Raw genomic sequence first — 70,016 nt, forward strand, 5'->3', positions numbered from 1 at the left:
ACCAGAAACAGGACAACGAGGAAGTCGTGGGGCCCCAGGTGGTGGAAATTCCTGGTGTTTGTGAACATATTCTGCTCCAGTTTGACTTTAAGTGCAGGTGCTGACTCCGGTTACGGGGAAAAGGTATTAACGTTAATTAACCGGACACTTGGCATCTTCACTGTCCCGCCCCGTCCCAACACAGCCAGTCACGCCTTTGGTGGACTGATATCTTTATAGCTACTTGTCATACCACTGTGACGTTTTCAGCAAAACGAGCGCCATTTTTAAAGCTGTACCGTAACGTCCTCAAGACGTCCAAATGCAAGCTGTTGGACCTGGCGGTGTAGTTATTGCAAGGTCGCAATATCCCTATTCTCCTCTTCCCACTCGAATAACACAAAAACGTCATTTCTTAACCGCGAAACAAACAAAAAATACTGACAAAGTAAGTCCAGAAAAGGTGCGGTGATCACGCGTCAGAGCAACGTCATCTTAAATAATATTGCCGGAGCGGAAAGCGGACAATCGTATTAGCAAAATAGTATGGGTCGATGTGTATAGGCTTTTACTCGCAATCGTGGGAAAACGGTTGATCCTCCCGTTTTCGGATGTCTTTAATGTTACCGTGAGATCTCGGAAAGTACAGCGTTTCAAAACGTAGAATAAGCTGCCTTGTGAAGGAGAGCGCACCCTTTTCGCATTCTTAAGCGATTACAACACCGTCCAACCCAGAGGTATCCCAGCAGTAACCACCTGGGAGCAGCTGATGCCACCTTTTCCGAAATTGGCCTCAAGTGCTTCGTATTTTGGCCTGAACCTCCCGAGAATGGGACACGTACATAAGGTACTCAGTCCTGTAGTCATGTTCATTGCGACCAATGCCTTCCCAAGATATCATCGTATTGCGCAACACTTTCGCTTTAATTTTCACCACCGTCAGTCATTGACATTATCATGTTGGTTGATTTTAACTGTTGGTACAGGCTTACAGCCGGCTGGTGTCCGAGTAATGCTTGGGTAAATTATGCCCGGACGGTTAACACCGGCGCATGTCGGCCTGCCAGCCTCGTGAAAGGACAGTACTTGCGACGCATCCATGCGTCACATTCATGTGCGTTTCTAAAAACAACGGACTCCATTCGCTTACGCTTTGTGTCACCTACAGGGGGACGACAATCGTGGCTGTAGTGAACTCCCGTTTCACGCCCTAAAGGCGTCTCACTGGTTTCAAAAGCCTGACTTGTTGGGTGGCTATGATGAGCGCTGCTACCAACACTTCCGGCGTGACCGGGCGCCTCTGGCTGACCGGCGCGGCTCTGCGCCTCCCTCGCTTCCTCCAGGACGCAACGGCTCTGCGCCTCCCTCGCTCCCTCCAGAACGCTGCGACTATGCGCCTTCCTCGTTCCCTCCAGGTTGCTGCCACTCCGCGCCTCCTTCGGTCCCTCCAGGACACCGCGCCTCTGCGCCTCCTTCGGTCCCTCCAGGACACCGCGCCTCTGCGCCTCCTTCGGTCCCTCCAGGACACCGCGCCTCTGCGCCTCCTTCGGTCCCTCCAGGACACCGCGCCTCTGCGCCTCCTTCGGTCCTTCCAGGACACCGCGCCTCCGCGCCTCCTTCGGTCCCTCCAGGACACCGCGCCTCTGCGCCTCCTTCGGTCCCTCCAGGACACCGCGCCTCTGCGCCTCCCTCGGTCCCTCCAGGACACCGCGCCTCTGCGCCTCCCTCGGTCCCTCCAGGACACCGCGCCTCTGCGCCTCCTCCGGTCCCTCCAGGACACCGCGCCTCTGCGCCTCCCTCGGTCCCTCCAGGACACCGCGCCTCCGCGCCTCCTTCGGTCCCTCCAGGACACCGCGCCTCTGCGCCTCCCTCGTTCCCTCCAAAACGCCGCGACTTTGCGCCTCCCTCGTTCCCTCCAAGACGCCGCGGCTCTGCATCTCCCTCGTTCCCTCCAGGACGCCGCGGCTCTGCGCCTCCCCCGTTCCCTCCAAGACGCTGCGGCTCTGCAACTCCCTCGTTCCCTCCAAGACGCCGCGGCTCTGCGCCTCCCTCGTTCCCTCCAAGACGCCGCGGCTCTGCGCCTCCCTCGTTCCCTCCAAGACGCCGCGCCTTTGCACCTCCCTCGCTCCCTCCAAAACGCTGCGACTATGCGCCTCCCTCGGTCCCTCTAGAACGCCGCGGCTCTGTGCCTCTCTCGGTCCTTCCAGGACGCCGCGGCTCTGTGGCTTCTTCGTTCCCTCTAGGACACCGCGGCTCTGCGCCTCCCTCGGTCTCTCTAGGACACTGCGGCTCTGCGCCTCCCTCGTTTCCTCCAAGACGCCGCGTCTCTGCGCCTCCCTCGTTCCCTCCAGGACGCGGCGGTGCCGCGCGGCGCACCGAGGGAAACCCACGGTCACTGGCCAGCCGGTCGGCGTTCGCCATATAACGGCGGGCGGCGGCGGCCACCTTCAGTCGACTCTTGCCGCCGACACGATGCGGGTGCTGCTGGCGGCGGTTCTGGCGGTGGCGGTGGCGGGCGGCGGCGCAGCGCCGTCGGCAAGCATCTCGCTGCCGGCCGAGCACAGGCTGCCGGCCGAGCTGGTCTTGCCTGACACGGCGCACATCCCTGGCCAACGGCTCGGGGAGTGGGGCGTCGACAAGTTCTTCTCGCTCTGGTACATCTTCGCGCTCAGCGACAACGTCGAGGTCTCCAGTGAGTAGCCACGCAGCAATGCGTCAGCTCGGGTCTGGCTGGTGCCGGCGCCTCCCTCTTGCTGTTGAGTCGGAGTTCCTGTCAGCCTGATACACCCCACTGAGCTCAATGTCCCTCCGGCATCGGTCATTTGCTAGGTCCGATTTCACACCAGCATCAGTCATCTGCTAGGTCTGATTCCACAACGACATCAGTCACCTGCTAGATCGGATTCCACAACGACACTATTCACCTGCCAGGTTCGATTCCACAACGACATTAGTCACCTGCTGCGTCTGATTTCACGCCAGCATCAGTCACCTGCTGGGTTCACACCGGCACAGTCTCCCGCCGAACCCCGGTCACGTAACCTTTGGTCCTACAGCCTTCAGGATTGAGGAGTGGTAATAAGGGCCAGTTTGCTGTTTTGCGGTCGCTACCGTTTGCCTGCACAGCAGTCTGCGATCGTTCGTTTTTACTGAGCTGTTGAAATTAATTACAACAGGATCCATGGATATGCCATGGGCATCATGCTGTGTTAGAAGAAACAAGCTCGGTGTGATTTTTTTTACTTTTTCCCCATTCTGTGACATTCAGGCCACCGTGCTGTTGGGGAAATGGAAATCAACCTTGGGAGCCCAAGTCAATTTTTGGCGCTGTGAGGCAGGAATCTAATAAAAAGAATAGAAAGTAGCACCCCTGGATACATCGTTTCAGGTAACTGTGCAAATGCTGATCTCATTTCCCCATTGTCATTTCCCCATATTTCCCCATTTATAGGAAACTAGTCCTAATGAATAGTTCATTAGCTGTGCACATGTTGATCTCATTTATAATCAGCTAGCTTGGCACTTAGCTCATTAGCTGTGCACATACTGATCTCATTTATAAGGAACTAGTAGCTATCAATTAGCTCATGAGCTGTGCACATGCTTATCTCATTAATGGGGAGCTAATACTTATCAGTTAGCTCATCAGCCGTCAGTTTGCCTTCAGTCGTCGCTTCGCCAGCTTCACCGGCTTTGTCACGTCCCCGTAGGACTTCCCACTGTGCCATAAAAAACATTCGAAAATGGGATGATAATCTCGTTCATGAACTATATCCTCAGTGAGGATATTGTAAGTTATCTGCGGTGGTTGACCTATCGGGTCAGATTGATGTGAGCAAACCACGATTTTTTTCGTTTGTTTTCATTGTAGTCTCCTGTGTCCTCACAGAACTAAGATGGCCCTAGACTGAGCCGCACCGCCAATGATTACAAGCAATGATTTAACCTAACGTGAGGCCATTCTTTGACCTTCCTACAATAACCCTGGTTCCGATCGATCTTCTACCTAAATTCTTTGTCTGCAATGATGCTAATGAGGCAGCATGAACGCGTTTTTCTTTTTCTGAGGACTGTTTTCGGGTACTGGTTTGATGTGACCCTGACCTTGAATGGCCCTCACATCACCATTGAGTCACTTCGGACATTTTCGCTAAAAAATGCAAAGACTCTACTGGCTAATTTGACATGTTTAATGGCTGACATTATGTGACCATGACATGTAACGTCTTTTTTCTGTCATGGGCATCGGTGATGTGCATTCTATAACCGATAAACAGCATCCCCGCCAATACCAGAAAACAGCAGAGTAGGAACAACCTAAAACGAGGGGAGCAAGTGCTCCTTTGGATGTCGATTCTTTTCATGCATCAGCGAAGGATTAGTGTCAAACTTTCGCAAAAGTGTGGATAGTAGTGGCCTTCTGTCATTCCGCTCCTGTGTTTACGCGCATGGAGACGTCGGTCTGGAGCGTACAATGCCCACACTATGAGACAGCCCGCTGGGCTAACGCTTTGAGAGGGATTTCGGAGGGGGATTTCCCAGCCTCCACTCCGGTTCAGTGCACACCAGAATTCGCAGAGAGGCGAGTCATGCAGGCTGTCCGTGCCGTTCTTCGGAAACAGTGGTCCAGGGCTGCGCCCGGGGCGCCGGGACCACTCACCCCGCACATCCCGCCGTCACACAGAGCACGACCAAAGGGACTGGCCTCCCGAGAGACCACGCAGGGATTCATATGGAGGACTTATACTTACTATGGACTTATATATACGCAGGATTTGTATTTACTGTGGGCAGTTTGGTGGTGCGCGTGGGTTGATGTGCCACAGAAAGCATAACAGTCCTTGTCTTATGCGTGCGCTCAAGTCACCATCTTTACTCTTTGTGTTATCCTCTTGATGTTGGGTTGTTTAGCGCCGGTTTATTACGAATTTCCCAATAAGATGCACATTGCGGTCCCATGCGGTATAAATGTCAGCTCCCACCTGACTTGGTAGGGACTTTAAACGTGCGGGTCATTAAAGTACAGTTGAAACTCACGTAACGTGGACAAAATTTCGTCATGAAGCATTGCCTAGTTCGTGAACTACGGGAGTGTTAAAAACCTAGATGCGTACCCCTATCCTGATGAGGGACAGTCATCGTTTTATCTTAGATTAATCCCCCAGAATCGAGATTCAGGTCGAGGAACTATTCACAGAAAAAGGGGCGAAGGAGATAAGGAAGAAATGAGCTATGGATCTCGGTTTTTATGCACCGAACGAGCAATTTGTATATTGTCAGACACCCCATGATGTCTATGGGATGATAATAACACAAGCTGTCAAAAACACATGTAGGATTATAAGGTGCACTAGATTTCTAGCTCCCGCAGAAAGGACCCTGGAGCCCTGCTTTCAGGAAAACAGCTCCTGCAACTTATTTAATCGTAAAGCGTGAGGACGAGGAAGGGAGAGCAGCGTGCTACGCGGGGTCTGCAGTTACACGATAATCACCAAAACAGCTGGCTAAATCACTCCCTCAGATATTTTTGGCTGCCACGGAAGTGTAAGTCGAGGTTTTTAACAGCTGAACATGAATCAGGGCTGATAGCTAGTTCAGATGGTTATTTTTTTAATGTAGAGAACCAAATATATCTGGGTTTGAACTCTGAGCTAAGCAGAAAGTTTTTCATCCGCAACGGCTGATCCTAGCAGATGTTAGACGTCATTGAACAATCAGACAAAAGGCACTGGTCTTTATCTTTCTAGAAGGGCATTATCTTTACTCGGTAGTACCCCCCCCCCCCCCCCCCGTCAGTCTAGGACCTGCGTGCAGAACCATCTTTGTTCTTGACCAGATGTAGACGAACCATACTGGGAACTGGCTTAGCTTATCGCAATCCCGTCGTGCAGGCTGGCTTCTTCAGGACGCCAGGCCACTCGCATCCAGTGATTTCATCTTAAAAAACACGCTGTTCCATCTCCATTTCGTCACCTCGCGGAAGCTGTCCGCCCATCTTGTGGGTGTGCAAACGCCAAACCTTCACCCACTTTTCCATTGTGTGGATCTCGATAAAATGACTTATCATCGCCATTATAGCTGGGGTCTTTAACGCGCTAGCTATCCGCTTAGCCTCCGTGTGGCTGTCGCAGATGGAGCCCAAGGCTTCACCTCCTTGACATACATAGATGTGCATAACGCTGGTAATGATGGGAAGGTTCGGCCGTTACTCATATGTGGTCGGGGCCATCCTGAATACGAGCCTAAGAAAAGCAACCCAAACTACTCTCCAGACTTCGCTGGCCCGTTGACCCGTGCAAACTGTGACAGCTGTCATCTTATGGCAATAAATCCGACAGCGGAATATGTCCAGCACTCATGAATGGGTCATACCTGTGTTGGTATCTGTCAGCTCGTCAGTGCTGCAGTGGTACAGTCAGCGCGCCATTTGCATCAGAACCAGAAACGGCCTTCCCAGTCATCGCTGACATCCGAGAAGGGATGCGCTCCCTTTCCGTTCCCACATCCGGGCCTGGTCATGAGCGGCGCCCGGGTGACCGCAGTGTCGCGCGACCCCACCTCACCGAACCTGCACGCGTGGACAGCCGCCCTCCAAGGCCGGGTACGGCACTGTCCTCACACGTACCGTCGAATGCTTGTGAAACGTCCTCAGCCGGAAGCCAGTGAGGCTTGGTATCACGCATCTGACGAACTGACGGGAATTTGACGTAAGAATGGTTGGACAATCGTCTTATGCCATTTTGTGCAAGCCCCTCCTTCTGTTGCTCAGAAATACGAAGGCTGAAGAGCTCCGTCGTTCACCTGGTCACATTCCACCGCACATGAGTGCCTCGGACGAGTATTAAAACTATGCAAACCATCGCAAATGATGTACCAGGATGCAGGAAACTTACCCGACGTGCTTAAGTCACCTGGTTTTCTGTCACGGGCTCCTTTCAGATTGGTCTTACCATATTTTAAGTTTGTCTTATCAGCTGATCTACGCCCGACTTGGTCGCCTTCCAAGGCACCGGGGTTCGTCACGTAACAGTTATATGGTTTTCTGTCGCCGAACCATTCGTCAGGTAGAGCTTTACCTCTCACATGCGACGTGTTACTTGCTATCATCCGAGCTTTCGTGGTTGAATAGTTGCAAGTTCATTGCGTGCGCGGTTTTCTGTTTATAAACTGTCGGACAATTTACATACAAGAAAAGTCCATTTCAAGCAGGCAACCTGACGGCATGCAGTTTGTGGTCAGGAACTTTCCCTTGCCTTTGTCCGGCTATTTTCTACAAGTGCTCATTCTGACAGTGGCGAATGTGTTCCCTTCGTGTCGACGAATTATCGGTGCGAGTTTCCAGTGCGATGGTAGCTGGCGTAATCGGCCAGTCGTGCGGGGAGAACTCGGCAAGGCAAGCTTTATCTTGCTGTGATCCTGCCAAAATCGTGCCGATATGTGCGGGAAATATTTGTATGACCTAGAGTCTCTCAACACATGCCATTGCCTGTCCGCCGCTGCGGTTACTTTGTTTCCTACACTGTGCACCCCGGCTCAGTCTTACATACACACCCCTCCACAACCAACGGGTCTATGCAAAGTCATGCTTTTCGGGCCTTCGTTGTTTGATTTGTAGTATCTTGCAGCTAACCAAAGGTCATGCTTTTAAACCTGGTGATTGCAACCGTCGAACGAAAGCCCTTGAAGTGCGTTCGGTTCATAAAGTATCGAGGTGGCTCTAAGATCCTATCCGGTATTTCGGCAATAGATCGTGTCATGTGAGCTGGTGCGGGGGTAAGCAGATGCATTTCCTCATCATCGTTTGCACGGGCATATAGATTGCTGGACACTAGTGCAGTCAAATACATCCTGAAAGGCGGCTTGTCAAGAGATCCACGAGGATCTTCGCACGTTGTTGTAAAGGGGTAGGTGGCTGCGAAATTGATCATATACTTAAAGCCCGAGGTCTAATTTCTCTGAAGCGATGTGGTCATGTCATGCGTGACAACCCTTATGAATGACGCTAGATGACCCAGGAGTGATTCCGAGGTGCCGTATCTGGCTGTCGGGCGAGGGCTGCAAGTGCACGGCAGGTTATGATCGCGGGTCTCTGTCAGCCGCGCACGAGCGGGATAACACCCCGTGAAATAAGGCGGCCTGTTCATACTCAGGGCGCCATGGAAAACGGCGTACCGCTTCCGCACAATCTTCTGTTCATGTGCGTTCATTCAGTGTGAGCACAATCACCATCATTCCTAAAACTAACCGGCAGTACGGGAACACGTACTAGAGGTCATGCACGTGGAGCATGTTATTAAATAGCGTCACGCTTTGAGCAATTTTCAACTTGCCTTGCGCAATCGTTGCCTTTCGGTTTCACCACGCACGAGAAAGGGAAACCTGTTCGGCGCGATGTAACCGTCATCAAATGTCGTAAAGACGGCGTACCGCCGAAATTATGAATTGCTTTGAAGCGCTGATGAAGGCAAAATTATTTGAGAAGCAGCCCAGCGTTGCCGGGAATGTTTTGCTGCACAAACAACAGCTCTTACAGTCTGCTTACTGTTCGCGATCATGACATGTTTATTAATAAGGCTACGTGGGAACGGGGTCACAGCTGCCTGATGCCTCCAATGGAATAGCAGTGTACAACAATATTGGGTGTATGCTGCGTGTCATGACGGACACCAATTACGGCAGTACCATCAGTAGATTAAACAATCATAGATACGTAGCCGTTTGTGGAATGTGAGCATTCCGACCAAAGCTGTGATGTCTGCAGGACAACACGGTCCGAACAAGGCCATGACCGTGAGACGACACGACGGTCAGAGCGGGGTCGTTTGACCATGGTGTGACAAGGCCGCGTCATTTCAGAGGAGGCCTACACCGTGCTGGCCCCGAGCAACGAGGCGTTCGATCGCGTCAAGCTGACGCCTGGCTTCTCCGGCCGCGACCACATCGTCAACGTGCTTCGAAACCACATCATCCTGGGCGAGGTGGTGACTGAGGAACGCCTGAAGCAGCTGAAGGAGGGTAGCCAGCTCAAGCTGAACACGCTGCTCGGCACAACGGCCGTCTTCACCAGCCGGGCAGGTACGTCACAAGATCTTGTCGCCGGCCGGGCAGGTAAGTCGCCAGATCTTGTCGCCGACCGGGGAGGTACGTCACAAGATCTCTGCCGACAGGGCAGGTACGTCACAAGATCTCTTTGCCGACCGGGCAGGTACGTCACAAGATCTCTGTCGACAGGGCAGGTACGTCACAAGATCTCTTTGCCGACCGGGCAGGTACGTCACAAGATCTCTTTGTCGACCCGAGCAGGTTCGTCGCAAACGCTTACACCATCCGGACGGGCACGCCACAGAAACTCCTCGGTAGCCAGGCACGCCGCTGGACACCTGTCGTCTCGTTACACAAAACGCCGGTTACCGGAGGTCCGGCCCCGTGTGTGGGACGCGTGGCCAAACGCCTGCCGACGCCACGCCAAGCACGCCCTCCCATGGTGGACGTGCTTGACGTGGCGTGCGGCGGTGGCGGCTGGGCCATTATACGAGGCGTGTCCGCAGTGGACAGGTACCGTCCTCGTGACACGCCACTGGGTGGGCGTGGTCTACAGTGAAAAATGACTGACTCCCTTATCGACTCCGAAGCGGCATTCCTCACAAACGTTGCATGAAGTCACCGCCATAGCGTGCAGCCGGACAAGGCGCATAGAACTTAGAATGCATTCGTGAGTCGCAAACTCGCCTAAAAAAAACGGAAGCCAGTGCGGCAGCGAGGACATCTGCAGCCGCTGCGAAGCTCCAGCGCCCCCGGCTATAGCGGACCGCGCTGTTCCGCACGGTCGCCCTGCGACGCCCCCACAGCCCGCCATACCCGTCACGCCGCCTCACGCCGCCGTCACGCCGCCTCACCGCGCGTGACTCAGACGGACGGCGTCTGTTGCGGCGCCGTCGGCCGACTCCTGGAAATCGGCGGCCGGGGCGGCGACGCCGCCAGGCACTTCGTCACACGCGGGCCGCGCCGCCGCGCGCGGCTCCTGGAAGCCGTCGGGGGCCCGCGCGATAGTGGGCGCCGAGGCGGCCGGTCGACAAAGGACACACTCATCCACTGTTGTGGTCGCTGCCGCGGGTCTTGGACTTACGTAACACACGCAGTTTGGCGGCGAGGGCTCACGGGTGGCGGGCGAGTAAGCGCTGCTGTGTTGCGTCGAGCCCGTAAGCTTGATCCGTGCCGTCACACAACATCGCCCAGGCTCGACTACGTTGTGTACTCCTCTAAGGGCCACTCGGGTGCGGTCCGTCGGGTGCAGTCAGTCTGGTGCGGTCAGCCTGGTACGGTCAGTCGGATGCGGTCAGTCGGGTGCAGTCAGTCGGGTGCGGTCAGTTGGATGCGGTCAGTCGGGTGCAGTCAGTCGGATGCGGTCCGTCGGGTGCAGTCAGTCGGGTGCGGTCAGCCTGGTGCGGTCAGTCGGATGCGGTCCGTCGGGTGCAGTCAGTCGGGTGCGGTCAGTTGGATGCGGTCAGTCGGGTGCAGTCAGTCGGGTGCGGTCGTCAGTTTAGTGCAGTAAGTCGGGTGCAGTCAGTCTGGTGCGGTCAGTCAGCGTAGTCAGTTTGCGCTCCACTTAGTACATCGAATAGCCGCGGAAACATCGGGGCCTGGCGGAGAAAGCGGAAGGAGACGGTAACCTTATGGGCGGAGGAGCAGGGAACGCATGTCAGACCCTGAACTCCTGAGCTTCTCGTGAACGGTACCGATGTGGAAGTTTAAATGCTTAAAACAAGATGTTGAGCTGAATTTATCGGCCAAGGGTCTCAAATATAGAAAAGAACTTCTCGAAATCCAAGGGAAGTTTTATTTTAGGTATGGGCTAGTTTGTCTCCATAGACTTGCTACCCCCCCCCCCTCTCGACGCTTTCCCAACGTCGGCATGTTTCCCGTGCCTACGAATGCTATGGGCATAAATACACCTCAAATTGTATTGGGGTCCTCTTTCGTTTTGTCGCTAGACTTGTGCTCCAAATGAAATGATCCCATCTGCCTAAAGGTTACGGCGGCCAGGACCCCACCAACTACAGCGGAAGCCATGGCCAGGCATGTCGTTAGCACTCGATTTTTAGCATCGGATTTTATAGATCCGCACAACAAAAGCAAAGCATTGGAAAAAATGCATGTGCACTATCTGACCGCAGTTGCGATATTTTACATTGAAGCACCGTTTGCGATGTTCCTCAGCCGGTTCGTCCCCGTCTGCTACTGCGCCACTAACAGCCCCTTTGGTTTAAACTCCTCAACCATCAGGGTGGCACTGCGGCCTTGGACAGTTCCAACGAGCTCGAAAGCAACAGTCTCCATTTTTCAACATGATAGTGCGAACGAAGGCGGTATTTTCCAGGATCGGGGCGTTGTTTTCTGTCCAGGGAGTGTCATGGTTACCACCGGTGTCGATCGATGCTACGAAATACTCATCGTCGTCTACACATTGGCTGCACGCAGAACACGACGCGTCATTTGTTGGCGCAGTGAGTTGCGTTTGGCTGAGATACAAGCGGAAGCCGGCATTTCTAATAGTTGCGGGCCTCAAAATGACTCCTGGCGCAACGTATCGTACTCTAAAAGCTGTCTGCTACGTTACCACTAGTGCTATTTAATTGCATTATGCACGAGCAAGCCATCAGCGGGCCGAGGTGCATCATGTCTTCTCCACAGGACTTGGTTGGCTGAATTAATCAGTGTTAAACGGCCAGCAGTCCCATCGGTACACCTCCAGTTGTGAAAGTGATGACAATGGACTCCGGCCATATCGCAACCATCAAATTCGTGTTCAGCGGTGCCCACATTAAGCCGACGGCAGGACCCCGGCCGGGTTCGTCGGCGCCGCCTGCCGCCTTAGCCGCGTCGCCTCAGCCACCGTCGGAAGTCGGGGCACGCGCGGTGGGTCCCGTTGGCAGAGCCACCCGGGCCGTCTGACTCACGGCTCGCGCCGCTCCCGTGTGCCGCACCTGGGCCGGGCCGGCTGTGCACGCGCCGGCCTTAGCAGAACACGCCGTGGCGCCTTCAGATGAGTCAGCGGCCTCTGCCGGCGCGAGCCGCACGCCCCCGGGGCCACCGGCTGGCTCTGGTGTATGGGACCGTCGCTACCTTCACTTCCCCCCCTCCCCCCGGACTTTGATAAGATAAGGGGGGGGGGGCTGAGTGTGTCATGCACATTCGTAGAATGGTAAAGTCGAAGACACCTGTACGGCGGTAGTCAGAAACTGTCAGCGCTGGTGTGATTCCCACTGTGTGGGTGAGTGTGAGGAGCTTTACCATCTTGGAGGATTATGTGGCCCGCTGTAGGGAATATAGCTCTACTTGCAACAAGCCGCAAGCGAGAGAAGACAACTGCAGATGTGCTAGTGACCTATTAAAGGCACGAGTTCGTAGAAAACCATATCCCAAAGCAGGATGGCACCGATATGGGCCATCTCTGTTGGCTGCGGATGAATGATGTGCAAACAGCTGATACCAGAAGCGTTCGTTTTCGGAACGGCACCAATGTGCCTCAAATCGTGCCTCGTGCCATGACGGCTGAGTGCCTCCAGATTAAGGAAGCATTTGAGAGGGCGTTCCCAGGTCATCCAGAGCTGGAATTTTCAGACATCGGAATCAGGCTTTACGGGATCAATCTGCACGATAATCAACGTGCTGACGAAATTTTGTAATAGGAAACGTGGCTTGATATGGCCAATTCTTTGAATTTTAGCCGAAGCTGGCGTAGCACTAGCTTTGGCTCAATACCTTGGCGTGCAATGGGGCTTAGAACCCGTGGAGGGCTCTTCAACCCCAGAAGCGTGGGAATTCCGAAAGTGGGTGAGTCCATGGAACGAGTCTCCTGTTTAAAGTCCGTGCTTTTGATACATCGTTTAAGGGCCAATGTAAAACTCACGATAAGTGAATGAGCAGGCTTAATATTCCTACGTCCCTGATTAGATCCAAATTGGGCATATGTGAAGCGTACCTACCAGGTGTGAAACCGGCGGCTCAGCGTGATTCCCGAATGTAACTGGATTGTGTTTAAAAGAAGGGATCATGTTTTCTGGTGAAATCGCTACCAATGCAGAGCTTGGCTTCCTGCCGCCAGGCTGCTTCTGCTGACCTAACATGCTCTCCGCTAAGACAGCTATAACTTATTTAACAATGCGGTCATGATTAGGCACGGTATTGGAGCGCTAGTTATAGATCAGCCGCGTCGGGTGTTAGCAGGCGACCACGTCTTATACCAAAACTGTGCGAACTGCACGTTCGTTGACGTGCGCCAGCTAGGCGGCTATAGTGTGGACGCACAGATATCTCGGTTGATTCATACCTCATGCCTTTGCCACCGGCGGTGCGGGCTCATGACCGTAAGTGCCATTCCATGGAGAGGTGGCCGCTGATAACCTTGGCATCGCCCTTGACCCGACGCCATGGTAACGGCTCGTGGTGGACGGTCGCTGGCCGCGTCAGCTGCGACCGGCAGAGACCGTGACTGATTCGAGATAGTCGCAAGTTTTCAGCCGGGGCAGTGTCAGGTCTCGTCCGGGAACGGACGCGCCGTGGTCCGGGGAGGCGTCTGGACGCTCTGGACCGAGACCGTCACGAACTTCCAGCCGGCCCGAGGCCGTCTGTCAGCCGAGTACTAAAACGGTCTGTCAGTCCTGGACGGCGGCCGCCTGTTGGTCGTGGACTGAAGCTGTCTGTTAGTCGAGGACTATAGCCATTTGTCAGTCGATAACTACAGCTGTCTGTCAGTCGAGAACTACAGCATTCTGTCAGTCGAGGACCGCAGCTGTCAGTAGAGAACTGTAGCTGTCTGTCAACTGTCAACAGCAGAGAACTGTAGCTGTCGAGAACTACGGCATTCTGTCAGTCGAGGACTGCAGCTGTCTGTGAGTGGAGAACTGCAGCCGTTTGTCAGTCGAGGACTGCAGCTGTCTGCCAGTCGAGGGCTGCAGCTGTCTGTCAGTCGAGGGCTGCAGCTGTCTGTCAGTCGATGAATGCAGCTGTCTGACAGTCGAGAGCTGTGGCGGTCTGTCGGTCGATGGCTGCAGCTGTCTGTCAGTCGAGGACTGCAGCTGTCTGACAGTCGAGAGCTGTGGCGGTCTGTCAGTCAAGGGCTGCGGATGGGTTTTAGTTGCGGACTGAAACGGTCGACCCTGGACGGCCGCTGCAGTGGCGATCCAACACCCCACCAGAACGGCGACGAGGAGCACGTCCGGACACTTCTCTGTGTACGGAGTGTCCGGATGTGACGCGGACCGCTTGGTCCTGGCCAGCTGACCGAGCCTGCCATTCACAGACGGCAGCGTCCGTCGGCGGCAGGACTTGAAGCCCCTGTGGCTGGGCTTGCAAACGAAGGCAGATCACCCTTGCTATTTAGCGGACGTGCATCCTAAGCAGCCAGCGACATAGATAACGATGACGCATCGAAGACGCGCTGGACGTGGCGCACCGGTGCTGTTTTCTGATGGGCTTACTCACGGCGCCTCGACCCCCACTGCCTGGTGTCGTTGCAACGCCGCGCCCGGCCGGGGAGTGATGGCTCTGCAACAGCAGTGCGCTCGCGGCATAGCGCGTGAGGGCTGCCATCGTCTCAGTGGTAGTCGTCGTCCGCGGACCTGTGGCACGAGGCCGTCTGAAGAGCGGCGCCGGCGTCGAAGGCCGGTGCTAGCCCCAGCCCCGGCCCCGGCTTGGTCCCGCCCCGCCGCCACCGGCGCCGCGCCTCAAGGCTGCGGCTCGCCATTTTCACAGACACGCGGCAGCCGTGCTCGCGTGCGGCAAAAACGCCGCGGAACGCCCCGGTTGAGTGCCGGACGATAGCGGCATTGATAGGAATGGTAGCCAGCCCACTAGAACGGGTGGCACTCCAAGCGGAAAAGAGTAGCTAACCCGTGAAAAGCATGAGGCTAATGTAAGACCCCCGATGGCGGTTGTTCCAGCTTCATGCGACTGGAAGATAATCGTGGACGGAAATCGTTCCGGCGAAGAGAAAAACTTCTGAGAAATAGCCTTATCCGTTATCTCATACTGCCCCGTGATAGCCATTAACTCGTACCAAACCTCCCGTGAAATTTCAGCAGACCTATTGGAAGTCCGATGTCGAAATAAAGTTGGAAATGCCTTGTTCACTTATAAGATGAATCAGCAAATCATTTATCTAAATCCACCGTTTAAATCCGTTGGGCAAATAGTGATAAGCCACCGTTAGATTATCTGTACACAATTTTTCTATGAAACACCGACGGTGTATGTCGAGTGGTCCGGTACTTCACTAATGCTATGTTTGATCACGTCGACCCGAGCTCTCTCGCTCACTTTCACGGACAAACGGGTTGTTCAGGTAATAAATCGCCTGATATTGGTAGACAGCAAATATGACATCTGCATAGTTCAGCTGAGATCTGGATTCTTGGTGCATATCAAGCTGTCATCGAGCCTACCGCAGAACATGCACAGATCAAGCGTCTGCGATAACGAATGAACTGAGTTATTTAATCGCCCACCGAATCCATTGTCTCCATTGAACATATCGCCCCAGTCAGGACCTCCAGTCCGTTGACTCCCTCACGCGAACAGCGACCAGCTCGGCCAGCCAGTCAGTGTCTGTCAGGCCCCGCCGTCAACGGGCGCATGGGTAAGGTGGGTTACCAGCCGAGGCGGCGGCACCCGGCTCTGTCCGCCTGGGTCCGGCCTGAGCTGGTGTCCCGTCAGCGGTCAGCGCACGCCCGCCGACAGTGGCGGCACGCCCGCCGACAGTGGCGGCACGCCTGCTGACAGTGGCGGCACGCCTGCCGACAGTGGCGGCACGCCTGCTGACAGTGGCGGCACGCCCGCTGACAGTGGCGGCACGCTCGGTGAAGCTCGCCGACGCAGCCGAGTGCCGTCCATATCCGGCGGCGGCTTGGGCGTCCGTCCTGCGCTCTTCCCGGGCAGCTGGGACTGCGGGCCGTCCTTCCACTTTATGACTTCGCTTGCGTAATCGACAAATAATGATCACATCGCGTAAAAATCGTAAAGATATCCCAATGCTTGGTTTCATCCAAGCGTGTACGAGAAATCTGAGATGAGCAACGTTCAGTTCTTGTCCATAATCGAAGGTTCTAAACCGCTGAATCGTGTGCATCCCGGGCAGGCTGCGTTGATAACCTTTGCGATGTACACCCTTGCTTTTAAACATCAAACGTTTTGTGCAGTGGGCATTCGCGTATGACTGATCTACATGATAATGTATGATCGCCTTTGCTGAATATATTGTTTTCATGCCCTGTTGGGTCGTGTTTGGACACAGCATCTTTCCACCAGCACTGTTTGCAAGTGCATCCGTGCGGGTCCTCTCCGCAGCGATCAAACAGTCTCATCACTCCCTTAAGTGTCTTTCTCTGTGACAGCGTCTCCTTTTTTCCTCAGGGCGTCTCTATGTAAACAAAATCGAGATCATCGGCGACATCTTGGAGATCACCAACGCCAGCATCGTACGCACCGCCGACTACATCCCGCTGCCGGACACCCTGCGGCCGTCTGCCGAACCGGACGTTGCTGAGTCACCGATAGATGGCAGCGGCGACACTGAGCCGGGTGACCTCACCGCCAGTGAGACGGCCTCGCTGCCGCTGCTGAATGAGGTAGGCGAGCTGTCGGACCCGGAGCCGGGGCTGGCGGTGGCTCACGCGGTCGACCCGGTCGGCCACGAGTTCGCCACCAACAACCAGCGGGTGAAGATCCCAGCCGTCGGCAAAGACAGCTTCGTCGAGGCTGTGGAGGACGCGCTCAGTCTGCTCCGCTCCGGTGTCGGCGAGTTCCAGGGCTACTTCTACGACGCCAACATCACCTCCATGTTCAGCAAAGGTCAGCCACCACGGGGATGTCTCGGATTTCGCACGCGGTTCGAGTAAAGCGCGAGCGCATCACCTGCTTGACTTACCGTTTAAGGCGCTCGACTGGCGTGCTAGTGGAGAAGAAGGAATCACAATCACATGCGATTCTTGTCATGAAGATATACTATATGTTTAAGCTTCACCTTTTGTTTTTGTAGATATCAAAAACATTTTTTTATTTTAAGAAGCAATGAGTTGAAACAACTTTGTAATGCGCTGTTGACAGCCGAGCCCGTTCCCCGAGGCCGTTTCGCCATCGTAGCCCGGTTGACAAAGGCTAACGCTTGGAGAACAAAAATATCACTGAAGCCTTGACGAAGACCTTGTGCCTTAGCTGGCGTATTCTACAAGGCCAAATGCCCACAGGGATCAAATGGCGGGTGCCCGCGTACAGAGACCTTTCAAGGCACGGCGGAGTTGTTCAGCATTTGTGCCTGAGGGCTAGAGGCCACATGAAGTGTTGGCCTGGAGCTCGTTTCCAAGGAAGCAGCTTCAGGGATTAAAAGAAGTTCTGCCAGAAAACAATCGCGGAATCGTTTGGAACATTGGTAGACACGCTGGTGATCTGGTGCCTTTGGCAATCGGTATTTAGCGGAGATGTGATAGCCACCACACATTTATCAAGTTGTCTGTCGGTGTATTATCGAGATTCATGCTCACAGTTTGAAGATCTTCTTGTTGTATTTCACAGACAAGGAGTACACGCTCTTCCTCCCAGTAAACGAAGCGTTCCAGAGGTTTTACCCGATCGACTGGGGCTTCAACCCCTTCCTGGTCAAGGAGTTTACCCGAGAAACGATTATGAACCACTTTGCGCCGGGAAAGCTCACCAGCAAGGATATCAAGGATGGACTCAGGATCAAGACCATGGGCGGCAAGGAGCTTAAGTTCAAAAAAGTCCCAGGTAAGTCAGAGTATCCGCGCTAGGACAGACCTAACGTCGTAATTGTGAGTCTGTGACTCTCAGACTCTTGTGAGCCTGTGACGCGCATGTCACCGGCTGTAGCAAACGTGAAATATTGTGACATTGAAAACTTATTGATGGCACACGCATTGTCCAACTAAAAAACGAATGCGATATGTATGCGTCACAATGCGAATTATCTCCATGAGATTGGTTGGATTCAAATCGGGGTCTTCTGATTGGCAGCACAGCGCTCTACCAGCTGAGCTACCTATCTGAGCTATACCACTTAATCCTTCACAGTTAGCTCAATCGGTAAGGCACCGGAATCACAATCAGAAAACCCCGACTCGAATGCCAGCGATTACAAGGCAAGAATGCAAAAATGCAGGTTGTGACGCTTACATGCATGACTGAAAACAAAGACCATACAGTCTTTCTCAGGACTCAATAACAGCCGACGACGGCCAAAGAACCAACTGGCCAAACCGTGAAATGCATACTAACACACCGGACAAGATGGATAGTCCGAGCAATTATCTCACCCGTGAGCTCCCACAGATTCTGCTGTATGCTGCTCAGACGCATTAAACGCGGTTGCTTTGCGTACTTCCCGCTGTATAACCCACGCTGTTTGTAGGCAATCCTCTTCTGTTCAGGTTCGCATGGTGGGCTGTAAGGCTAGTTAATTTCCCCATTCGCATATCAACTGATCACTTAAGCTCAGTGGCTACCCGAATGTCTTAGGGGCCAGTTCCTGGCTCCTAGCGCATTTGGAAAGCTTCGTCTGGCGAAAATTTGGCAGAGTCAGACAAAGCTGTCAAGCTTGAGACCTCGTCTTAGTGGGAGCTTAAGGCGTCGTATCTGATGCGGTTGAGACTACGGGCGCCCTCTCTCGTAGCGCGTGCCAAATGTCCAGGTCCGTGATGGTCGCATAACAGTGTTGATATCGAACAAGTCCATGGGAAACTCAGGGACCACGGGAAGCCCTCCACCTGCGCCTGATCACGTTTTTTTAACCATGCTTGGCTGGAAAGTTTGCTTTGGGTATTTACGGACGTTTTGCGACGCAGATTCTGTGATGAAATCCGTAGTAATACTTTGCTGTTTTGGGGGTTTCCGTCATATGTCACGCAGGCACCGCAAAAGTACATAGCACTGTTCTCTCCCATACGGCCTCAGTTTTTAACTGAACGTATCCGTCTTGGAAAATCTTACCTTATGCCTTGCTGGTTTGCGGTTTTTGACTAGATCAGGGCACCAACCAAATAGCCAAGGAATGGATACGTTTCGCGTGCCTGTGAAATGCGTGAGAAACGCATCACTACTGGCAACGCTTACGTTTAGTCTCGCAACGCATCGTTTACTCCCATGTGTCTTGGATACCAACCGTAATTAAGCCCTCTCGGGATTTTCCCGTGCCCTTCGATCTGATGTCTTGCGCGTTATATACCCTGTCCTGTTACCGCGAAAACTGTCCTAATTAGCACTTCTGCCTTTGTTCTGTTCCGCTGATCATTCCGTCTCAGAGCGACACGACAGCTGACTGCAGGCTCGCCCCACATCGCCCGCAGAAAACATCCTGGTGAATGGCAACCCGCTGTTCCTGGGCGACACGCCCATCTCGCACGGCAACATCCTCTTCCTGGATGAGCTGCTCTTCGTCGACTATGACGTGGTCGCCGAACTGCGGCTGCAGCACAGAGACAAGGAGACTGCGCCCCTGGTGGCCGGTAGGTGGCAAGGCAGTGGTGCGTGCGTGCGTGAGTGCGTGTGCGTTTGCACGTGCTTTGGTGGGCAGGGACAGGGGCGGCTCCACGGATTTGGAGTTGGGAGCAGACGGGATTTTCCAGGGGGCCTCCTGGACAAAATGGGGCTTTTTCAGAGGAGGGGGAGGGGGGCTGCTGGGCAGTGTCGGATTCAAGGGGGAGGGGCGCCGAGGACATGTGCCTTCTTGTCAGATTGGTACATGTATCATATCCAGGCAAAAACAAATATGGACAACTAAAAATTCAGAATGAGGACCCTCTTATTGGCCAGCATAGGGTTTCGCTGCCCTAAAACAGGCACATCTGCCCCAGAAAGGGCCTCCTGATGCATGGAGGTACCCGCTTATCCAGAACAGTATGCTTCCGATTCGCGAAGGGGCCCAAAATCCAGCCAAGGGCCGTGTTATCCCAATACGGGGCATCCTGATACAGACCTGCAGCTATCTGATGCATAAAAGGGGCCTCCTGCATATGGAGGGTGGCGCCTAGTTCAGAACAGGGACCCCTAGGTCGTAACGGATGCCTCCCGAGCGAGCAAAGGGGCCCCTGGGAAAACTCTTGATGCAGCAAAGCGTGTTCTGGGCCCGATTTATTACTCCTTAGCTCAGTTAAGAGGTTCGCTTTTATCTGAATATTCGTAATCTGCGCGTAGCTGCAATGCCCTTGGTTTTGGAAAAAGGAGCCTCCCCAAAATTAACGGGGAAAAACATGCCCTTCTTCCTCTCCCTTGCCGGCGGATAGAGATGCAACTACCCTCCGCCCCCTCTTCCTGCTGCGTAGTCCCTGGGAGGGAAAGGTTCAGCGTTTTTCAGAGCCTGATGCACGTGAAGTTTTATCACAGAGGTGCTTGAAACTTGAGGGATCTATAGAGCTACGTACATAGCGTGGGCCTCGGGCGTGGTGATCTACGGAAAGATACACGCGTTGTTTGGATTTTGGTCCTCTGTTCCAGCCCAACAGGACGTCTTAAGGACTTCTCCCGCTGGAATACGGGCGCGCTGCTTACGACATTCCCGAATATGCAGTGCTCTGACTCACTGTTCTCCGCAGGAGTGGCCGGAGAGGCACTCTTTCTGGCGCATCTGATCGGAGAACTGACGCACCGAGAAAACTCAGGAAGTGATGCCACCTTCAACAAGTTCATTGACTACCTGTACCGGAGCTTCGACGACATTGTAACAAGCGTCTCGAATGACTGTAAGCACCTCGATGTGTTAGCCTGTTGAACACCTCTGGTTTTTGCTGTGGCACACCAGAAATGTTTATCTATTTCTTTGATAGAAAGCACACATGATTGGTGTAAATGGCGCCACGTCGTATAGCATTACTGCACTAACACACGGCTGTGTAAGAACGTTTAGCATGATTTTCTCATGTGTACATTCATGAAAGGTGAGTTGGGTGCGCATTCTTAGCAGCAAGGAAACCTGTGGATCAAACCGGTCCGTTTTTTCCGTTATCGCCCGTGTCTCCGGTCAGTGTTTTCGGCCGGCAAAAGTAGTTCGTCCGGCGTTCGTGACCCGCCGTCTGCCGCCCCGTCCGACCGCCGCGTGACCTCCAGCTTAGCCCCAATCCCCGGGGCTGCTTGACGCCTGCCGTCCCGGCGCCGACGTGACGCGACGACCTTTCGCATCTCCCAGAGCCTGGCCTTGACCGGGCCCGCCCGGTGTACACGCGCCAGTAGACGTTGCGTGACTGGCAATTCGAGGCCCGGCTGCCGGTGGGCCGATTTGGTGGTCGGGTTGAATCAGGATCGATAACTGATTTTATTTGCGGTGGGGCGACCACACTGATGAAATTGTATTGGCATTTGTGTGGTGTAGATGCATGGATCAGTCGCACGATACTACGCTGCTTTTTCTGGTCACCTGAGGGAGTGATGCCGCTTGACGTCAGGGCGTCACCTGATCGCTTGTTTTTGTGCGTCCTTTGTCATCGCTGACCCTAGAGCCGCATCGCGTGCCCTGCTACCCCCTCACTTGGCGGTATCTGTCACCGCCCAGCAGCAAATACTCGCTGCGTACGACCGCTGTGCCGCTGCGCCGCTGTCCGCTGTGCCGCTGTGCCGCTGTGCCGCTGCGCCGCTGTGCCGCTGTGCCGCTTCGCCGCTGTGCCGTTGTGCCGCTGCGCCGCTGTGCCGCTGACTCCCGTCCCTGCCGCGCGCCGCAGACAAGTACACGTTCCTGGCGCTGGACGACAGCGCCGTGGCGGCGGCGCTGGGTGCGGCCGGCGGGGACCCGCTGCTGGCCGATTCGGCACTGCGCGACCAGCTGCTGCTGTCGCACCTCGTCCCCGAGCGGCTGTACCAGCACGACCTGCGCGACGGCTTCACCACCCAGACACTCGGCGGGCAGACGATGAAGGTCCAGGTCAAGGACGGTAAGTGCCGGACACCGGGCGGTCGGGCCGCTCGGCGCCTGGTGCGTCACACACAGCCGTGTTGGCTGACTTGGCTGGACGGCTCCGGCTAGCATGCATGCGATGCGGTTAGGGGATCTTCTTATAATTTGCTGGTAAAGATTAGGTTGGGGAAGCAGAGCAAATTGCTTCGAGGTAGAAAAGAGCACCATGTCTTACTGACAGTCTTTGTCACATGTCTCCTTCGTTGTCCTGTTGAAAGGTGTTATACATAGTCATTTGCTTAAGACACCAATTCAAATTATAAATGACTAATGCCTTAAACTCCTAGCTTAGCTTGACGTGCTGGAAAGCGCCGATCACGCTTTGCGGTCGCGGTAGTCCGTAGCCAACGGTAAGCCCGAGCTAACGCTCCGACTGCTCCAGGCGAGACCTTCATCAACGGCGCACGCCTGCTGCCGCGGCAGGAGCACGTCTACAACCTTGGCAACGTACTCTTCCTCGAGTCGTTCCCGTTCATCAGCGCGGACGAGCTGCGCCAGCGGGCGGCGCAGGCCGGCGCCGCCGAGCCGGAGGGCTCGGGCGCGGCGCCGGGCGGGCTCGGCAGCCGGTTCGAGAACGTCGAGTCGTTCGCCGGTGAGCAAGGCTCGCCCGACGGCGTCATCCGCGAGGACGGGCCGCTGCGCGTGACGTCGCTCGAGCCGGCGCGGCCCGAGATCTGAGGCGCCCCGGCGCGGGACGAGCCCCGGCGCGGCCCGAGGTGGGGCTCCTGCCACCGAGTGCGGCCGCAGCGGGCAAGCGAACGCGTGCGCGGAGTGAGGCCCGCGGGAGGTCTGCCCGTGGCCGTGCGGCTGCCGGGACTTGACTGCAGTGTGCGTCGGTGATGTGCCTCTCGCGCAAGGTGCGTGGCCTGCAGCGCGAGGCGGGAGCCGGACGGCGCCAGAAGACGCGTCGGCGGCAGGGCAGAGGTGGGGAGATGCAGGCACGTTATGCGTCAGGACTTAGCTGTTACCCAGGCCCGTGTGCTGACGGCACTTTGGAACCTGTGAACTGGGTACAGCCCAGATCGCAGTGAGTGTTCATGTTAAGCTACGTGGCCCGATGTGTTACGTAACTCTTAGTACCTATGTTGGGATAAAATGAGCGATTGCGTTGAGCCCCGCTGTGTAAGCGTGTTGCGGTTGGGCAACTTAAGTGATTGTGGGGTCCAAGTGTTTCTTTTACACGCCATTGATAATAAGTATTTGTTCACTCGTTGTTACGTGTAACGTACATATCGCTTTATAAATAAATTAACATACAGTGGTATGTTTGTTACTTCCGTCTATTGCATATACCGCAGAGAAAAATCCAACATATACGTGCGATAAACTTCAGGTTATTCGATACTAATGACGCGGAGGAACCATGCGACTCCTGCATTTTGAAACTAAGCATTTATTTACGTCACGAATGCCCAAGAATTGCACACATGGCACCTCCCAGCGAATATTAAAATGTTGCAAGAATTTCCGACTTGTTACGCAAAAAATGTGCAACGCAGACTAACGCAGTGAGCTTTTGGAGGCAATGACTTAGGTCAGAGGCATCTGAAAGGAGTCAATGCAAAGCTCAGCTCATAAAGGTGTATATCCAGATAGGAGCATTCAGACACTCGCGATGTCAGAGCACGCATCCGTCCCAAGGCACTTTTCGGCATAGCTGCAGAATGAACCTTGTCGTCCTTGTTCAATTCGCGTCACCCCACGAATATCGTTCCTGACAAACCCTGGAACTTTAAGGTTTATGTCATGTCAGGTCAATGACTTGGTGCCATGATGACGATGCGAAATGAGGTTATTGACGATATTTTCGCTTTGTTTCAAACCGCTGGCCAGCGCAAACAACTGCGTATGCAAAGGCGTGAAACAAATAAGTAAACCATGGGAAATAATTGCCACTTAAGATCACACGGGGCTGTGGGGCGGGTACCTCCAACTGTGACGACATTTGGTATTAGGCTATATAATATACCAGAAATTACAAACAAAGGCGGCTTCAAAACCACGTGTGGACACTACATGCTACTGACAACGCACGCTGGCAAGAAAATTCATCGTGCCAGAAGTCATATTTTAAAGAATAATATTAGTTCTGTTGTGCATATTTCTAAAACAAATATGATATAGAATTAAGGTAGACGGTTTGAGCCCCGTGCAGATTTCCCAGAGTTTACCGTCTAACCACTTGACATTTACCATTTAAGTGTATGAAAAAGCTGGCTTTGAGGTTTGCCTGTGAGCAGGTTAGAGACAAACTCGAAATATTGTTTTATAGAATAGCACCGACCATTCGCCGGCCTTCATTTTTTTCTATAGCTCCATTCGGTCGGGAGGCAAGGAGCTGGAGACATCCGCTCATCTTCAGCTTCCGCTGGCGCAGGGCCTGTCGTGCATCAGGGCTAAAACATCAGCCAACGGGCACTGCGTGACGGAACTAACTTGCATGACACCATGCAAACAGACTAAGGTTGTTCTCAACTGACATTAATGAAAGCAGTGTCTAGTTGGACGTCTGTACCGCCGCAAAAGCCGCCTTGTTCGCGTCAGCGGTCCACCGCCCGTCCTGTCCGCCGACGGGACGGCGGCGAGGTGGCAGCGCTTCAACCCCGCTCAGGTGGCGCTCGCCGCGGCTTGGTCAGGCCGCTGGTGGTACAGCACGGAACCGCTCCTCTCTTGATGCCAGGCCCTCGCAGTTTATCAGGTCCTCCTCAAACCGTCCGACGCACCGGGTCGAATCACAGGGGGATACGACCCGCACGCGGACACTATCTCCAGTCCATCGCCCAGGCAGTCGCCTAGCCAGTCCGGTTCGGACAGCTCCCGGTGGTAAACAGCCCACCTGCGGGACGGCCGTCGGCCGACCGCCGCCACGGCAGCGCCGGCACCGGCAGGAGACAGGGCGTGTGTCGGCTGACCGCCGCCACGGCAGCGCCGGTACCGGCAGGAGACAGCGAGACAGAGCCTCCCCTGTCCTTCCCACGCAGGCGGCGGGAGGAGAGAGGCCGTGCGTCGGCCCGCCGCCGCCATGGCAGCGCCAACACCGACAGGAGACAGGGCGTGCGTCGGCTGGCCACCGCCACGGCAGCGCCGGCACCGGCAGGAGACAGCGAGACAGAGCCTCTCCTGTCCTTCCCACGCAGGCAGCGGGAGGAGAGAGGCCGTGCGTCGGCCGGCCGCCGCCATGGCAGCGCCGGCACCGACAGGAGAGAGACGTCACCAAAGCACCAGGGGAACCCCGAACGTTAACCGTCAGTGCCAGCAGCCGCCGGTCTTGGTCAAAGCTCGGCTTGGTCTGTGAGCCAGTTATGTAACCCTATGGCCTCGATGGCTGGCCGCTTCCAGCTATCTGGCGTACCCTGGCTGTGCTCGACCCATCACCGGTGTGGGCGAGTGGCACACGCCACCACTCTTTACAGGGCCGCCGCTACAAAAGTACGTTACCGGCCTCTTTCACTTGTGAGGCCGTTCGATATTTTGTAAACAGAGCCGAGGGAAAATCCTGAACACAGGCTGGCTGCGCCAGTGGCATGCAACGAGCCTCCCAATTGTTAACGTCGACTACCGGGCGATTAAAATTACCACCGCGGGGCGAGGTGTATGTCCCGTTTGTCATACCATGCATTCAGTTTACCTTGGAGTATTGAAAATTGTATGAGGCACGCAAGAGTCTAGAAGACGAGGTTGATGGATACAACAACGGAACCATTCGAGTGGTGGTTGTTGCTTATAACGTTTTGTGCATTTAGGGACACACTTCCTCATGTGGCCTAGTAGCCCACTAGATGGTCATAAGACCTAGAAAGTGACCGTCAATATCATTTTTGTGACAAACATAAGACACGTACCTGAAGCAGCTTTCACCACTGGAGGTGTCACCCCACTCATTTGCAGTCATGTTTCAGTGAAAGTTACGCAACCACGCTTCACAGTCCATCTGTAGCGACATTCCTCACGGACACGTCTAAATTCGTGGCACTTTGCACGCCTCCCCCGCACTCGTAGAAGAGGGCAAATCGAGTGAGCGAGGGTCCCTTGCTAGCTGGGCGTCCGCCGATCGTGAGGAGGTGGCGGCGCTCCGGCCACCCGACCCTCGCGTGACCCACCGCCGCACCTCCCTGGCACCGACACCATACGCCCAGCGCGAAGACACATCTGGCCGCCCGGGGCCGCTGGTGAGAGGCCGGTGCACACTCTCGTCGCCCCCCCCCCCCCCCCGCCATCCGGTACGGCGCACGCCGGCCCGTCAGACGTCGGAGGCAAGTGTCGGGATCCAACCCACGCTCCGCAGGTCCAGTTTCCAGTGCAGTCAGCGGACACCCGTCTGGGCGCGTGCATTGTGTCCTCGGCCGCCTCCAGCGGGTCAGTTTTGTAGTTGCTAATGCAAAACACTTCCACTGGCCAGAGGACACAGCTGACAATGTTCGAGGAGACGGGGACTACGCCTTAGCTATCGGCGTGTCTGGACGGGACCGACAGCTATCCTCATGACGCTCCGTCCACTTACCATATTGGGCCATCTCAACCCTGAGCAGGTCAAACACGGCAGGCTTGGCTCATGGCTTGGCAGCAAGTCCGCCGCAGTATGATAGCCTACTTCTTTAATAATCTTGGTACCGATTCGTATATTTGTGGTATTTCGCATTACAAACAAGCATATTTCCCAACATATGACGAGTGAATACACAGAAAGCAAACACGTTACTCGGCATGATACATAGAATAACAAAATCGCTCTCTCCACGTTCTGAACGCCAAGGACTGACGGAGAGCGATGCGCCCCAGACTAACGACCATCAGCCGGCACGGCCGCGTCGCTGGGCCCGCTGAGGGCGACCGTCCCGCTCGACACGACCTCCGCTCCCTGGCAGCGCCTCCCGACGGGTGATGAGTGGCCGGACCCGGAGCGACCCCGTCCCAGACACGCGCCGCTGCCCTCGTGACCGGTGCGGTATTCCAGGACAACAACGAAGACAGGCTTTCGCGTGCACGCTCCGACCCCCTCCCCATCCTGCACCCTCTCAGCCAAAAGGAAGGTGGCTGACTGAAGCCATTAGCCGACGGTATTGATTCGGTTCCTAGTAAAATACCGGAAAGTAGTGCAACGCAGTGCCAGCACAACAGCCACGTGATAACCGCATGGTAGCTAAGCACAACGATGCAGATACCGCGGCATGTTCAGCATAACCAATCGTTACCATACACACTGAAGTTATTCTTCGAACGGATTCAGGCTCTTGTCGTATTCGTCCGCATCCCCGGCGAACGGATTGCTGGCGTCAGCTTCATCGTCCAGGAATGGATTCGTCGCGTCCTCGTCAAATGGATTCGGACCCTCTTCAAAAGGGTTGGGCGCAGCCGCCCGGCTGACCGTCTGCGCCATCTCTGGACGCCGGTCGGAAGCTCTGGTTTTGGCGTCCGCCGTCCGCGCCGCCTCCTGCAGCCTCTGCCGTCCCTCGCTTGTCGGTCGGCTCAGCGGCGGCTGGCGGACCTCTGCCGCCCTTAACCGGCCCTCCGCGACACTGGGGACCACCTGGCTGGCTTGGGCCGCCCGGAGGCGTCCCTCCGCGACGCTGGGCGCCACCTGGCTGACTTGGGCCGCTCGGAGTCGTCCCTCGGCCACAGTGGGCGCCACCTGACTGGCTTGGGCCGCCCTCAGACGGCCTTCAGCCACCGATTGCGTAGGCTGCGAGCGCTGCTCCGCCGCCCGGACCCGTGCCTCCGAGTCCGCAGCTGGAAAACGGCAGACCTCGGTGAAACCGGGGCCCCGGACGGACGCCCGGCAGCGCGCGCCACAGCACCAGACTCTGCCCACCCGGAGGACACTCAGTTTGCTTCGGGAAGATTCCTTATCACAATACTCCTGTTAATGGTTCCTTAGGCGAGCCATCAGCCGGGCACTACCGGCCAAAAGAACACAACTTACGACATAGCACTGGCCTCCCGTGTCTCGTCGGGAGTCTGACAGGGTGCATCAGGTCACCTGTCCGCCTCCCTCCTCCCTCCCCCAGGGGCTGACTGACCTGGCAGGCCGGGTCCGGTGCGGTCGGCGAGGCGCAGTCGGGCCTCGGCGGCGGCGCCCACCGGCTCGGCGGCCGCGCCCGCCGCCAGGTAGGCGCTCATGCCGTCTGCGGGGGCACGGCGACGGTCAGGTCACAGCCGCAGTGCCGAGGACATGGGCCGGCCTGGTCACGCGAGAGGCCACGCGTCGCGTCCGCCGGCACAGGGCACGACCCGGGTCACGGTCACGCTGGACACGCCCGACGCAGGTGACATAAACGGTCCCCCATCATAGAGGCAATGGGCACTTTCGCGATCCCGGTCAAACAGGTTAGGCTGGACACCCGCTGGGTTAGTTTGATAGGCCAGATGCAGCCCAGCCGCCGCATGGGCCGGCCCCAGCTGAGGCACGACACACCACGCGAGAGCGCGCGAAAGTGAAGAGCACACCACACATCTCAATTCTCAAGACAGAGCGCACGACATATGGCCCCTGGTTATCTGGGGCGCCCCTTTCCTGGAGGCCGTAGCGCCGCACGCTCGCCAGAGGGCGCCTGCGACGCTCTGGGCGGGCTTTCCACACGCGATACCGCTCCCACTTACTCGGGGCGGGCGTCAGCTCTGGCGCGCCGGACTCGGCCGCCGCCTCCTCCGGCCTCGGCCGTGAGAAGGTGCCCTTGCCGAAATAGTCGGCCACAACGCTGAACATGTCGTCGGCCGTCTCCAGCTGCTGGAAGAACTGCGCCTCCGTCTCCTCGGCGCCCGACTGGCGAGGGGAGGCAGCGGGGCCATCAGAGCGTGCGGCGCGTCGGCGACACACAACGGTTATGCGAGCACACTGCTGGCAACACACGGTGATGACACAAGTTGGTTACTGTCTCGTTTAAGACAAGGTGTCGGGTTCACTATCCCGCGTCCTAGCTCTACCTTCAGCACGGGCACCTCCTGCACTATCACCCCACATGGTCCTGTCTCCACCCGACGCGATCGGTACCTCCCCCCTCCCCAGGGGCTGACCTGACCTCCAGCTCACCGCACCCAGCACGGACCTCCCCGCCTGGCGGGCCCCACCTGACTGCGGAGATCGCTCAGCAGCTGGCTGTGCTCGGGCAGGCAGAGCGGACAGTCGTCGTCGCGGTCGGCGTAGCTCTGGAAGCAGTGCTGGTGGTACGAGTGCGGGCAGAAGAAGTGCACCGACGGCAGCTCCAGCTGCTGGTTGCAGGCGGCGCAGCTGGTCCGCTGGAACACCATGGCGCTGCCGGACGGGCCCGGCCGTCAGCCAACGTGCGGCTCACGTGGCACACTGCAGGACACTCCACCCCGACAGAACGAGTTCTTGGAGGTAGAGGCACAATCGGCAAGACATCAGGCTCCCCCAGGATATCGGCGGTCGGCTCTGCCCAGCTCAACCGTCCTGCTCATGTAAGCTCTGCTCCGCCTGCCCCGTCCTCTCCATGGCGGACCAGCCCCGGCCGCGCCCCAGATCTGCCCCACCCGCCCTGTCCTCTCCACGGTGGACCAGCCCCGGCCGCGCCCCAGATCTGCCCCACCCGCCCTGTCCTCTCCACGGCGGACCAGCCCCGGCCGCGCCCCAGATCTGCCCCACCCGTCCTGTCCTCTCCACGGCGGACCAGCCCCGGCCGCGCCCCAGATCCGCACCGGCTCACCTGTTCTCCTCGCGGTGTATCTGCTCTCTGATGCGGCTGGCCTCGGCCGCGTACTTGTCGGCCGTCTGCGCGTCGGCGTCGATGTCGGCCTGGTCAGCGGACAGCGTGCGGCTCATGTAGTCGCGGATGGTGCCCAGCTCCAGCGTCGGAGACTCCACCAGCATCTCCAGCACCTCCATACTCGGCGCAAGCTTGCCCTTCTCTGCACGGCAGGCGCATCAGGCGTGCGTTGGCATTGTGCCCTTGGCGGCGAGCGATGCGATGCTCTCGCAATGTTACATTATCATTCGCAGCATTTTCAGCATCACGACAGCGACTGTAGTGATGCCGGCAATACGTGCGGATCGCCATGTGAACATGATCGCAGCCTCACTATTACAAAGACCATCTCGATATTTCGCAACAGGGAGTTCCCCAGAAATGGAAAAAACGCCACCCAATGGGGGAGCTCACGACTCAGTGACTGTCGCGTGCGGCGGCTTCGTGTGTCTGAAACATTTTCGCACCTCTCCACATGCATGGGCTTTGGGGCGCGCCGGCCTGTTCGCCTGCATGACTGGCCAGCCCATCCAGCTCGGATCGCTGTCCAGACCACCGGCCATTCATCCCCCGCTCCGTGTCGAGCACGGTCCGTCCTCGCATCCTTAGCGGGGCGCCATCCACCGATCGTGTCGAGCATGGTCCGTCCTCGCGTCCTCAGCGGGCCACCACCCACCGATCGTGCCCAGCACGGTCCGTCCTCGCGTCCTCAGAGGGGCACCACCCACCGATCGTGCCGAGCACGGTCCGTCCTCGCGTCCTCAGAGGGGCACCACCCACCGATCGTGCCGAGCACGGTCCGTCCCCGCGTCCTCAGGGGGGTACCACCCACCGATCGTGTCGAGCACGGTGACGATGACGCCGGCCGGCGCCTCCAGCTGCTTGGTGAGCGCCCGCAGCGCCTCCAGCCAAAGGTGCGGCAGTGTCTGGCCGTACCGGCGACACGTCTCCAGCGCCGGCTCGTAGTCTCCCGCCTCTAGCTGTGTTTGCAGGATCTGTGAGTGCCTGCAGACGGCACCCCGGCCGGTCAGGTCAGGTCAGCTGAGGTCAGGTCAGCGCTGGCCAGGAGCATGGCCGAGCAAACATTACCCATATGTTGACGGACACGAGTACCAGGAACAGCTAGCTGTCATGTCCTTTATGAGAAATAACGGAGCTCACGACTATAAAAAACATTAATCCTACCATCGATCCAATGCGACAAAAAACGTAAATAATCTGAACCTATCGTAAAAGCCAATCTCCGAAACAACCGCTTACTGAGCCGCATGTCCTTATACTGGAAACACAAAACAAACCCAGCACAATTGCATGCGGCCCAATACAGTCACATACATACTTGTACATACTTCTAGACAGATTAACTCAAATCATCTTTAATGAATGTAAGTCAGGAAACCTGAATAAAGCAAAGTTGTCAGAACTACGGGAAATATCATTGACATGCTTTGTAGAGGACCGGAGGGCGTCACAGGACGCAGCTTCAACAGCAACATTTCCCGACGTCCAAATGCGTATCTCCCACTTCCTCCGCACAGTACGGACACTAGTAATGATAAAAATCGTCACCATAACAGTAGAAATAAATAAATAGCATAATTATACGATGATGATGATGATTATCATTATTATTATTATTATCATTATTATTATTGTTGTTGCTGTTGTTGTTGTTGTTGTCGTTGTTGTTATCATTATTATTACTATTACTAGTATTATTATTATCGTTGCGGGTCGTCGGAATGCAGTTTCTGCGGTGTCGGCGGGCACGCTTGCCGGCTCCCTGAGGCCGCTCCGCCGGTCGCCACTCACATGCCGGCACGCTCGTACAGCTTGGCCGTGCCCTGCTGGAAGCCGCGCGAGTGGCAGAGGTGCAGCGCCAGCGGCAGGTCCAGTCGCGGGCTGTCCAGCAGGCGGAGAGCGCTCTCAGTCCGCTGCACCGCACCGTCGCCCGCGGCGCTGCCGTCGGCCAGGTACAGCTCCAGCAGCGCCAATAGCGCGTCCGAGTCCAGCGCGTCCGGCCGCACCTGGAAAGCACGCAGGTGAACAGCTGGGTTACAGGGCGGTTGCGGGGTGGCCGATCGAGGCGGCTCTCACACTCACGCACGCCCAGGAAACAGCCTTCAAAACACGCAGCTCAAGACCATAGCTGCAGAAGACGACGGAGCACAGGGTGACGGACAACATGACACCGACCATACCTGAGGACAGTATTCCACACGGTCCAGCAGCGGTCTGGCACATGCTCCGTTCAAAAGCGCATCACGCACCTCCATCGATCTCGCCCTGCCCTGTCCCTCTCGTCCTCCTCCATCGGTCCCGTCCTCCTCCGTCCGTCCCGCCCTTTTCCGTCCCTCCCGCCCTCCTCCGTCGGTCCCGCCCTCCTCTATCCCTCCCGCCCTCCTCTGTCGGCCTCGTCCTCCTCCGTCCGTTCCGTCCTCTTCCGTCCCTCCCGCCCTAGTCCGTCTCTCCCGCCCTCCCCTGTCCCTCCTGTCCTATTCTGTCCCTCCCGCCCTTTTCCATCCACCCCGCTCTCCTCTGTCCCTCCCGTCCTCTTCCGTCCCTCCCGCCCTAGTCCGTCTCTCCCGCCCTCCCCTGTCCCTCCCGCCCTTCTCCATCCATCCCGCCCACCTCTGTCCCTCCCGTCCTCCGCCGTCTGTTCATCTGTTCCGCCCCTTCCGTCCCTGCCGCCCTCTCCCGTCCCTCCCGCCCTCCTCCGTCCACCCCGCTCTCCTCAGCCTGCTCCAGCGCCCGCCCACGTGAGCCGCTGACCTCCATCAGGTGCTGGAGGAAGCCGGCCTGGGCGTCTGGCTGCGCCACGAACAGGTCCAGGTACCGTTCAATGGGCACCGCCAGCTCCGCCTCCGCCTCCGACTGCGGCTCCTGCGGCCCAACACCGGGCTGTGACGGCGCGCACGCGCACTGTCCGTGGCTCACATGTCGGGACTCATCGCTGCCCCCGTACAATTCGCTACCGGTAACAGCGCATCGGCAGTGACGGTGGTGAAGCCCGGCGGCGCCACGCAGCCATTTCACGATCTTCGCCATTTCAGCACGGCCCCGGTGCATTATCACGACGCACGTAAGAACACAAAACATGCCCCGATTACCGGCCCGAGCAAGGGCAGTAGCCGGGCCTGGCAGCTTAACCGGCAACCGGATCCTCGGGCGCGAACCGCATGCTACCGTGGCGGCCATTCGACGCTCACTGCGTGCAGAGGACAGCCGGCCGAACTAGCCACGGCTTACGTCTGACTACCGGGCGCCACACAACAGCCGCCGCTCCGCTGGCGCTCACGGGAGACGGGGGACTGCGAGCGCTTGACTGGGGGACGGGGCGGCAAAGAGTCCTCTCGGCACCGACGCCCGGAGCGCGTTCGCGCGGCTCGCTTCACACGAGGACATCGGTGTCCCCCCCCCCCCTTCCTCCTGGGGTCAGAGCCACGAGCCACACGCGCGCCACTCACGGCACAGCAGAGCTTCTTCAGCAGCTCGACCGTCTCTTGCGGCCGCTCCTTCAGCAGAGCGGCGCCGTGTCGCAGGATGGCCGCCTCGCACTGACAACAGACATCAGGAGACATGTCAGGAGACGGGTCCGATCACAGGTCGCACTGCGGCGAGAACCAGTTAAACAGCTCCTACCTCCCAGCCACATCCATCCCGCATTCGTCTCCAACACCCGTCTCCTTCTCCCACCACCAGCCCCAATGGGGGCTCACGTAATCACCTGCTGATGCGGCAGCTGTGCGACGTACTGCAGCGCGCGGCCCGGGTCGGCCAGATCCTCGGTGAGGATGGCGATGACCCGGTCCGTCTGCTGGTGGCGCCGGGCCATCGTCAGCGCCTGCTCGTAGTAGCCGGAGCTCCGGCACACGCGCACTGCTGTGTCAACGTCGTACCCCACCGCGCCGTCCTCGCCCTGCCGGCCGACACGACGCCGCCGGCGTGAGGTGGCTGCTGCGCCGGTCAGTGCGGCGACGCACGCGGTGCGGGCACGGCCGATCGGGTCAACGCGACTGCACCGACGAGAGGCCGCGCACGCAGGGGTGTGAACAGGCCCATCTACGTGGTAGTGCGCGATTTGTTGTAGAAATTTGGCAGCAGAGGGGGAAGGGACGAGTCAGAACCTGTATGCCCATGTCCAGCTGTATGGTGTTGCGCAGCTTGGTGTAGCGGCTGATCAGCAGGGGGCGAGGGAGGAGGTCAGAACCTGTATGAACATGTCCAGCTGTATGGTGTCGCGCAGTTTGGTGTAACAGTTGATCAGCAGGGTGGTGTGGTCCTCGGTGGCCCGTCCAGCTGCGTGCAGTGCCTGCAGGTACAGCGCCAGGTCGTTGATGCGCTGGGTGTCCAGGTACTGCAACAGGCAGACGTGAGCGTTAGTCAGCGCACCGACGCAGTCAGAACCGGCCGACACCATTCGCGTCCAAACAGTTTGACGGGCGTGACTCGGCGCAAAGCGTGGATGCCATGCGCACGCAGGTTCAGTCGGATAAAAAACAGCGCGCGATGACGTCAGACATGACGTGTCATGTCACGACGGGGGACACGGCAGCCGGCACCTTTCTGATGACGTAGGAGGGCTCCAGCTTGCCGATGGTCTTGATGTACTGCTGGATGGCGCCGTTGAAGTCGCCCTTGGCGTGCAGGTGGTCGCCGTACTCCCGGAAGATGTCCACCAGACCGTCGGCGTCGTACTGCTGGGACTGCGCCAGGCTGGCAGCAGGGCGACGCCGCAGGGAGGGTTACACCAGCGCGGCACGGACGGGGACGAGCCCCTCATAACTGCCGCCAGATCGGCTCAGGGGCTGCTGCGCCCGCACAGCGGGCTGGGCGAACACCACAGAGTCATCAAACACGCCACACCGCCAAGGGGGCGCGTGACACACGTCTGACAAATTTCACAGCTTACGAACCCAGCCATCCACCGCTCACTCCCGACAAACAGGCGCCATAAAGGCCAGCTGCACAAGCATGACCGACAACCCAAGTAGCCACGACAACTACCACAAGCTGTGGCGCATGGGCGTTGAAACTGGACCGGCACGCAACACCGCGGGGCTCACCGTATGGCCATGTCGTAGAGGTTCTTTTTGAAGAGCACCTTGAGCTTGGCCTGCGTGTCCCGCTCGGTGAGGCGAAGCAGGCGCCGGTCGGCCGTTACCACGTACAGCTGGCCCCAGTCGCTCACCACGTGCGTCACGTCACGCAGTGCCACGCTCAGCGCCACGTACTTATTGCTCACGTCGTAGATGGTCAGCACGTGCTTGTCGGGCGCGGCCGGTTCGCTGCCATCGGGGAGAGTGTCTTGATGGAGGTGCGTTGATGACACGAGCACAGTACTGCGCGGCTTTGGCAGGTGGATCACTGAGCATCCGAGGCGAACGCGGTCCATGGACCCAGGGTTCTGAAGACGATCTCAGTCAACCTGGAGCTGAAAGCTGGCCTTGTTCTGTACGTTTAGATGCTCCGAGCCCAAGTCTCAATAATTTGTAGCCGTGCAACTCCGACTAATACACTCACAGTCTAAATCACGCTGCACTCGGAGCAACTCAACACCACGATAAATGATAGCATGCATACGGAAACACGGCGTCGTGCTGCGACCCCCTCTAAAAGTACCGCCTTGCAGCTATCGGACTGCACTCCAGCCGGCCCCCTCAGACTCCTCCGGTACTCACGAGCCGCCGCCGCGGGCCGGCTCCACTGTCAGCACGGCCAGGTAGCCTTTAAACCAGTGCAGCAGCCGCTTATCGCCCTCGAACACGAAACAGGCGCCGCGCTCGTTCGCGCTGTAGCAGTAGATAGCCTGGAACCGGGGAGGCGCAGCGAGTGTCACAGCCGTGTACCAACCCTGGCGCTATAATCACCAAGTCCATCAGCAAAACCGATCGACAATGGCTTCTCCACAGCCATGGCATCTGTAAGCTGCCGACCAATACGCGACTGGCCATCCAGCGGGCCGTTACGGAGCGGCCGAGCGGCGCGGTCATCCAAGCGTCGCTGGCCGTTCCAGCCGACACAGCACTCCTCAGGGAGCGCCGCCGCCCGACTGTACGCACGTCCGGCCTGCCGATGGTGAACTGCGGCTCCGCCAGTCCCTCGGACATGACGGCGCAGCGCGGGGAGCAGCCCGCCTGGTCCAGCTGGATCTGACGGCCACAGGCGCGCGGTCAAGGTCAGCTCCCCGGCCGCCGCGTCCGGCGGGCACGGAGTGACCCGAGCCGTGGACGCTGGTCCTCCAAGCTCTGCTTCCGTACAGCGAACAGGTCGGCGATAGACCAGTTGAGAGACCGCGTATTTAGATACAGTTGAGGAGTCCACATTTCGGAAATACGTCCAACTTGTCTACGTCGAGTGCAAGATGCACCCCCGATCATATTTTAAAAAGCCCGGACGGCAGAACAGACCAGGATCAGTGGCAGCAACACGACAATGGGGAGGTTGGGGGCCGTCGGGCCTCACACCTGGTTTTCCTTGTCCTTGAAAGTGATGTTGTAGCAGCAGACCTCCTGCGTGCTGGCCACAAATAGGTGGCTGGTCTTGCCGGAGGTGCGGAAGCCCAGTCCGGTGACGGGCGCCGCGCCCGCGTGCAGCACCTGGTGCTTACCGGACCGCTCGCGCGTCACGTCACCTGCCGGAGGGCAGCGTCACTCTACGCCGGCCCGGTGCAAGACCCGGGGGTGCGGCCACGCGGCGCCACTAGAGACTAATCAAGGTCGAGACAAGTCTAGCCAAGAGCTATCGGGTGGAAGGTTCTCTGTCTAGATCATCTGGAGGTCCGTAAAGAGCACCTGTTTGGCCAGCCTTTTCGGTTACGGTGCTCGGGGACATCTAGGCTCCACTCTGCCAGCCTGTGCACATTTGACCACATACAGCGCAGCTTATCGGCTCAACAAGCAAGTCCAGAGTTCCGAGCGCTTGACAAGAATGGGCGTTAGAAGGGTACCTAGGGCTCTCTTTGAACTGCGTTCGACGTTTCTTCCTTGCTAGGCCCGCTACATTTAATGCAAAGTAAAGATGATTGCCAAAGGATGACGGCTTACCGCGCCACAGGATGACACGACCGTCCGTGAAACCGGCGGACATGAACAGGAGATTTTCATGAACATTGAGGCAAGTGACTGAGGTCCCGCCGTCAGCCGCAGGAGGCAGTTTTAGTTGTCGCAACAGCCGAGGGGCGCCGCCACCATCCAACTGTTCCAGGCCCAGTATTTTGATCGATGACACTCCCAGTTCATCCTCCTGGAAAATGATCTGTTGTTTAAAAGCCATCTATCTAACTGATACATTTAACATTTTGATGGCGTATCAGAGGTCAACATTACTCGGATAATTTCTGTTGTTTGGGAAGAAACTGATTGCCCTCTCTCAACCAGTCACAGTCCAACCTGCAATCACCAGACACATGATTTCAGATTACTGGTCCAACAATGTAATCTCCAGATGCTGGAAAGAAAATAAGTGCCTCTGGTCTGTCACACATGAAGACAATGATATCTTCTACTGGAGCACCAAGCATCTGCCTGTCATCATGGGAGCAGATGCAGCCCATCCTTGCGCATACTTACTCCAGCGGCGGCCAGAACGGGACAGAAGCGCAGCTGTACGAGCTGCGACACAGCCGCATCAAACACGCGGTGTGAGACCACCTCCAGCTGGCGGTTGATGAAGTGTGCCAGGCCACGGCTGTCACCCAGCACCAGGTACCCCCGACCGCTGGCAGTACAGGTCACCTGACCGGACTGAGGGGAGAAAGGTGGGAAGAGTTAAGTAGCCTTGCTGACTGCACAGGTGATGCAGCAGGCCAGAGTGGGATAGCATGTCACTAGTTATGTTGACTTGCAACTATGGGCAGTATAGGTATTGCTAGAATAACAGTCTTGCTAAAATATTTTAAATACTGCTCAACAATATGGGAGATTTCCAGGGATCTGCAATGGGAACAGCTGCTTGCAGCTTATTTGCAAATGATCTGAGTCTTTTCACAGAGGGAACTTTAGTGGAGTGAACATCCACTGTACAGATGACACCAGACTTAATTAGCTGTGAAAAATCCATGAGCATTGTCAGTCAAACAGAATGCATCCCAGCCTATCTTGATGTGTTTCTACACCAACATGCCTCAATTAAATGTAGGCAAAACACTGCTCATGATATTCAAGAACTGCCTGCAGCTGCCTGAACCAAAGCATACTTCCAGAATTTCTGGTAGCTTTTGAAGGCCATGACCATTACCCTCCCTCAGTGATGAAAAACTTGGTGGGGTTTTCAATAATGTCCTCACATGAAACTTCCATGCACCTCTCACAATCAAACATGGTTTTGAAGTTTTTCTTAGACTGTCACATCTGCAACTCATCTTACTTCCTCCATGATTCATGCACTGATCAATGACCTGTTCCTCCTGCACTGTGAGTGCACTTTTGTTTAAAGGAAGGAGATCCAAAATACTTTACAGACTGCAAAAGGTGACTGCCTACTCAGCAGGAGTCATTTTTGGTCAGAGACAACAAAAATGTTGATCATGTGACAGACTTTCTTGGGACCTCAGCTATTGCACCACTGGATGACAGATGGGCTATAAATGCTTCCAAATGGTACATGCATTTTAAACTCATTTAAACCCAACTTGCCAAAATGTTAGATATCCTGTAATCCAGGGCTACCAACAAAGAAACCAGCACTTCTTAGGACTACTGCAGAATTATGCAATTTATCAAACAGTTACAGCCAAAGCACACTGCTGTTGCCAAAGGCCGCATTATTAATATCCCATGGCATTGGTCACAGCAGCCTTAATATTTGATATGGATGATGACCTTACAGCTGCTGTTTTTGGTGAGCAAGCTACAAGTTTGAACCAGCAAATGTAGTTGTTTTAACACTTCTGTTCCTTGAGCAAGCTGGTATGAAGCAGCTGCCTTACCTGTAATGCCTCTGCAACTGCCCCATTGTCAACTTCTTTTGTTACTTCAAAGAAGTTGAACTTTCTCCACTAGAAAGACAGTGTCAGTTAACATTGTGGTCTGCATATACTCTGTACAGTATATTAACACCATATATAAGTGAAACTCACCCATGGAAACAAAATAAATCTAGGAAATGGTACAAATTTGTACAAATCAGCAAGATTACAAGACTGCTAATCATATGCAATTACCTAGAAAACTTTTGAAACCTTAATGGCATTTCTGCAACCAGAAATTAGCTCTATACATCTGCATCTGATCTGTACCTGAAATTTCTCTTTCATATATGTGCAACATAACCACAATCAACTAACATGAACAATAAACAAGTATTAATGATGCAAGGCAATTTTTTTCTTGGGAAGTGTTTGTGTGTTGAGCCAGACATAAGAATAGCATGCCATGACAGCCATATGCCCGGTTTTCATAATATTTCCACATTAAGCTGTGAAAATAAAAAAATAAACTCCATTGTATATGTATGGCATAATCTGAACTCTATGGAGATGAGTAATATCAATGTATTTTGCATATTAAGCCCTCCTTCTTCCTGAAGAGTTCCTACACTTCTGAAAGGATGCAAAAATGTATCCACTATGCTGGGTTTCCACCCAAGATCAGTGCGCTGAACTTTGTGCTCTCTTGTGCTAACTCAGGTCAGGCAAAACTGCACGGAACTTTCAAATTACTTTGGGTGACATGTCTTAATATCATTTGAGCTTGAAATTACCCTAGCATTATAACCCCTCAGACTTAATGTGCTGCAATTTATGATGCCTGCTTCTGACGATGCTATGATGATCGCTTGGATTTATGGTGCTCATGAGCTGACATTTTCCTGTCACAACACTGTTATGGAGTACATCTTTATTGTAGCATGTCTGCTTTGAAGTCTGTCACTCATGAGCATAACTACCAGGTCAAAAGGCAGGATGGTGACCAAACATTGAAGAAAAATCACTAAATTCCCCAAATGATATATTCCATGCTTATTCATTAAAATGAACTAGTCTTGGGTGAGCATGTTCCCTAGATTTCAGGTTGATCCACAATCCTGAAACCTAAATCGATGCTTTTTGGTACCATGCCTTAACACAATAACAAACTATCGTTTGTCGCTTCAAACCCTGAAGCTATCTTTCAAAAGTGTGACCAACATAAAGATGAAAAAATTCATAACAAACCTGCAACAGTGCCATCCTCGAACAAGCTCTCCACAGGTACCACTACAAAGTATGACGCAATCTTTTTTAAGAACAAGAAAACACCGCTTTAACTATCGCTTGAGGAATGGGGAAGCTACCTCCATTCCCCAGCGAGAGCCGTCACAGCAACGCCCAGCATGCACATAGGGCTCCTCTTGTAGTAAGGCGGCTCATAAAGTGGCAAACGAAACTGAAAAACAATAACAACACTTTTGAAACACTAGCGCCGCTTACGCTCTGGCAATAGCCACCATATGCCTAAAAAGCTAGAACTTTGCTGCCAAATAATAGAATTGTGGCATAATTTATTGCGGTTTCTCGATTTCATACGAACGCAATGGGAGTACCAGTGTTGTAATTAACGATAAAAACCATGATTTTTTCAATAATTTGCTGAAAGGGCAGTTGTAATATTCACTGAAAGTGAATTAATAGCTACACACCGCCTGCAACGGGATGTTGGGACAAAACTTCCAACGAAATCACAGTATCTTTTGAAAAATGGCACTGCTGTCCGGGTCATCCTTTCTTCCCTACAGTGGCCATGGTGAGGATGCTGGTGGAACCGGGATAGAATTGTTCAATTTGTTGACGTTTTTGTCGGCTGCTAGTGCTTGTTTTGAAGAGAGGCATATTGAATATTTCGAGTTACCGGGATTAAGCTTGTGGTTTTGCTCTGGCTGGCTCTTGTTTCCCCTTTCGTGGGCGTCAACAGCCCATCTTTCCTCAAAAAACACGTTAATGACTGACATGTCGGGATGAGCAGTAACATCGCGCCAACAGCTTCAGCGCTTATATACCTTAAATTCCAGTGCTTTGTGTTCAGAGTACGTCGTTCACGAGTTTTAGCACATGGGCTGGGATTTTTGCAATGAAGCATGATATTTGATAGGTGATCGGAATATATACAGTGCCATTTTATTTTTAAAGCAGTTTGTATCATTTTATTCCATAAAAATATTATATGATGAAGTGGAAAAATGCATCAGGGCATCCACATAGGATGACCATGTTTACAACCAGTGACAGTACCATGTACCCACCTGTTCCTTGATGTGGGGTGCCGCGGGCGGCTGCGTTGAAAGCTTATCATCTTGCCTGCATAATGCCACTTTTAATGCAATGTGTTGTCCAGCCCTGCTGACCAATGCAGTTAATTTGTTGAACTACTACCCTGCTGCACCCTTGAATACAGCTCTCAGCTTAGCTAACTTCAAGCACGACAATATCATGGCAGCCCAAATCCAGGGGACACAGAATAGAATACCCTATGTGTGCACTGCCATTGTGCTTCATGATGATGTCATATGGCTGGTGTTGAAGTGTGTGATATGCTAAAATATACAATTTCAGTATTAAGCATTGTGTGTTAACAAAAGCTTGGAGTATGTGAGGGTGATGTTTTGCATGCTGATTTGGTGTAGGCATTTTGTGCAGTTGGTTGTTTTGCTGATTGCAATAGTCTAGCCTCAAATGTGCTGATTTCTATTTATGCTGCCTGGAAAGATATTTTGACATTGCTGTTATTCATTCCTTGATGCACCCTATTCCTTGTGTGCATCGTGACAACTGCTTGATGTGTGCTGTCCCGGATAACTGTGTGTAGAAAGTTTTATGTATGATGTAGAAGACTGAGATCCTGGGGATGCTGTTGAAGATGCTATATTGTTTCATTAATATTTAGTGAGGACATTTTCAGTCGATGAATTTCTGTGACTTTAAACACATGCTAAGGAGCAATGTGAGCCTAAATCCTTGTCATCTGGTTCTTCATCATTTCCATGTATGGCAGACTTTGTTAATGAAAGATTAACATGCTGCAATGCTTACAGTCTGTACTGCCCTCTGATGTTGCGTGATCTTCAGCATGAACAATCTAGGAGCAATATCCATCAAGGGCAATTGGAAAGAGTGAAGTGATTAAGACAAGAAATAAGTATATTGTGAATTAATTCAGTTATGTCAGCCACCAGATAACTATACACTGGAATGTGTGTCACATGAATTATGTGCCATACAGGGAGCATACCCTGCTATCTGTGTTCTCATGTTTGCCTTGATGTATTTTGCTTTTGAGCCTCAGGTTTGCACTGTATGTAAAGTATAAGTTTTCCTAAAAACTCAAACATGTTTGCAGCCCATGTCTGTAAAGCATCTATGAGCAGCTGCAGGAGGATCATAATTGCTGAGAGATCATGATTGCTGCCATAGATCATGCATGGTAGGCTGTTGCCACTCATACTGTCCAACAAGTGTGGGTCATGATTTCATGACTGTTCATGGCTTTAGCATGCTGTCCTGAATTTTTTGTGATAAGATGACATCTGTATTTCAGGGGTTCACCAAATTTTATACAAGTTGGCCGCAGTGGTCTACATGGCCTCTGGCCCTTTGCAGGGCAAGATATGTGCAGTTGTCAATATTATTGACCAGAATAGGGTAAGTGGTTATTGGCTATTGCGTGGTAGTAAGATTGTTGCATTGAGCAAAGACCCTCAAGGGTGGAGGCAGGTCATGTGCAACTTTGTGTTGATATAATATAGTTTCAGATTGGTTGAGTGTACAATTTGATGGTGTCCAGCATACATCAATTGGTGCTGCCACACATTTCATTGGTGTTGGGATGTGTATGTTTTGATTCTACATATGGTGTCACAACTGGAGCTTGCCCCCACAGGGGGGGTGGGACTCATTTTTGTGTACCTGCCTTCTGCTCTGGGAATGGTCATCCATAACAGATGGAAGTGCTAATCTGTAAAAGTATGAGAGCATTAAGAGCTCATGTGTATGATATGAGGGATGTACCCATTCCAGTTTATTGGCCAGTTGGTGTGGTGTGCGTGTGGGGGCCTGCACTGATGCCCCCCCCCCCTCCCCTGCAGGTGCTGGTGGACGGACCATGCACGGGTGTGCGCCGACAGGTGGTGAACCTCAAGAACGTGCACATCACCACGTTGCGCATCCGCATCCCGCACACGGCTAGCACGCCGATGGTGCGCGAGCAGTGGGTGGGCCGTCACGTCAGCGAGACGTGGGAGGACAGCCGTTGGTGCCGCAACCTGCGCGCCAAGCAGCGCTCCCAGAACCTCACCGACTTCGAGCGCTTCAAGCTGTGGAAGCTGCGCAAGGCCCGCACGGCCATCATCCGCGACGCCTGCTCCAAGCTGAAGACGGAGGTGAGCGCCAGCTGGCGGGCGCGGGGCTGGGCCCGGGGGACGCCGCGGCCGGTGATGCGTATGGGCGCCGTGTGACCAGGGCAGCTGGCGGGCGCCTTAAAGCCCAAGTCATCATTCGGTGGTGCGCTGTGGGATGCGGCGCGATCAGACGCATTGCCGAGCAGACGGCGACGCGGGTGTGCTGGATACAGAGCTGCACTGTATGTGCAGTCAAGCTTGCTGTGCACAGCACTGGAGGGCTGGAGCCGAGGTGTTCCGTCGTGTGTCGGGGCAGCTTCAAGCAGTCCTCAAAGGTTCTGGTAACTGGTTCTCATTTTGCCATATTTTTAACCAGCCTTATCCGGAATGGTGCCATTGTGCTGGGGTACCCATGATGGGAGTGCTGTGCAAAAAGTGTTGGGATAAGTGCGTGTGAACTTTTCATGACAACAGTATCACTCCACAATATGCACATACCCTAGGAGTTAAGCATACGAACTGAAATGAGGCGATTTGGCCGCAGGCAATAGATTAGACCATTTCCACCATTGGAAGGGGTTAAAGGTGAAAACAAGGCACTGGAAGGTTGATCGAGAGGTTCGCATTTGTTTTAAACCCTCCTAAAGTTTTGTGATTTAACGGTTTGATATCTACGTAATGAACCTCGTCCCCAAATGGATTACCTTGAACGGGCGTTAAACTTTGGTTAATCCCACCTCCTTTCCCCCCCCCCCCCCCCCCCACCTTCCCCCCGACTGGAAAAATGTGGAAGCACGCGGGGTGTGTCTGCTGGGCTGTTATCGACTCACCTGACTGCCGCTTCATAAACGTTGCAGCCCGACAGTAAATTCCGGACCAGCGAAAGTTCCTGATTCTGGAACTGGCGGGTTTTAGAATTGTACCTCTCCCGTCATCAGTTTGTTGCTTGTACAGGGTGTCCCGAAATTGATGCGCGGTTGTATCGTCCTCACTAACAGAGAAAATAATTGAGACCTGTTCATAATGTTTCCAACGTAACCCCCACGCAGTCGCAGACGCTGCGGCATGCGCAACGGCATGCTGCACACCAAGGTGTCGAGAGTCTGCCTTGATCCACCGCCACGCCGCTTGCACGTTTTGGAGCAGTCTTCTTTGAACTGGCCGTGACATCTTTCTGAGCTCCTCCTTGATGATCGCCCAAAGATTCTCGATCGGCCCTGTCGGGGTGTTGCCTGGCCACGTACCCTTCCCCCAGAACCCGGGAACTTGGCGCGGCGCCAGTCCTGGGTATTCCTGGCGGGATGAGCTGGAGCGCCGTCCTGCTGAAACATCGCCCTGGACATGTCTGACAGTAGTTTGGCCTTGGTGGGCGGGCCATTCTCCTTCCTCCGCTGCATCGCTGGGGCTGCAGTCTTCTCCAGCACCTCTCTGACGTAGTAGTCGGCGATGACGGTCTGCCCGCGCGGGACATGGTGCAGCTCAGAGAGGCCTCTGTAGCTCATGCTCCAGACGAGAATCTTAAGCGCCTGCTTCATTGTCTCGCGCTCGGCACCTCCAGCTGTTGTTGGCCCAGCCCGTCGTTCAGCGGTTATGTGCTTGGAAGAGCTCTAAGGGAGACTCGTCACAAAACAGGACGCGTCTCCGGTCCCGAACGGATCAGTTTTTGCGGGCCTTGGTGAATTTCAGCCGCCTTCGCTTGTGGTCCACGGTAAGCCTTGGCTGCAACCTGGGCTTGAGCGGCTTCAGCTGCAGGCTGGTTTTCAGATACCGGTGAACGGCCGACTGGGAGGCTGGTTGTTTCGCCGTCGGTTTTCTTGCCAGGTTTCTCGTCCAGTGGCGCTTAAAGGCCGACTTTACAATGACGGTTTCGCCACTCGGCTCAAGGCCGACTTCCGCCCACGATCTGCGCGATTTTCGGGCGTCTCTCCTGAGCGGTCGCGGTCCAGCCAGCGCCTAATCGTCGCTACGCTGACGCCAAAGTCCCAGGCAACCTGAACCTGGGGCGTGCCGCCCTTGGCCATCTCAACCGCGCGGTAGCGGATCGATAGCTTGTGCTCTTTCAACATTAGCGATTGCGGACTCGACGCGTTGGCTATCTGGAAAGGAATGGCATCTTCCACCGGCTGCTGGCCGCCATGGTCACGTGATCGCGGGATGCCCTGGGGCCGAGGGGGGTAAAATCCACTCACCCAGCTTCGGGAGAGGGGAAATGATGGCTGGCACCAACCGCTCATCAATGTCGGGACATCCCGTAGAGCGACCGGTAGCTAAGCAATGGGAACCTCAGGAAATAGTGCTCGTTTAAGCATGAAAGTCGTTTGGTACACCCCATGGTAAGGAAGCTGGTTCTGCGGCTGTATCATTGCAATGAAGGTACCCGACCTGAAAACACATATTAGTCATTCGTCGCGCAGTTACCATTTAAGATTCACTGCGTAATTTTCAATCATTTCAATCATTTCACCCCCCCCCCCCACACACACACACTTGTAAGGGGGGTTGAACTGAAAGTCATCGTGAAGATCATTCTGCGCAGTTCACAGCCCTGCCCTTCATAGGACCTAAACCATTCTGGTTTCTGAGCTATACGTCCGCCAAGATGTGCAGACTGTTTCGGGCAGGCTACTTTAAGGTCACCCAGGCATCCATGACGTTATAATAATGGCATGCAAATCCTGTCATTACATTGGCCATGCGGCCATCAAGGCCAAAACGGAGATAATTGTCGAGTTGTTCATATTTGACTTTGGTGAGCACGATTTCCAGGTAAAGTGCCCGTCAATTGGTTCCCAATCATTGTTGTGCTAGGTAGCCATGACGTAAATCAGTGATGTATTAAGGAGCATAGTTAATTAACAGACGAACTGTGTCGCCTTAGTAGCCTTTTCCATTAAAAAACGTACCAATGGTGATGCGAGCCATTGTATTACGTGTGATGCTCGCTTCAGTATTCAGATGTGGAGCATTCCCTTTAACCCAACCGCATCCCGCTGGCAGCGGTATAAACTACTGCCTGGTGTGTGGGCCAGGCGTTCTTCCAGCAAGTTGTAAATACGCTTTGGGATGGGTGTGCGTCCTTCGACACCATCAGTTAAAGCTTGCGCCTCGTGGTAAAATTCTGGTGTTGGTTTCCTGTGACGGATGCGATTTGTGCTGTAAATGCGCGAGTGTTAGGCGTTCCGTGGCTGATGTTTGCGCCTGTCTGTTTTGCAGATCAAGAAGAGCAAAGCCGCTAAGACTGGCAAGAAGGGCGGCAAGAAGGCTGCCAAAAAGCCTGTGGCGAAGTAATCAATACAATGGTGAACAGTTTCGGTTGTTTTCCTGCTCATGACCGCGTGTGACTGGAGCAGAGTGCAGATGGCGCGGCCGTCACGGTTCACGGGGGAGCGCTGTTCGGTCGGCCGCGGCGCTGGACGCCTGCGACATGGAACGGAACGGCGTGTTCCAGTTCGGCCAGTCAGCCGTCAGTCGACATCCAGCAGATGAGATGGTCCCGGCTGCTTGCGTTAGGTTTATGCACGTAAAGCAGTGCTGATAACGTTCCTGTGGCAATAAGGGGGGGGGGGGGGGTGACCGACGTGTACGATGCGGGGGCAGACAAGCACGCAATATGTACCAGATGAGGCGGGTCGGCTGGGGAGATGCGTCAGACAGCGCACCGCGTTTGATTGAAGATACGAATAATTGCCCAGCCAGGATTCTCGACGGATGGTGGAGATCTATTGATTCGCCCAGCCTCGTCACATCTGGAGGGGGCTGCGGGACAGCTTTGACGAACCACATGTGATCTAATCGAATTAAGCGTTGTGGGCCACCTATGGAATAGTCCGATGCGTGTTCGACATCTTCGGGAGGTTTTTGCCGCTTCCCTTTTTCGGAGCTCCTTTCCCACGGCCAGTTTGACGTCAGCGCTAAAAACTAACAGGAGTGTTGCGACATTGCTCGCACTGCCGATACTTGCAGCCGACATCGCTACACTGCAAACCCGTTCGTTCAAAGTCTATAGCCGCCATTCTGTCTGATGAGAAGCTTCTAGCCTTAAGTCATGCGACGTTACCTCTGCTGCAAAGTTTCAGGTCACATCTGCGCTTTTTCGGCAGCATGTGATTGAAGGCCTTGCATCAGTCATTGCGTCTGCACGAGAGCGTAACGGCTTTTGCCTATGCGCAGCGTCATTTATTTTGCCAAGGCCTGCAAGCGACATTATTTTGTATTGCTAAGACCTATGCGCGGCAGTATCACACAATCAAAGTCTTGTTTCAAGAAACTAGCCGTCATTGCTTCGAATCGGAGACTCGGTTTCGTGACGTGGGCTTTGGGGGCTGAAAGTGGGGAAAATGACAACCTGCCCCCTAATGATGCCAACAAACAGGCTTTTCGTTGTTTTTTCACTTCCCTCCCAATGTGGAGGGGCCGAATCCCAAGTTGGAGGCTGAAGCCCCACCCCAACTGAAGCGAAACTACACCCTTGCTTCGAATGCACTTGAGGAGACGGAACGGGACGGAGCGTGATTGAGTGAGTTGGAGTAAGGTGGGACAGAGGAGGCAAGAGAACACCTCAGAGCAAGGCGGGACAGGGTCGGTTTCAAGATGGAACAGGTGAAGACCGGTCTTAACCTGATTTGTCCGCGTCCTATTTGGCGCTCGAGCCCTTTTCCCTGCCTATGAAATCTGTCCTAGCTTCCCTGTTCTCCATCCTGCATTGTCTTGTGTCATACATCACCCCTGTCTTGCGTAGTGGTGGGTCTCGCCATTCTCACTACCGTGCCCGGTATTCGGTCCCACTCTGCCCTCTATCCTGTCCTGTTCTTGGTCCGGCTCTCCCACTTACCCTACCCTTTTCTCGGTCCCGGTCTCCCACCTACCCTACCCTGTTCTTGGTTTCGCTCTGCCCTCTGCCCTGCACTGTTCTCGGTCCCGCCCTCCCATCTACCCTACCCTGTTCTCGGTCCCGCTCCCCCACCTACTCTACCCTGTTCTCGGTCCCGCTCTCCCACCTACCCTACCCTGTTCTCGGTCCCGCTCTGCCCTCTACCCCGGTCTGTTCTCGGTCCTGCCCTGTCCGGTGTTCCGCTTTGTGGTATGTGCTGTGCTGGACCCTCGCCTTGCTCTGTGGTGTCATCTGTTCTACTGTAAAGTGGAGCAAAGGGCAGTGAGCTCAGCCCTGGTCCTATCTTCGTACATATGAACTGAACTGCACTGACCTTTCTCCCCTTTTTTGTCCCCAGGCACCTGCCCTGCCTCCTTTGCTGCTTATTAGAAGGGTTGGACGCGCCGTCTGCTGAGGTGATGCGCGTCATCACCACGTGATCTCCGTCTGCCCTCTGATCATATTCCCTGTCACGTCCTCTGTGATAACGCTTCGGTCTGTCCTCGATCCTATCGTCTTCCCTGTCGTTTGTGATACCTTCTATCATGTCCTCTGTTCTGTCCTCTTTCCAAGTGTGCGACTTCATGACCACATACAGAGCGTAGAGCCGAGAAACACTTCTAGAAGCCATACGTTGATGCATTGCAGATATCCAGTTAGAAACTCCTTCTTCTCATGCTCTTAATTCAAACGGATGTGAATTTAAGTACTGATCGCATAGAGAAAACTCGCGATGACTGAAGGCAAGGATAGAGGCATGGATGCCAAATGTCTCAGAGGCATCAGGCAAGTGTCAGATATGTATGCATTTCATTTTCTCGGACATTTAGACATTTCTCCCTGATATGTATCCAGCCCATGGCACCCACTGTCCTCTCAGCTCGCACGATCACAGCGCAACATCGGGTTCGCATGACAAAACCTCAAATTCAGTCGCGTCGAACACACACCCCATTGATGCTCGAGCCGTCTGGAATATTTCTGCCCGATGTCAACTGACGTGATCGAGCCTGGCACTTGCGCCCGAAACCGGCCAGCTTTATGAGCAGATTGATACCAGAATTTGCAGGTTCAGCCGCTGGCAAACCGTGTAGCATAACCAAGAGTTGCTTGCAGAGACTCCAGCGCACATTTTCTGCTAACGCAATTCCGTAAACGGAGAACAATGCCATGTTTGAAGCACCTTGCTTCCAGCAGCGGGAACCAGACACGCTACCGCAACAAATCGCGACCTTCGTGACATTACACAGACTGCAGCTGCTCCATGTAGAAGCCGCTAGCGCCACTTCGCTCATCGCGTAAGTAGAGGTAGTAGCTGGCCACAACGGCGACGAAGTAACCAGCCGACAAAGTTGCTGGCCAGCTGGGCCCCGACGTAAAGCCAAACCTCGGCCGACCGTTCGCCGTTGATCGCAAAGATCAGCACTAAATAGAGGGCCCAGGCGGCGCCCAGCAGCGTCATCAGGGAGTACCAGAGCAGCCAGCACAGCAGGCAGAGGTGCTGCCGCTTCCACACCGCACCCAGCAGCAGCACGTCAAACGGCAGGCTCCCGGCCCCCACGGCCAATAGAATGCTGAGCAAGCGCCTGGGTGTGGCTACCATGACTTCAATTTCCTCATCGGTGGGCTGGCTACTCTCGAAGAGCGATGGGTCTGCGGCGATCTCTGCGCGGAGCATGTTCTCGCTGTTCATAGTCAACGCCATGAGCACCACTCCCATGCCTGTTCAGTATGATGAGCGTGATGCCGATGGAGACGACGCCCGACTGCAGGTCGCAGCAGCAGCAGGACGACAGCCGTCGGAACCCCATTTCGTCCACCTGAAACATCGAAGATGGGGAGGGGAAGTCGACCGCGCAGTGACGAGCGTAGGGACTGAGCGCGTGTGCGAGAGGAGGCGCATGCAGTGCGACACTCCTCAAAACAGGATGGGAGGGAACGAAGGTAGGACTTGATGGAACCATTCTTGGCACGCATCCGAACAGACCTAATGCTGCGCCTGAAAGTATAGGGGGCTCAGACCCTCCAAAGTATACAAAGTTATCACCCAGCCATAGACTGTGCATACTGTCCAACATCTTCAGGTTACTGTGCTTACTGCAAGCCCGGCAAAGCCTGCTTCATATGTTTTAAGCTGAAGCCAATCGACGACTTGGACTCAGGTTGGGGGTCGTGGGTGTTCGCCTCCTACGTCACATGCGTTGCGTGACGTACATAGATGTAAGCCATCGAATGTAGAGTGGTGCGGGCACACGAGGTAACATGAAACACCACAGACTTCGGCGATACTCGACGTTCTGCAAGCGCTCCAGCTGCGCAGTGCGTTGAGTTCCTCAAATGCCTGCTACCGGACCAGAGACCAATCGAGCAGAGAATGCTACATTCGTGGAAATCGAAAACCACCGCTTGCCGTGATAAGTTGAAGACCGCAGATGCGACAGCACGACTGAAACGTTCAGCGGATTCCACAAGAACAAAAAGGAATGAAGCAGGCAAACCAGCATCCCACACAGCTTGTGGTGAGGGGTCAAGAGCCTGATGCAGGAGTCTCTGGCGGCGTTTTCTATGCTCCTCACCTTCAGCGTTGCTGCCGGCTCAGTCGCGCCCCTCAGCTCCTTGCGTCCTCGCGTCGACACTGACAGTTGTGGCTTCAGGGAATGGTCTGCAACCGACCGCCGTCGACAGGCGTCGCCGCTACGTTCTGCGTTGCGCATCGATCCACAGGTCTAGCCGCTGGGCGGAGAGGACCGCTGGCGAACACTGGCGCCATCTATTACCGACTGGGGTTACTGCAAAACATAGTGTTTCTGATGACGCCTGGCACTGTAAGGTGACGATGTTTTATTTCTGTGTCCGCCAGTTGAGCCGGATTCGCAAATGTCAACAAATAACAGAAAATACCAACTCACTAGCCGTATTCGCAGGCGTGAAACTGATGCCGAGAGCAAGGATTCCTGTTCGAAACGAAGGGAATATTCAGGTGTGGTTGCGAGCAGCGTTTGCAAATGTGTTTCCTATGACAGCCTCCCCTCTCCCCCTTTCCTGGGCGATCCGCGCCCGCGGGAGAGGAGTGTGCTATTGCCCCAATCGCGCCAATCTACAACGGAGAATATTCGGGCCGCGTTTCATTTCGAGTAGGTGCTGTGTTATTGGTAGACAAACGCAAGCCCTGCCCACTCGAATGCTAGGCTCGTACCAGCTGCTGAGTACTGGAAAGCGTCACATTAGCCTCGTGCCTGTGACCATCAAATTTTGGGAAAAAATAAGTTTGTGAGCAGGCGGCAGCGTGACCGCGGTCAAAAAGCTCTTGTAGAGGAAGATATAAGTAACGGGAAAGATATTGCGTGCTTGCCATTCATACCACAAAGCGTTGGCAGCATTGCCAGCTTGTATTCGGCTGGCCTCGATGAACCCTAGGCACTATTTTTCAGCCCTTCCACTTAGAAACCTATCACCAAGTCGCAAGCTTAATAAAATAACGTCCTGTTAAACCCCTTAGTAGCTCGCGCATTAACTAAAAAGCGAAAGCACTAACATGTCGCCTGCGCTAGCGCGCCGACACGTTCATGACGCCTCGCCGACTACCGAGATGCTAAAGTGTTTTGCGAGCCCAGTAGTCGGCAGGTGTGACGTCACGAATCCACCATGGCTGCCCGACCAATCATAGAACAGGATTTCGACTATTGGTAGCACGATAGTTGGGATGAAACGCGGCTTTGTGTTATTCATCGATAGCAGGACTGCGTGTGTTTGTCAATTTTATTGCGGTTACACTCTTGACTTCAGTCTTAATCTCGAATGGCATACAATAAATACGCCACCATTTTCACTTCAATTTGGCGACACGTCTTTTTGGGTGAGTTTTTGAAAGTGTCCACTTGAAATGCCTGTTGATGACAATGTGTTAGTACCGTGTCATTCTGCTGCCCAGGCCAATTTTGCTCCCTCGTTAGCCAAATCGCACAGCAGTCTCAAAATTGACGGTAGTGTTGGTGCATATCTGGCGTTGTACATCATCAGAGCCAGGAAAGTGAGCAGCTCTACGTTGCTTGGCACGGACAGGATCACCATCCTTCTCACCCTATCGTCCGTGGGTCTGCTTGTCCCAGATAGACGATATTCCCCCTGGACAACTCGTATCTCTCCTTCCTGAGACGGAGACCGCAGTCTTAAAGCCGCTGCATGACCGTCTCCAGATTTGCCGTCCTTTCCCTGCATCTTAAGTACGGTTGCATTCGAACATCTTCGACTCTCCATGGTCACGCACCTGACCTGAGCCAGCCATGCTTGGGACCGACGACGGCCTCTCGCGTCGTAGCCTTAGCAACCTGCTCGTCTGTAACTGGCAGCATGTCGTCCTCCATGCCGGGCAGATCTGCTTTCCATCGTCCTCCACTGCGCTGCGCACCTGTCAGAGCCCGGTCTCCGCCTTCGAAAGCGCCGCTGACTAAGAACGTCTGCCGCCACATTCTGCAACCCGGACACAAGTGCCGTCTGATAATCGCACATGCTCAGCAAGAGAGCCCATCATTGAAGACGCGCGGCAGCGACGGTCGACGTCTTGGCTGACGGGATACAAATGCGGCAAAGTGGACGATGATCTGTGACCAATGATCTGTGCATAGGCGTAGGAACGTTTCAAAAAGTGCGGGGGGGGGCAAGCTCAGGGTGTGTCTCAAGAACTTTTTCTGGAAAACAAGCCCGACGACCGGTTGGGGGCGGGGGGCTAGAGATGGAGGTTATCGCTCTTTATTTCAATAATTGCTATCCTAGATATGCATCTAGAGCTGTTTCTCACTGGTGCACACTCTTACCTGTTCGACTCATTTTGTCATTCGAAAAATAAGGCTTTCCAGCTTCCGAAGGTGATTCGTCCATTTCAACGTTGTCTGTCCTGGGGGAACCGAAATTCCAGGAGCGGGTAGGCATTTTGGGTCATGAGGAGACGTCTGTCTCCACAGGGTAGATGCACAAATATGGCCTGAGCATAGGCTGGTGAGAATTTTGAAAGTGAATCGATGGCTCCCAGTACAACAGGCTTTGTTATGCGCCTTTATTTCGCTGGCTGCTTTTCAAGAGATAATACTTGTCGCGGCATTTTAGGTGGAAACAAATTCGGAAGCTTGAAACTGCCAAAAATCATGTGACAAAGCCATAAAATTGGAGATTCCCCTTCAAAACCAAGCCACAGAATGAAGGTCTTTCTGTCATACATTCCTTGTCTGAGCTCGGCTCCCGTCCGCCGTCGGTGGCCACTGTCCCGGCTCAGCTGTCTCCGAATAACTGACCGCAAACTGGTGGTATGGCTGCTTTGCTGCATTTTTTTTCTGGATCAGCGTTGCTACTAATTGGGATGTAAAGCATGTGTTGGACACCTCCAACAGTACTTTTCTCCGAGTTATCTTCCCTAACACCACACCACTCCAGAAAATGCCGCCGGGGAGCTGTCTACTTTAGGTAAGAATTGACCCAGTGGACATTAAATTGCCCATTATTCAACGTAGATGACTTGATCTGTTTTTGTGTGTATGCAGGGGGTAGCCAGAGCCTTGCTAAGAGGAACACAGGGTTGACAAAAGCCCCCTTTATGGTGATCCCCACACAAAAGGATGTCCCCGGATATAGTTTGCTTGTTAACAAGGGATACGGCTTTCTTCGTTTCATTGCTATTGTTGCGCTGTAACCAGAACAGAAACCAGCAGCTACCGTGAAATTAATTCTGTTTACATTTTTAACGCGCGCCCGGGTGACGCTCTAGATACCCTTCGCTCGCGTGCGGATAAATTTGACTCCCTGAGATCCCGGGACCTAAGAGAGCTAGGGACACCAAATTCACAGCGTGTGTTAACCTGTGCGTGAACTCACTTAGGTCAAAGTTTGAGATTGCTAGGTCACGACTTTTGGGCTAAATAAAGTCAAACGAGGTCAAATCCTAGATTGGTCTCTAAAGTGCACCCAGAACTTAGATAATGTTTGTAAGCAAAAGGCCACATGTTCATTTAAGGCCAGTGACCTTATTTAACCTTTTGAAGGTCATGGTAAGACCGCTCTGAGTTCTGCATTTGAATAAGCGACAAAGATAACGCTGGCCAGTATGTTTCTAAAAACAAAATGTTGACCCAGATCATTTTAGGTCAATGACGTATTCTGACCTCAAAGAAGTCCTCGGAGGATTAAAATGCGGTTTCCGCCATCAATAAATTCGAAATGAGCACCAGAAACCATCTCATCCAGCAAGCCCTACAGTAATAAAACAGGTTGGTTTTGATTTTGTCTGACCTCTGTATCTGACCTTATGTCAACATAATTTGCTCATTCAATATTTGTGTTGCTTGAGAAAGCATCTCAGAGATGTATGGCTTCGTCTCACATTCCATTGTTGCATCAGATTGAACGATTCCCTAGAAGTTGCGTTCGCTGAAACCATGGCCTGACTTTGACCTCCCATAGGCCAGCGACATTATAAAGTACATCCAAATTGTGTTATGCTAAACGATCCTCTATTCAATTTTCTACAGCTATGCAAAACATGGCGTGACCGCGCCGCGCCGTTCCGAAACCATTCTGGAAAACCCTTCGGGGGCGATTCAATTTGACCTCCAATCCGAGCGCGTGTTAACACACATCCGGCTGGCCGCCTAGATATCCTTCGCTCGGGTGGGGGGTTAGTTTGACCCCCCCCCCTGAGATCTCGGTAACTAAGAAAGCTAGACACACCAAATTTACAGGATGTGTTGACCTGTACGTAAACTTACTCAGGTCAAACTTTCAGGTTCCTAGGTTATGACCCTTGGATCAAAAAAGGTCAAACAAGGTAAAATTCCAGGTTGGTCTCTGTATCATGATGTTACTGGCGTACCCCTGAGACCGCCCCTGCTCGCGCCGCCAGTGCTGCTGCACTTTGGTACGCCGCGGCCCCGAATGGCGGTGTACTGCCTGGGGCGCCACCCGCCGGAGTCGGCGCCGCCCGCTCGCTTCGCGGGATAATACAGTTGCCGTCTCGCAGCGCTCGTGTCTGGTCTGGGTAGACAGACCACGTAGACTTGAATATGGCGCAGCCGCATTGAACCTAGAGTAAGCTTAAGCAAGCATAAGCAGCACATTAATTTAAACAGTGTTAGTTGTGAACCAAGTCGAGATGCCTGGATTTCGTCCTCCTGAGGAATTCGACTTCACATCGCCTGAGAGGTGGCCGACCTGGCGTGATCGGTTCGTCCGCTACAGACTGGCATCGGGACTACACAAAGAGGACGGTGACGTTCAAGTAGCTGCGTTGATTTACAGCATGGGTCCGCAGGCTGAGCATATCGTACCAATATTTAAGCTTACTGCTGAGCAGAAGGAGGATTTTGAAGTTGTTGTCTCAAAGCTAGACGGGTACTTCATTCCGAAAAGGAACTTTATTGCAGAGCGTCACAGCTTCGAGCTTAGATCTCAAAGCTCAAGCGAGACTAATGAATCGTACATCAGAGTTTTGTTCTCTCTAGCTGAGCATTGCAGCTTCGCTGACGCTGATGAGCGTATCAGAGATCGTCTCATCTCAGAAATGTCTGACATGGAGCTGTCCCGTAGAATTCAGCTGAAGTCACTAGAGGAGGAAGTGTCTGCAAATACCGTCATTTCGATGATGCGTAATGTCGAGATCGTGAACGGCCGTGACAGCTCTGATCCGCCTGATATCAGTAGTGTTTGTGCACCGGCGCGGCACAGGCAGCCGCGCCAGCAGCGCCAGCAGTACAGACGTCAACCGCAGCCTTCCACCGCGCAACGGCAACAGCATAGTCAGCGTACCGACTTTTCAACAGCATGCAGATACTGTGGAAGAGCACGTCATGCGTCTCCGAAAGATTGTCCTGCTAAGGGAAAAATATGTGACAACTGTCAGAAAATGGATCATTTTGCGTATGTTTGTCGCTCCAACGGTGTCAGAGCGAGTGCGCGGACAGAGTCCATTGAAGAACTATCGCCGCCCAACATTTTTGTTGACGAAGCAGACAAAGCTTGCGCGCCATGGAGAGTTCAGTCCTTCTAAATGGTCAACGAGTCGCTTTCAAAGCTGACTCTGGCGCTGATGTTAGCATTCTGACGCTGAAAACGTACAAGAAGCTGAAACTGCCGCCGCTTCAACATGCTTCAAATACTCTGAAAAGTGTTGGTAGCGTGCTAAAAGTAGAAGGAAAGATGCACGGAACACTCCTGTTCAAGAACAAAGCCGAGCCTGAAGTGTTCTACGTTGTTGACTCAGCTAATGATCTCCTCTCCAGGTCTGCTTGCTCGCGCCTGGGCGTACTGAGATTCACAGGTGAAGTCAACGAAGACGTCTTCGGAGAGGCAGGTCTCCTGAAGACAGCACCGGTCGGCATTCAGCTCCGTGAAGATGCTGTTCCATTCGCCCTTGCCACTGCAAGAAATATCCCGCTGCCACTGATGAAGCCGGTGGAAGAGGAGCTGAAGAAGATGGAGCATCACGGCATCATCACGTGGGAGACCGAGCCAACGGACTGGGTCTCTGCGCTGGTCCCCGTCCCGAAGCCGAAGAGCAGCGGTGTCCGCATCACGGTTGACTACAAGAGACTCAACCAGTCTGTGAAGCGACAGGTGTTCCCGATCCCTACTCTGGAGCAGCTGACCTCCAAGCTGAGTGGCGCGACGCTCTTCACCAAGCTGGACGCCTCTTCCGGTTTCTACCAGATCCCGCTGGACGAGGCGAGCTCCAAGATGACCACGTTCATCACTCCGTTCGGCAGGAAGAGGTTCCTGCGACTGCCGATGGGGATCTCGCTCGCACCGGAGTGCTTCCAGCGGAAGATGGAGGAGATGCTGGACGGACTGCCCGGAGTCATCGTCTACATGGACGACACCGTGGTGTTCGGAGATGCTGCCAGCCACGATGCACGTCTCGAGGCCGTCATCAGGAGGATCCACGAGTCTGGCCTCAAGCTGAACAGGAAAAAGTGTGAGTTCCGGAAGAACGAGGTCAAGTTTTTGGGGATGAAGATCAGCAAGAACGGCATCAGCATGGACGAAGAGAAGCTCGAAGCGATCCAGCAGCTCCAACCACCAAAGAATGTCAATGAACTAAGGTCTCTGCTCGGAGTAATCAACTTCCTGGGCCGGTTCGTTCCACACATCCAGGAGTGTTTAAGACCACTGAACGAGCTTCTGAGGAAGAACGTCGCATGGATCTGGACACCACAGCAGCAGCAGGCGCTGGATGACGTGAAAGCAGCCGTCACTTCAGCTCCAGCTCTGGCGTTCTACGATCCAGCACGAGAGACGGTGGTCAGCGCCGACGCCAGCAGTTTCGGCATCGGAGGATGTGTTCTCCAGAAGCACGGCTCCGTCTTCGAACCCGTTGCGTTCTGCAGCAGAAGCCTGACTGACCCAGAGACCAGATGGGCCCAGATTGAGAAGGAACTACTCTCCGCGACGTGGACGTGCGAGAAAATGCACATGTTCCTGTCCGGACTGCCGTCCTTTCGAGCTGCATCTGGACCACAAGCCTCTGATCCCGCTGGTTAACACGAAAAAATCTCGTGGCATGCGCCCATCAGATGCCAGCGCATGCTCATGCGCTTGATGCGATACAACCCCACAGCGGTCTTCGTTCCAGGAAAGCAGCACCTGGTGCCCGACTTCCTCTCACGTCACCCGCTCCAGAAGCAGGATGAAATCAGCGCTGTGCTTCAAGAAGACATACATGGATTCTGTGAGAGAATCTTCAGCGATCTTCCCGCCACACCGCAGCGTCTGGTGGAGATCAGCAAGGCGCAGCAAGCAGACGAACCCCTACAACGCGTAGTTCAGCAGACTCTCTCTGGCTGGAAGGAGGGAGCGAAGCATCCCGACCTGCTGGACTACTTCGCCTCTCGGGGAGAGATGAGCGTTCTGTACCTAACGTGTGGTACACTGCTGATGCACGGGCGACGCATCGTCATCCCTCCGAGTCTGCGAGATGAAATGCTCACCCGACTACATGATGACGGACACTTCGGTCTGAACAAGTGTCGCCAGAGGGCAGCAGAATCGATCTGGTGGCCTCAACTCAGCATCGACCTGAAGCGTCATCTCGAGAGCTGCTCGTTCTGTCAGGTGAACGCGCCAGCCCAGCACGCTGAGCCACTGGTGACAACCCCAACGCCATCAAGACCGTGGACGCACGTTGCAGCAGACGTCTTCCACTTCAACAACTGCAACTGGCTCGTCACGGTGGACATCTTCAGCAGGTATCTGGAGATACAACGCCTCCCGAGTCTCACCAGCAGCGCAGTCATCGAGCGTCTGAAGCGCCTGTTTTCCCGCTTGGGGATACCAGACCTCGTGACAACAGACGGAGGAACGCAGTTCACTTCAAGCTCGTTCGCCAACTTCACAGCGTCCTACAGGCTTTACAAACCGCATCACAGACCCGCACACGCCGTCTTCCAACGGAGTAGCTGAACGGGCCGTGAGAACCGCCAAGTGGATACTTCGCCAGAGGGACCCCCACCTCGCCCTCCTCAACTACCGCACGACGCCTGTGGAAGCAACCGGATACTCCCCAGCCCGTCTCCTGATGGGACGCGAACTTCAATCTCGTCTCCCCATCGCTCAGCCAACCGGAGAAGTGACATGGCAGCATGCCAAACTCCGAGATCGGCAGAGGAAGAAGCTGGAGACATGCTTCAACCGGAGACACGGTGCCCGCGATCTTCAGCAGCTACAGCCCGGGGATCATGTTCGGATCAAGACGGAGAAGGAAGCAAGCTGGTCCGAGCCCGCCACCGTCATAGAGAAGCTCTCTAGACGCAGCTACCTTGTGGAGCTCAAGGGTGCTCGCTATCGTCGCAACCGACGTCATCTGATGCAGATCCCTCCGTTTCAGGTGTTGACACAGCACGGTTCCGCGCGGCGTGCTGACTGTTCTGCATACAGGGTGCCCGCTCCAGACCTCCTCTCTGGCCGCCATGCTGAGGTGGCGCCACCGGTGCTGCTGCAACCGCAGCCGCGCGAACTGGCGCCTGCACCACGATCGGTAGTGCCACGGCCACCACCAGCTGTGCCGTCGCCCGCGTCGAAAGCGGCGCCGCCGCCGTCGCTGCCGCCGCTGACAGAAGCTGCGGCCCAGCCCTGCAACGTGCAAGTGCCCCAGACACAAGACCCAACGCCACTGCTTAGTTTTAGTCCGCGTAAAACACGCAGTGGCCGCGTTTTCTGAGAGGCATCAAAGGAAAGCAGCAGAGGAGAAGCAGTCTGAGAAGCAGAAGGGAAGTAGCAGCCTCAGAAGCAGCATAGCAGCAGCAGGGAAGCAGCAGGGAAGCAGCAGTCTGTCGCCAATAATTTCGTTTCGCAAGCGTTTTTTTATATATTATACATTTATTTGCATTTCCTCAAGGGGGGGAGATGTATCATGATGTTACTGGCGTACCCCTGAGACCGCCCCTGCTCGCGCCGCCAGTGCTGCTGCACTTTGGTACGCCGCGGCCCCGAATGGCGGTGTACTGCCTGGGGCGCCACCCGCCGGAGTCGGCACCGCCCGCTCGCTTCGCGGGATAATACAGTTGCCGTCTCGCAGCGCTCGTGTCTGGTCTGGGTAGACAGAACACGTAGACTTGAATAGTCTCCAAAGTGCCCCCAGAACCTTGATAACCGTTTCTAAGCAAAAGGTCGCATTCTTGTTCAAGGTTAGTGGGCCTTGTTTTACCTTTTGAAGGTCAAGGTGACCAAAATCATACAAGATTGCTTTGATTTTTGCATTTCACAAGGCGATAAAGATTACGCTAGGCAGTATGTTCCTAAAACAAAATGTTGCCCTTTGTCATTTTAGGTCAATGACCTATTCTGACCTCTAAGAAGTCCATGGAAGATGAAAAATGCGGTTCCTGCTATCAATAAACTCAAAATGAGTACCAGAAACTATCCCATACAGCAAGCCCTAGAGTAACAAAACAGGTTGGTTTTGACCTGTGTGACCTTCATACCTGAACTTAGGTCAATGTAATCTGCCCATTCAACTGTTGTGTTGTCTAAGAAAGCATATTAGAGATGTCTGGCTTTGTTTAACACTCCGTTGTTGGATCAGATTGAACGATTCCCTAGAAATTGTCTTCACTGAAGCCATGGTCTGACTTTGGCCTGTTATAGGTCAGCGACGTTAAAAGGTACGTCTAAATGTTTTATGCCAAAAGATCCGCTATTTAATTGTCTAAAGCTATGCAAAATTTGGCACTGCTGTGTCGCGCCGTTCGGAAACCATTCTGGAAAAACCTTGGGGGTCAATTTTACCCCCCACCCGAGCGCGTGTTGCCAATAAACTGCAGAAATCAGGTGTTTAACGACCGCATGGAATAAATCACCGGTGTCCATAATTTACCATGGCTTAGTGGACTCTTTCTAAACCGATAAAATTCAGAAGCTTTTTCATAATGTTTTATTTGCGTTCTACAAACGTTAAGGACATTGCGAAGGTAGATTGTAGATCGATATGTTTGATCGCAATTTGAGGGTGAAAATTTTGATCGTAGATCGATTGGTCAACAATGTGTATTAACATCACCAAACCTTGTTTGTCTAGGAATGTTTAACATTCAGTCAGAATTGATTAATGATGCAATTTATATAACGTGGTTTTTAACATGCGCGCTCGCAAATCTTGCAACAAAAACCTCGACACCAGGCGCTGCAGTCTCCATAGTCCGCGGAACGCTAGCTTAGTGGTTAACTTTTCGTCATGGCCCACCGGTGGACGAAAATGATGACGGTTCTGAAATAATTACCTTTGAACACTTATATTGGTCAGCAATAAAAGTTGTGTGACATAATTTTGAGCATGCGTACTCACAGTCTTAGTTTAAAAAACCTCGACACCAGGCGTTGCAGTCTCCGTAGGCCGCGCAGCGTTGGCTCAACAGCTTATGCTGAATCGTGGCCAACGGGTGGGAGAAAAAGATGGCGCTTCTGAAAGAGGCGCTTTTGAATGCTTCAGGACATCAAATCTTTCATCTACAAGGCAGTCTGGACGCATATTTTACGTGTGCGATTTTTAGACTGATGGTAAGAACAGATTGGCCATTAAAGCACCGCGAAGTGGTGCTGGAATCTAGTGGTGAAACTGGAAGAGTAGCGGTAGATTTTCTATTTCTCGTGTTTTTGTAACTATCAATCTGTCCAGAAGACAGATTAACACGGCACCCACCGTCTGGTGGCATTTGCAGTGGCCGACGCCGTTCGGTTTTACGGAATATGCAACCCAGACCCCACTGTTCTTGCTCTCGAGTTTGCGGGCGGGCATGTTCAAACCTTTTGATGCATTTTCACTACTCCATTCTGAAAAATGAACGTTCTCAGGCAAACATGGGATGACCTTGCTCTTTTTTAAAATTATTTCGACCTGCTCCATTCAACAATAATGAAACCTCCACTCTACTCAATAACAATTAGGCCCCTTATTTCCTTTCGGGCAAGAGGCCCCTTGAGTAGAACACCAAGGGCACATTGCCGGTTCCGGTCAAGAGCTGAAGGGCCACTCCGTCCCATCGCGAAGCGTCCGCCGGCTGTCATTCTGGCGACAGGGGGGCGGGATCTCCTGGTCGATCCGGAAGCCATTGGAAGGATATATCATATCACGTTGTTTCCCTCCCTGACATGGGAGACCTTCTGACCAGCACAGTTGGCCACGGATCAGCACAGGAACCCTCATTGACGCAATAACATGCCTGATCGCCAACTGTGGTTCAATAATTGTCACACAGGGTCCAGTTCCGTGCTTTTCTGTTTTCTTCAGGGATATTGAGGAATCCCTGAACATAGATTATAGATGAAATGGGGTCCTAAGCTTGTATTAACATGGCTAATCTATGTCCGTATTAAAATGCTCAAGATTTAGTCAGAATTGATTACTGATAAAAAAAACTATGCAATATGTTTTGAACATACGCGCTCGCACGTCATAGCAACAACAGCCTGAACACCCGGCGTTGCAGTCTCCATGGGCCGCGTCAGCCGTTCAATCAATCATTCATGTTCCATTTGAGCGTATTTCTTCTCGGCCGCCGAGCGAGCGAAAAGCATAGACCACTGGTCTCTCCGCAGTCCCTGGAAACTGGTGGACAATGCACGGCCCCACTCCGCGCGACGAAGTGTCACAGTATACCTTCAACGGCCTAGCCCCGTCGTAATGACCGAAGTCGAATCTACATGCTACGAAACTCCATGCTTCGTTCTTCGTCGTAATGCGAGCGAGATCGCCATCGGCAGTCGCAGGAACCTCTTCCTGCCGAACGGAGTGATGAACGTGGTCATCTTGGAGCTCGCCTCGTCCAGCGGGATCTGGTAGAAACCGGAAGGGGCGTCCAGCTTGGTGAAGAGCGTCGCGCCACGCAGCTTGGAGGTCAGCTGCTCCAGAGTAGGGATCGGGAAAACCTGTCGCTTCACAGACTGGTTGAGTCTCTTGTAGTCAACTGTGATGCGGACACCGCTGCTCTTCGGCCTCGGGACGGGGACCAGCGCAGAGACCCAGTCCGTTGGCTCGGTCTCCCACGTGATGATGCCGTGATGCTCCATCTTCTTCAGCTCCTCTTCCACCAGCTTCATCAGTGGCAGCGGTTCTTTCTTGCAGTGGCAAGGGCGACTGGAACAGCATCTTCACGGAGCTGAATGCCGACCGGCGTTGTCTTCAGGAGACCTGCCTCTACAAAGACGTCTTCGTTGACTTCACCTGTGAATCTCAGTACGCCCAGGCGCGAGCAAGCAGACCTGGAGAGGAGATCATCAGCTGAGTCAACAACGTGGAACACTTCAGGCTCGGTTTCGTTCTTGAACATTGTTGTTCCGTGCATCTTTCCTTCTACTTTTAGCACGCTACCAACACTTTTCAGAGTATTTGAGGCATGTTCAAGCGGCGGCAGTTTCAGCTTCTTGTAAGTTTTCAGCGTCAGAATGCTAACATCAGCGCCAGAGTCAACTTTGAAAGCGAATTGTTGACCATGTAGAAGGACTAACTCTCCACGGCGCGCAAGCTTGTCTACTTCGCCAACAAAAATGTTGGGCGGCGATAATTGCTCAATGGACTCTGTCCGCTCAATTGCTCTGACACCGTTGGAGCGACAAACAGATCCAAAATGGTCCATTTTCTGACAGCTGTCACAGATTTTTCCCTTAGCGGAACAATCTTTCGGAGACACATGACGTGCTCTTCCACAGTATATGCATGCTGTTGAAAAGTCGGCACGCTAACCATGCTGTTGCCGTTGCGCGGTGGAAGGCTGCTGTTGACGTCTGTACTGCTGGTGCTGCTGGCACGGCTGCCTGTGCTGCGCCGGTGCACAAATCCTACTGATGTCAGGCGGGCCAGAGCTGTCACGGCCGTTCACGATCTCGACATTACGCATCATCGAAATGACGGTATTTACAGACACTTCCTCCTCTAGTGACTTCAGCTGAATTCTACAGGACAGCTCCCTGTCAGACATTTCTGAGATGAGACGATCTCTGATACGCTCATCAGCGTCAGCAAAGTTGCAGTGCTCAGCTAGAGGAAACAAAGCCTTGATGTACGATTCATTAGTCTCGCTTGAGCTTTGAGATCAAAGCTCGAAGCTGTGACGCTCTGCAATTAAGTTCCTTTTCGGAATGAAGTACCCGACTAGCTTTGAGACAACAACTTCAAAATCCTCATTCTGCTCAGCAGTAAGCTTTAATGTTGGTGCGATATGCTCAGCCTGCGGACCCATACTGTAAATCAACGCAGCTACTTGAACGTCACCGTCCTCTTTGTGTAGTCCCGACGCCAGTCTGTAGCGGACGAACCGATCACGCCAGGCCGGCCACCTCTCAGGCGATGTGAAGTCGAGTTCCTCAGGAGGACGAAATCCAGACATCTTGACTTGCTTCACAACTCACACTGCATAAATTAATGTGCTGCTCGCGCTTGCTTAAGCTTATTCTAGGTTCAATGCGGTTGCGCCATATTCAAGTCTTACGCGTTCTGTCTGCTCGCACTCCCTTCAATCGGACCACGGTCATTCAGACCAGACACGAGCGCTGCGAGACGATAACCGTCCTAACACGCGAGGCGAGCAGGCGGCGTCGACTCTGGCAGGCGGCGCCCCAGGCAGTACACCGCCGGTCAGGGCAGCGGCGTACTGAAGTACAGCAGCACTGCCGGCGCGAGCAGGGGCGGCCTCAGGCCCACGCCAGTAACATCACGATACAGTGGCATTCTGCTGCTCCGACCAATTTTGCCCCCTTGTTAGTCCGTATAATGATCCCAAAACTGGCGGTAGGTTTGCCACAAATCTGACGGTAGGCTTGGCACAAATGTGGCTTTGTATGTCATCGGAGCCAAGAAAGTGAGCCGTTTTTCTCGTTTCTTGGCTGGGTATGGTCACAATGTTTCTCACCCTGTCGCTCGTGGGTCTGAAGCTATCCTTGGAGCTCTCTTGTCCCAGGTACACGATCTTCTCCCTGAACAACTCTTTCCTGTGATGGCGACCGCAGCGATGCAGCCGCTGCATGACCGCCTCCACATACGTCATGTGCTTTCCTCGTTCTTTCTGTCACTAGGATGTCATCCACGGAACATGTCACACCACCCAAGCCCCTCAAAACCTGATCCACCGTTATCTGCCACGCATTTGAAGAGCCTTCTGCCCAAAAGACAGTCTTGTTGGTCTCATGAGCCTCAATGGCCTATTCATGGTCAGCTGAATCTGGCGTTTTGGCGCAAGTGGAAGTTTTTTGTAGGCGCTAGCCAGGTCGGGCTTGGAAAACGATTGACCATGAGCCAATAAGCTGAATATTTTATCGGCAGTGTGCAGACAATGCGCCTGGTCTCTGCCGCATCGATTTGCGGTGACTCTATGATTGCATATTTACGCTACCTCCTGACTTGCAAACAAGAACCAGTGGTGCTGTCCGGTCAATCTGCTCCACCAGTAGCAGCTCACCTCGGATTTGGCGCTCCAGCTTCTTGTGCGCTTGTCCCCCAGAGCAAACGGGACTGTAGCCTCGACTCCAGCTCCACCTGTGCTTCCATAACTCTGAACTCTCTCAATGCCTCCGAAAACAGCTCCTGGTGCTTGCTCTGTAGTTCAGACAACGATATTTCACACACAGCATGGTCCTTTCCTCGCACGGTTTTGCCACGGAATATTTAATTCCAGTCTAGACGATCTTTGAACATTCCGGTCTCTACCAAGCAGCGGATAGTGGCTCTTCACATCCATGACTGAAACGCTACATTCGACTCTTCGCCCCCTGCACTCCACTGTTGCCATGGTAGCTCACCAATGAGCCCCAGCGGTGCGCCGTATGCGAAGAACCGCGGTGCTGACCGAGGCTTTGGCCGTACTACGGAGCTCAGCGTTTTGAAACATCCAGCAAACGCGCTCCGGGGGAGCTGTTATTTCTGCTCCGGTGTTCAGTTCCATGTCGACTGGTGCCCTATTGAGATACACAGCGGTGGGCAGCTTACCTTCTCGCGTTTTGTGCGTGTGAAGTACCTCGTAGTCTACCTCGTCAGTCGAGTCCGATGACGGCCGGTGCCGCTCCTCCACTGCTTGGCTGTTTGAACACCGCCCTTCTCATGCTGTCCTGCCAGCTCCCGGCCTCGGTCAGTGCGTGTGACGTCATGCCGGATTCGATCAGCACCAGTGTTTGGATTCTTACAACACATGACCACTGAATGGACCCCCTCTGGCGCTTGTTACGCACAGCCTTCACGTGCCCGCATACAGTTGCATTATGCCTGGCTTTCCCACAACGAAAACATTGCCTTTGACCACCGCTTTTTTCGCGTTTGACGTCATGCAGTTCCATACCACCCAGACTTTATAATGCGGCCTGCTTGGATACAGCCTCAAATACACGTGCATGCTTAGCAACGGTCTCCAGCGCCAATGACGTCATGCACAGCAACTCCTTTCGACAGCAAAAATTGTTAAATTGGTGTGCGGATACCAGTTGATATCTCAGGACCTCGTGCAAACAGCCTCTGAGGTTTCCGTTCCCAGTGATTTCCTTCAAGTCGGTCAAGTGCTACGCAATCGATTCCCATCGCGCTGCGAACGTTGAAAAAATTGCAACTTGCTGCGATCACCACAAGTTGAGGCTGAGGGTGTCGGCGCACTTTTGCCCTAATCTGCCCACAAACCGCCTCTTACAGTGTGGCCGTGCTGATCAAATCCTTGATTTTTCCAAAGGCTCTCTGTCCAACGGCTGTCAAAATAAGCCCTTTGCCTGGCTTCCATACGGATATCATTTTCGGAACAGCAGATCTGGAATCGCTTCAAGTAGTTGGCAAGGCTCTTCTCCGCCGCATCAAAAGTTGCCAACGCCCCATGTGCCCTCTTCGCACATGTGAGTTGGTATCTTCCTTTATGTCGACTGCTTGGTGAGGTACAACTGTCCCCTGCGGCGTCCACGAGCGTCCGTCATCTTCGCCGCCAGTGACGTATGTGCGGCAGCTTCATACACATACCACGCCCGGCCCCGCGCCCGGTGCGGCCGTGAGCACCGTTGCCGAGCCGACACGCGCTCTGGAGCGGACTGTACGCGGACTGTACGCGGACACGCGGACTGCAGTCCGGGTCACGTGACCATGCCCGGCGGCCTCGGTTAGACAACACGGTCAGGCCAGAGGCGCACCCAGCTACGCACATACGGTCGTGCCTGCAGAACAGCCCGTATACCGTGTTAAAGGTCTTTGAATTTTGGCATGCAAACCCCAAAATACCAGAGCAAGAGCTCAGGATCTTTTACATTGATTAATTGCGCTTTTAAAGGCCGCGAGTGCGTTTGGATTAAGCCCGGTCATTTCGGTCTCTCCCAATTGCATACATCGTTTTAGCCCGCATTTCCTGTGCATCCAAAGAGAGACATATGACATTCGCGCAACTTTTCTTGTTTATTATTGCGTGGCATGCACAGTACATGATTGACAACAGGGAGAAGCGACCCAGGACGCCTGGGGGCAACAGAACGCCACTGATAACAACAGAGCGACATCGAAATGGCCGGCACAAACGCCAGCATCATCCACTTGCGTTCAAAATAAGCAGGACAAGCGGCGAGCTGGCATTGGCCTATCACCGCCCAACTCAGCGATGATACGCAGCGCCGAACTCGACGATGATACACAGCGCCGAACTCGACGATGATACACAGCGCCGAATTCGACGATGATACGCAGCGCCGAACTCGACGTTGCACTGTCGCCCAGTGATCGGTGACTTTACACAGCATACTGTCATACGCTGCTAAGTCACGCGGCCGATCTGTCAGGGGGGTATGGTGAACGGGTCACATCACTGGGGCCGGGTGAGCACGGTAACATCTCGCGGCGCACGGCGCCGGCGGGTTCGTGTCTCTCTTCCGGTGCCTGTCGCCCGGCGGTCCACGCGCACGGCACGCACGTCGGTACAGCGCCCGCACGGCGCCCACGTCAGCACAGCTCGCGCACGGTGCCCACGTCAGCACGGCACGCGAACGGCACCCACGTTAGCACAGCACGCGAACGGCACCCACGTCAGCACAGCACGCGCATCGTACCCACGTCAGCACAGCACGCGCACGTCTCGGGATTATGGTGAGATGTACAGTGAATGCGGCGGCCGCGCCCGTCTTTCCCTCGGACGACATGCTGTGCTGTTCGAGAGACGATTCAGCACGAAGTCCTCACGGCACACTCCCGCGCCGCTATTGCCTCGTCTTCTTTGCGCCTCTTCCGCTCTCGAATGCTCACGAACGCTGCGGGGAGCCGCGGACGACGGCGAGCGCATCACATGGCGACTGGATTGATCGGCGAGCTGCGGCCTCCGCTGACCCCTGCGCCGACGACCCAGTCACGTGACCAGCGCTGTCCGCCCGTCGCATGGCAGATCAGAAAGCACGTGACGACGCCGATGCCGACCCTGCAGCGGAGAAGAGCATCCGTCAGGCGTCGGAGGGACGGGGTGGGCGGAGGACACGGCCATGAAATTCGCAGTGAGAGGGGAACAGACTGCAGAGGTCAATGAGTTGTCGACCAACTGGCTGTGGCCGTAGATAACATTAGCGATGTCGTGCAGCCATGGACACGGCTGGGGCGCAGACAGAACACGCGGAGAAGTGTCGACGTTGACAGGGCGGTAGGCTGGTGAGCCGACGCTGCGGGGACCTGCATGTCTCGGCCTAGGCGCGAGTCTGTGCTGTGCTGTCCTGTCACCGACCATTTCCGGTCGCAGGAGCAAACGCGGACTCCCATAGAGGCGCAACCAAAATATCCGCGAAGAAATAAACTTCTCTGCGTACATACCACTACGCCAGACGAAGACGACAGTCCAAACAATCATTCCATCTGTAATGTGTACACCTCCCATCTAATACACCTCCTACACCGGCTCACGTCTTCTTGTCCAGTCAAAATGGGATCCCGCGGCGCCGCGGCAATAGCCAATATGCCGTGCATAGCGATATATCAGCTGGGCATTCGAAGCGTGAATAACTTATTTGTATTTTTGTTAGGGTGTATGCTGTACCTGCACCCACAGGTTTTGCTGACTGGACAGTTCACACAACGAATGAAAAGTCTGGATATGTTCGAGGATGAACCTGGGATACACAATTCAATCACTATAACGACCAAGCGAGCAAAAACAACAACCCATCTCCTTCTTTCATCCATACGCATACGTGATGTCACTTCCACATCCTGCTATGAACACGTGTGTCCTCCGTCCCACACACCGCTCATCCTATCCAGGAATATCCCCCCCCCCCCGTCCGCTGCCCATGCCCCGCCCGCCGGTGGTCACCCCCGCCAAGCGGCGGGTCGCCGACCGAGTGGTCCGGCCGGGGTCACCCCTCCCGACCGCGCTATTACCGGTCCGGCTGCGGCGATTCCTATGTAAATCTGTCCGGCCGCCTCAGCCGCCCGCTGAATGCCAAGCAGGCCGGCGGCGCGCGGGACCCTCTACGCCTCCGTCCGCCGGCTCCGCTTGTTTACCGCCTGGTGACCGCGCGCGCTGGGTCCGGGCCGATGGTGCGCGCTACGACAGTCTCGTGTACCACCGCGGCGCAGGGCCCTCGTAAAAGGTGGAGGCCTGCCGTTTTGTTGCAGATAGTGAACGCCGGGTTATCAAGCGTGCAGCCCTCGATTTTCCCGTTGCACAGCTTATTTTGGGTCACCTCAGCCGTGTCAATCTCCTTGGGTCACCCCAGCCGTGGCAATCTTCAGCCACGAACAAAGCAAGGGAAAATTCCGTCCAGTTATTTCTCCAGAGCAGCCATCGTACTGACGCTCACAGATAAGATGCATACTTGAGGTAAGATGTCCGTCTTTCTTTCCTTTTTCTTGCTATTGATGGCGTAGACATCGAGCGTACTGGGTAGATGACCTTACAGATAAGATTTGTTCACTTGGAATTCCTGAGCCTTTTACGTCTGTTGGCGCATTAGACCTCCACGGCTGCAGGTAGAACACTATGTCTCGCGTTCGAGGCCTACGATAATTTTTCTCTCGGAAACGTCCAAGGCGTGGAAAATTCAAGGACTAAAAGATTATTAAGGGGACGTAAAATAGTAGGGTAGATGACAAATTTCTGAAGAGCTTTATACTTAAATCATCCCGCACAGGCAAGTCACACGGTCTTCTGAAGAACCACAAAAGTCGGGGACCCCTTCCCGACAGTATAGTCTCAGAATGTGGAAAGACCTTTGACAAGCTTACGTTGCTACTTCACTAAATAACACTTTTTTGCTTCTTCAGTAAACTCCACTGCTCCTCAACAACACTTATGAATGTAACGTCAACATTTCAACCGGCCTCTGGTAAACGTAATGTTATGAGATTCTGAGAAATCATGTTGTCTACATTAGCAATATACACTGGTGTTTAGTCAGCGCATGTGATACATCGTTAGCGTCCAATTGCTTCTACGGAAAGCAAAGTGTGCGTGATGAGAATGTCTTGTAAAACAGCCTTAATTAGGCACTATGACATGTTCTGATGAAAACATAATGTAAGCCCAGACAGAGCTTGCTTCGGAGAGGCAATTTTGTTTCCACGCGCTTGGTCGATGGACCACTTCCGGTGGTAACGTAACTCATCTGTTATTGGTTGTCTCACACATGGCCAACGCGGCCTATTTATAGAATCCCGAATATGAGCACCAACAGGAAATATCAAAAGTCGCTCGGATGGTAAATTTTAAAAAATCGGTTCTGGTTTTTCCGGAGCGGAACTAGC

The 70,016-nt window shown here is 54.2% G+C and overlaps 4 protein-coding genes across 4 annotated transcripts in view; 2 read left to right on the forward strand and 2 right to left on the reverse strand.

Annotated features, from left to right (window-relative positions):
- The first annotated feature begins 2,055 nt into the window (after positions 1-2,055).
- On the forward strand, positions 2,056-23,192 carry LOC119105805 (uncharacterized). Its single transcript, XM_037229320.1, has 8 exons — positions 2,056-2,671; positions 8,836-9,054; positions 16,390-16,827; positions 17,548-17,760; positions 19,335-19,493; positions 20,580-20,726; positions 21,699-21,908; positions 22,314-23,192. Exons 1-8 carry the CDS (start codon positions 2,452-2,454, stop codon positions 22,607-22,609), a joined length of 1,902 nt encoding a protein of 633 aa, XP_037085215.1. The 5' UTR covers positions 2,056-2,451; the 3' UTR covers positions 22,610-23,192.
- A 3,350-nt stretch (positions 23,193-26,542) lies between these two features.
- Positions 26,543-39,949, reverse strand: LOC119105475 (vacuolar protein sorting-associated protein 11 homolog). The gene is made up of 21 exons (XM_037228940.1): positions 39,788-39,949; positions 38,561-38,629; positions 37,203-37,376; positions 36,678-36,876; positions 36,099-36,265; positions 35,694-35,783; positions 35,313-35,440; positions 34,698-34,919; positions 34,194-34,347; positions 33,842-33,988; positions 33,359-33,550; positions 33,099-33,188; positions 32,404-32,514; positions 31,444-31,658; positions 30,464-30,636; positions 29,593-29,794; positions 28,997-29,180; positions 28,529-28,691; positions 28,019-28,053; positions 27,949-27,970; positions 26,543-27,658 (listed from the first exon to the last, which is right to left on the reverse strand). Exons 1-21 carry the CDS (start codon positions 39,800-39,802, stop codon positions 27,138-27,140), a joined length of 3,273 nt encoding a protein of 1,090 aa, XP_037084835.1. The 5' UTR covers positions 39,803-39,949; the 3' UTR covers positions 26,543-27,137.
- Positions 39,950-42,160: 2,211 nt separating this feature from the next.
- Positions 42,161-46,251, forward strand: LOC119106475 (60S ribosomal protein L14-like). The gene is made up of 3 exons (XM_037230118.1): positions 42,161-42,247; positions 42,691-42,984; positions 46,156-46,251. Exons 1-3 carry the CDS (start codon positions 42,185-42,187, stop codon positions 46,228-46,230), a joined length of 432 nt encoding a protein of 143 aa, XP_037086013.1. The 5' UTR covers positions 42,161-42,184; the 3' UTR covers positions 46,231-46,251.
- Positions 46,252-66,671: 20,420 nt separating this feature from the next.
- The window catches only part of LOC119106354 (uncharacterized), a gene marked incomplete at its 5' end in the record, with an annotated part of 21,745 nt that continues 18,400 nt past the window's right edge, over positions 66,672-70,016 (reverse strand). The window contains one exon of the mRNA XM_037229980.1: positions 66,672-67,701. The remainder of the gene's footprint in view (positions 67,702-70,016) is intronic.

Source organism: Pollicipes pollicipes, unplaced genomic scaffold, assembly GCF_011947565.3.
Source record: "Pollicipes pollicipes isolate AB1234 unplaced genomic scaffold, Ppol_2.1 Scaffold_6138;HRSCAF=7277_pilon_pilon_pilon, whole genome shotgun sequence".
In the NCBI taxonomy this organism is placed as follows: domain Eukaryota; kingdom Metazoa; phylum Arthropoda; class Thecostraca; order Pollicipedomorpha; family Pollicipedidae; genus Pollicipes; species Pollicipes pollicipes.

Bases quoted from the DNA above. Each gene is read 5' to 3' on its own strand.
- LOC119105805 (XM_037229320.1), top strand. From the start codon at position 2,452: ATGCGGGTGCTGCTGGCGGCGGTTCTGGCGGTGGCGGTGGCGGGCGGC. The intron at 19,494-20,579 runs GTAGGTGGCAAG...TGTTCTCCGCAG, and splicing joins GACTGCGCCCCTGGTGGCCG to GAGTGGCCGGAGAGGCACTC. The intron at 20,727-21,698 runs GTAAGCACCTCG...CGCGCGCCGCAG, and splicing joins AACAAGCGTCTCGAATGACT to ACAAGTACACGTTCCTGGCG.
- LOC119105475 (XM_037228940.1), bottom strand. The intron at 35,784-36,098 runs GTGTGAGGCCCG...TGTGGCCGTCAG, and splicing joins TCAAGGACAAGGAAAACCAG to ATCCAGCTGGACCAGGCGGG. The intron at 31,659-32,403 runs GTCAGCGGCTCA...CGTGCTTTCCAG, and splicing joins TCCTCCAGCACCTGATGGAG to GTGCGGCCGGACGCGCTGGA.
- LOC119106475 (XM_037230118.1), top strand. From the start codon at position 42,185: ATGGCCTCTGGCCCTTTGCAGGGCAAGATATGTGCAGTTGTCAATATT. The intron at 42,248-42,690 runs GTAAGTGGTTAT...CCTCCCCTGCAG, and splicing joins ATATTATTGACCAGAATAGG to GTGCTGGTGGACGGACCATG. The intron at 42,985-46,155 runs GTGAGCGCCAGC...TCTGTTTTGCAG, and splicing joins GCTCCAAGCTGAAGACGGAG to ATCAAGAAGAGCAAAGCCGC.